The sequence below is a fragment of the Bidens hawaiensis genome, unplaced genomic scaffold, assembly GCF_021521415.1.
Source record: "Bidens hawaiensis isolate Kalapana, Puna unplaced genomic scaffold, B.hawaiensis_p1.1 tig00009447_1, whole genome shotgun sequence".
Classification (NCBI taxonomy): domain Eukaryota; kingdom Viridiplantae; phylum Streptophyta; class Magnoliopsida; order Asterales; family Asteraceae; genus Bidens; species Bidens hawaiensis.
In genome coordinates, this window is record NW_027491701.1 from 401,893 (window position 1) to 454,256 (window position 52,364).

A 52,364-nucleotide genomic window follows, 5' to 3' on the forward strand; every position below is an offset into this window, starting at 1 on the left:
ATGCCCCCTTTCCTGCTTCCGAATCGATCAAGTAAGGACCTTCCCACTTTGGTGCGAGCTTGCCATCCGTAAGATTGGTAGTATTTTGAAAAGATTTTCGGAGAACCAAATCCCCTTCTTGAAACCTTCGAACTCTGATATTCTTGTTGTAGGACTTTGCTCTCTTCTGTTGATAAGAAGCCATTCTGATCTTTGCCAAATCCCGGAGTTCTTCTACCGCATCTAGATCTTCAAGTAGACTTCGAGTATTATCTTCGGGATTTTGATGACTGACTCTAGCCGTCGGGATAACCATTTATGTGGGGATAACAGCTTCAGCTCCAAATACTAATAAGAAAGGAGTCTGACCAGTAGCATTCTTTGAAGTGGTCCTATCTGCCCAAAGAACAAAAGGTAGTTCCTTTGCCCACTTTCCTTTCTTAGACCTCAACTTTTTCTTCAGGTTATTAATGATGATTTTTTTGCTTGATTCGGCCTGTCCATTAGCTTGAGGATGGAAAGGTGTTGATGTGATCATCTTAATTCCCCAACTGGCACAGAAGTTAGTTGTTCTCTTGCCGATGAATTGCGAGCCATTGTCACATACTATCTCTGCCGGAATCCCAAATCTGGTCTGGATATTGCGCTTGATGAATGAGATAACTTCTTTTTCTCTGACTTGAACAAAGGCTTCTGCTTCGATCCACTTCGAGAAATAATCTGTCATAGCCAACATAAAGACATTTCCTCCTGGAGCTCTTGGTAGTTTCCCTACGATATCCATTCCCCACTTCATGAAAGGCCAAGGGGATATAATAGGATATAATGGTTCTGCTGGCTGGTGCAAAATGTTGCTATGTCTCTGGCATGCATCACATTTCTGAGAATAATTCATAGCATCCCTCTTCAACGTTGGCCAGAAATACCACGTCCTCAGGATTTTGGAGAATAGTGCTCTGCCCCCAGTGTGATCCTCACAATCTCCATCATGGGTATCTTGAAGAACTTCTTGAGCTTCTGCCTTTACCAAGCACCTAAGATATGGTCCTGCAAAAGATTTTCTATATAATATATCATTCATTATAGTATATGGGATTACCTTTGTGCGAAAAGCTCTTGGGTTTTCATCCTTGGGGATAACCCCGTCCTGAATATATTCCTTGATTGGGATAATCCAAGAACTTTCATTATTCTCAGGATTCTTGGCTCCCACATCTTCATCATCTTTTGATATTTCATTGACACTTTGCTTTTCTATTGCTGGGCTCAGGATATGTACGATAGGGATCTTGACACCTTCTGGTATCCTGAAGGATGAAGCTAAATATACTAGGGCGTCTGCTTCAACATTCTCCTTCCTAGGTACATGCGAAATATTAAACATTTCGAAACACTTTGCTAGTTTTTTAACTAGCTCTAGATATTTCATTAGTCTTTCTCCTCTAACAGTGTAAGAACCATTAAAATTATTAGTTAATAATAATGAATCAACATGTACTTGAATAAACCTGATTTTCATGTCGATTGCTAGTTGTAATCCTGCTATCAAAGCTTCGTATTCTGCCTCATTATTTGTGGCTTGAAATCCGCAGGATATGGATTGAGGTATAATGTCCCCCTGTGGCGATTTCAGCAGAATCCCGAGACCTGTTCCTTTAACATTTGAAGCACCATCAGTGTATAGAGTCCACTTATCTTTGGTTTCTTCAAGTAGTTGGACTTCCAAGTCTGCCTTTTCTTTAAGTTCACTGGTGAAATCAACCATAAAGTCCGCTAATGCTTGGGATTTGATAGCAGTCCTAGGTTCATATGTTATATCATATGCACTTGGCTTTACTGCCCATTTTGCCATTCTACCTAACATTTCTGGTTTTCTCAAAACAGACTTAATAGGATAATTAGTTTTAAAAACACATATAAGGTGAGTTTCAAAATAGTGTCTAAGTTTAGTAGATGCCATAATAAGTGCTAAAATTAATTTCTCAAGATAAGAATACCTGGTTTCAGCATCCAAAAGGCTTTTACTTACATAATATATGGGATGTTGTTGACCTTCGAGATCCTTAGCCAAAACTGCACTTATAGCATTATTTGATAAAGCTAGATATAGAGATAGAGATTCACCTTCTTCGGGTTTTACCAATAGAGGAGCAGAAGAAAGATAAGCTTTTAAGGATGCTAAAGCTTCCTCATGCTTACTGGTCTATTCGAATCTCTTGTTTTTCTTCAGGATATCATAAAATTCTTTGCATTTTTCTGAGGATTTGGATATGAATCTATTGAGCGCCGCCATCCTGCCTGTTAGCCTCTGAACATCCTTGACTGATTCTGGGGATTTCAGATTCAGGATAGCTTGTATCTGCTCCGGACTCGCCTCTATCCCCCTTTTTGTGACCATGTATCCCAAGAATTTGCCAGCCTTGACTCCGAAATGGCATTTTGAAGGATTCAGCTTCATGTTGTATTTGTCGAGGATATCGAATGTGGTCTTGAGATCTTGGAGGTGATCCTCAGCATTCTTGGACTTCACCACCATATCATCAATATAGACCTCCATTATGTCCCCCAATTGCTCTTTGAACATCATGTTAACTAACCTCTGATAGGTTGCACCTGCATTTCTAAGTCCAAAGGGCATAGCAATATAACAATAAATACCTGTGGGAGTCATGAAGGCAGTATCTTCCTGATCCGAGGGCTCCATCTGGATTTGCTGAAATCCTGAGGATGTGTCCATAAATGTCAGCATCTCGTGACCGGCTGTAGCGTCTACCATCGAATCAATGTGCGGTAGAGGGAATGGATCTTTAGGACAAGCCTTATTCAAGTCTGTGAAGTCTACACAAACTCTCCATTTGCCATTCTTTTTCTGTACAACCACCACATTTTCTAACCATCGGGGATATTGAACTTCCCTAATCATTTTTGCCTTCAAGAGTCTTTCTACTTCTTCTTGAATAATTATGTTTCTTTCAGGTGCAAATTTTCTTCTTTTTTGATGGATTGGCCTGAAAGAATTATCAAATCCAAGTTTATGTGTTATAATATCTTTGGAAATACCTGTCATATCTTCATGCTTCCATGCAAATGTTGACAGCCTTGATTTAAGGAAATCGAGCAATTTTGACTCAATATCCTCGGGAATGCTAGTTCCTATCAGCACTTTGACTTCACGATCTTCGGGATAAAGAGGTACTTCTTTAATTTCTTTTTTCCTAGCCTCCATTACGCCTCGTGCTGGCTTCTGTAATTGCTACGCCTGCTGGGGTTTGGCAGTACACTTCATGGAAGAGGTGTAGCAATTCTTTGCGTCTTGTTGGTCACTGATGATTTTGATAACTCCCCACGGACTTGGGAGTTTCACACATTGGTGATAAGTGGAGGGAACTGCTTTCATCTTGTGTATCCAGGGCCTGCCTAATATAATATTGCAATAAGATAAACAGTTAATAACACAAAATTTTTGCATTGTATTTACCCCTTCGACATATATTGGGAGCTTAATCTCCCCAATAGTGTTCTTAGTTTCTCCACTGAATCCAACCAATACTGAGGAACTGGGGATGATCTCATCCTCAGGAATATTCATATTTTTCAGCACTTCTAATTGAATAATTTTGACAGAGCTTCCGCCATCTATGAGGATCCTGCGAACATAATGGTTAGCCACATATAAAGTTATTACCAAACTATCATGATGAGGATCCTGAACATCGACTCTATCACTTTCATCGAAGGATATAATCCTCTCTTGAGTGAGAATAGATGTCTTTGTTGGCCTGTCAGCCACTTCTAACTTTCTTTGGTCAGCATTTCTCTTTGCAGCAAAATAAGAGGTTCCACAGATGTCGGATCCTCCGGATATGAACATGATTGTTCTCGCATCCGTTGGTGGAGGAATCGGCTTCTCAGGAATTTTCTCGGGATCTTGCTCTCTTCCTTTCTTCCTGCCAAGTAGCTCTTTCAAGTGGCCCTTGCTGAGAAGATAGCTGATCTCTCTTCTGAGTTCAATGCGATTTCAGTCAAGTGCCCAAAGTCTTCGTGGAAGGCACACCATTTTGATTTGTCTTTCCAGGCTCCCGGTCTCTCCACTTTCCTTGGCCGCCTGGCTTTCTCACCTAAATCCTGCATGGCATACATTAATCCACCAATATCAACAGAAAAACAATATTCAGAGATCTTAGGATATTCTTCATCATTTTCTCATCTATTGCATTAATCTTGGGGTTATCAGACTTGTAGTAAGGCTTTGCTCGATATGATTTTCCCAGGTATTCGGATTTCCTATTCGTGATCATACTTCGGGATATCAACCTTAGAGTTCTTCTTGTCGTCTTCTAGCCTGATAAACCTTAGAGCTTTTCTTCTTTCTTCGTCCAATGACCTGCATGGAGTCATAATAAGATCATCATAGAAAGAGAAGTCTTTTTCTAACCCCAACTTGAGAGCTTCCACTGCTGAAGCCGTGTTTAGATTCGGAATTTCCAGCGACTCCTTACTAAACCTGGTAATAAAATCTCTCAAGGATTCCCCAGGATTCTGGGTAATCCTATAAAGATCACCTATCATTTTCTCAAAAGTTCTACTGCAAGAAAACTGGTTATTAAACATGTTAACTAGATGAGAAAAAGAATTGATAGTGTTAGGAGGAATACTCAGTAGCCATTTCATGGTTGCTCCGGTTAAGGCAGACCCTAACCCTTTGCAAAGACATGCCTCTTTGATTTCCATAGGGATTGGATTGATCTCCATACGTTCTCTATATTGTGCGACGTGTTCCTCAGGATCCGTCGAGCCATCATATAGTTTCATATTTGGGGTTTGAAACCGTTTTGGGATACGTACGTCGCTAATTGATGGCACAAACCGGGATATCCTGTGACTATCAGTGGGAACTTCAGCTATGGGACGGATTACGCCGGGGACATTCGATATCATGTCCTTAAGTTTTGTAATTCTCGGGCTAAACTCGAACTTATGCCTGCATCCTGCAAAAATCCTTGATTAGCCTTAAATGGAATCGTATTGAAAGAGTTACCCTGATTAACATTCCGAGGAGCGGTCTGGGCGTTGTAGCTCGTATTCCCAAACATAGTATTTCCAGGGTTGGTAAGCGGAGCAGTTGGAGCATTGGCTTGCATTGGGATAAAGTCTCCCTGATGCACATCTGAGGATCCTGAGGGCTGTTGATCTAATCCTGAAGACACCGCCTGCTGATAAGGACCAGCCTGATTGAGCAATCCTGAGGATCCGGACTGTTGAAACAATCCTGAGGATCCAGACTGTTGAAACAATCCTGAGGATCCATATTGTTGGAACAATCCTGAGGATCCAGACTGTTGGAACAATCCGGAGAGTCCTCCCGGCTGTGACAATCCTCAGGATCCTGCATGTTGAAAAGGCCCAGCAGATGACGTATACGGGTATCCTTGAGATTCAGTCAAGTGCAATCCCGCATACCCCAAATGCTGGAAAGATGGGGGTCCAGAGTTGTACGCCGTGGTCAGCTCTGGATGCACCAATCCTGAGGATCCTGGAGGAGTGAAATCCAGAGATCTCGGGATTAGTGGTGTGAATTCTTCCGCCGGTTTCTTGGCTTTCTTGAAATCTTCCGGTTCCCTCACGAGCATCTGGCTGGTCTTGTTCTGGCGATCCATTTGAACTTGTAGCCGTCTGTATTGAGACAGCAGGTCATTGTTGGACACCATGACGGGATCCTGGGGAGATGGCCTCGAACTTGAGAAGACGGGAGTAGCAGGTTTCTTCTAAGCATTGTCAGGCTTCTTCGGGATACCACCAGCAGGAGGGAGAGGCATGGGTGGCCTCGCTGAGGATTCTGAGGCTGCGGCAGAAGATGAAACAATCTTGGGCTGTGAAGACATGTTGTGGATATTGAGAGTAGGGTTTCGTTTGATAATGAATAATGATCAAAGCACCGTTTGCCCCACGGTGGGCGCCAAATTGTTTCGGTCAAAAATTGGTAAAGCAACTTTTGATCAAATTAGTGCGTGAGGTAAAGTGCTTATTGATAATAAGATCGAACACAAAGATATGATTACGAGGGAAAAAAACCCTTGATTATGATAATCTTCGTTTCGGTCAAGAGTTTATGACGTAATCTTTAGTCGAATCACTTCGGTTAAAGATTATGAACTTAACTTTTGGTCGAATTAACGCTTGATTATTATGATCTCCGGCACAAAAAACCCCCGGATGGTGAAAAATATCACCGTCAATCTTATTAATAACAAAATCGGTGATTACAAAGGTTGGAGCTGATAAGTGATCGTGAGCTAAGTGATACAATGATTAACAGTAGCTAAACAAGTGAGTTGATGTGTTGCCTAATGATGTTATCAGCTCAATATAAAATAAAAGATTACAACTGATATCCCAATTATTCCGGAAACCCTAGACTATTTCTTCAACAAGCCGTTGCTGCCCACGTTCTTTGTTGACGAAGTTCAAGCAGCATTCCGTTGCAATCCACGTTCTTATAAACATATTTACTACGTGCTCTTATCTGCAAAACAATCAGATAATATAGGACAATTGATTTAGTCAACGTACCTTCCTCGGAATAACAGCTTAAGTCAATATCCTCAAGTCATGCTCAATTCCGAGGATAAAAAATCTACACCCAATATATATATATATATATATATAAAGGTACATATATATAAAGAAGATTAACTTAAAAACTAACGTTTTAATAAATATGAATCAAGTAATTTTATATGTAAAACTATAAATAATATTTTATTATGCTATGATTTATTAAATCAAAATAATAGTTTAAATAATAAATCCCTAAATAAATTATAATATTAAATGGTTATAGTATAACTCGTGTCGTGATTAAGATTCTCATTTTAAGTATATTCTCAATTTCTCATAGGCTTTAACGTTCGTGTGTGATTCTTTTCCCCATTCTCACTACCTTAATCATCTTCGTTCATCTTTGAGGTGAGTACCACATTCCCCTCCATATTACTCGTTTTATAACGTTTTGGGGACATATGCGTAACTTAGTATATTTTCATATTTATTTATACACAAAACTGCAACTGTTATCTTATGTGCTAACTAATCTCATGCCATACTTGTTATATGTTTATGTGCTCATTGTGAACCGCATTTGGAGAGGTCCAGCATAATCTCATAAAATAGTATGATCATACGCTAGTCGTTATAGCCTTGTGCTTTTCGACATCTCATTTTAATTGCTCATTGGTTGATTTGTTAAGCTCATATGACTCGTTGCAGCTACGTATTTTGTTATATATCGTATGTACAACTGAACTGGTGTGTTGTTCACTCAACCTTGTGTTGACAAACTATATTATTTTCAATGCATATGCAGGTCATCGTATGATGTGAAGTATTTGGACTTAGAAGATTGTTTAAGGACTTATGCTAGAAGGATTTATATTGAGACAATGAATTTCATGATTTTGATTTATTTGATGTTTTGTTTACTTTGGATTTTTGTAATGAATAATGGTGTTATTTGAATTTAATAAATAGATATTTAAATTTAAAAAATTTGCATGATAGTAACCTTACGAGCTGTGACAATCAGTCCATACCCCAGTGTAACATCCCGAAATTTCCAAAATGATATTAATTATATTACTTAATAATAGAGGGAAAGTTGACTCGGGTTCGGGAAATAAATAATAGAGTAAGAGTTGGTATGAGTCGGGCTAGTGTTGGATTAATGGAGACGGGTTAAATAAGAATGGGCCTTAGGTCCATGGGATTTTAGGGATATAAATATCCCCTAAACCCAAAAATATCTTCATTTCCTTACTTTCCACACACACACTCCAAAAACACACACACAATCTACACCGCCGCCGGGCCGAGGAGAGGAACGGGCAGATCCGAGAGAGAGAGAGAGAGCGATTAGTTGTGTTAACAAGTTAAACGAGATCCAAACAAGCTCAAAAAGGTATGATTCTTGATCTTTGAAGTTTAAAGATCCAAGCTTTTTAGTGTATAAACGACCGAAAATGGTCGGGAAGCGTAGTGGGTGATATTGAACCATAGCAAGGGTGTTAAAATCGCTCAAAATGCTGGACAGAAACCGAACAGCGGCTGATCTGGGCAACTTCGCCTGCAACTGGGCAACTTCGCCTTCAAAGCAATGAACTTCGCCTGCAAGCTAAGTTCACCTGATGAACTTCGCCTGCAAGCTAAGTTCGCCTGATGGCAACTTCGCTGTAAAGTTAAGTTCGCCTAACTGGTAACTTCGCCTGAGGCCAAGTTCGCCTGATGACAACTTCGCCTAAAGCTAAGTTCGCCTGATGACAACTTCGCCTAAAGCTAAGTTCGCCTAAGGTTTAACTTCGCCTAAAGTCAAGTTCGATTAGAAAATAAATTAAAAATCTAATGAAAAATGTGTTAAGACAGTTAATGGAAATAAAATTTTTCCAAGCTGACCTGGTAGCTCGACCCCAGCCAGGGGCTCTGCCCCTTGGACCCTGCTAGGGACTGCCGCCCCTAGACCCCGCTGCCAGGGGCGCTGCCCCCGGGCCCCCGTTCGTTGTGGGTAGTAGTTAAGACTGGAAAGATAATATGAGTAGTGATAGTTGTTTGATACGTGTACTTTTATACAGTCAGCCGTGCACAACTGAAGAAAGGGATTACGATCAACGGTGAACGTAACCGTGTTCAGGTGAGTTTCTAGCCCCATTCCTTGTTATGTTTTCGGGGCTGTGTGCATACTCGATGTGTTGTTAATACATTTATCCTAAGTGATAAGTGTATGTCATATGTGATATGTGTGATAGATATGAATGATTGTTTGTCGGTATGCGAACGATCTTCGGATATTGCGCATACTGTCAGGTTAAAAATAAAGGTACGAATATTATATATCGAAGATGTATGAATATTTCAAATGAATGCTTGTCGGGGCGTGAACGATCTTCGGATATTGCACGTGACGACAAGGGGTATGGTTGTTAAATGAATGAGGTAAAGAATGCCTAGAGCGTTCTTATGTTATAATGTAAGTATGTGTATATAGGTACACGAATGGCATGTGAGTTCTACGTTCGACATAGTAAGTTAGGATGGCAAATCCCTCTAGCTTCTGTCGGACATAGACTCGGCTGGTGATGGCGTAGTTAAGGACTGCGAGCCTTATACGTGAAGTAGATGATATATGTAAACGTAGATAAGGACTGCGAACCTTTTACGTAATGTAGATAGGCGTCAGCATAGGAAAGGACTGTGAACCTTATACGTGCTGATTTTGTAGCATAGGGGAGGACTGCGAACCTCGTACGTGCTATGAATTAGGTTGCAATATAGGGAAGGACTGCGAACCTTGTACGTGTTGTGGATGTATTTCAGCATAGGAAAGGACTGTGAACCTTATACGTGCTGATTTTGTAGCATAGGGGAGGACTGCTAACCTCGTACGTGCTATGAATTAGGTTGCAACATAGGGAAGGACTGCGAACCTTGTACGTGTTGTGGATTTACTATGGTATAGGGAAGGACCGCGATCCTTGTACGTACCATAAATGGTGAACATAGGTAAGGACTGCGAACCTTGTACGTGTTCACGACCTTGAGTACAGGTATAGACGGTGAACTATGAACGTACTCTCGGTAGACTGAGGTTAGTGATTGTAGATATGTATGTATGTATGGTAGCAAGTATGTATGTAGAACAGAAGGGTAACTAGTGAAGTATGGATATGTATCTACGGATATGTATGTATGTGTATGTATTGTATGCGTTCGATTAACTAGAACTCACTCAGCGTAGCTGACTTTTAGTATGCACGCAGGTGAGCTGATTATAGAGTTAGCATGAGGATGACACACGGCATGGATTGAACGGCTGGCATCTGAAGGAAGAAGTAAAGATGTTTTAAATATAAAGTTTTGTGTTATGGTATCAAAGAAAAGATTTAATGTTTTGTAACAAATGATTGATGTTTTATATTCCGCGAAAAGTTTTAATAAACTCTGATTTGAAGAACTGTGTTTATGAGAAAATCCGACGCTAAAGTAGGGTCACCGGGTTCGGGGCCTTACACCCAGCATTTCCGCCGTAGGTTGGGGTGTGACAGATTGGTATCTGAGCCGAAGGTTTAAGATAAGTCGTTAAAAATTGCCTTAGACACATGTTTAGGAGCCCTATACGTGCTTATCTGTCTACCTTACGTTTTTTATTTGATTGTTATTGCTTTCCCTTAGTTAATAGTATTCTTATTATATTATTGTCATGCACACACATTGCTCCGAGGCTATGCCTCAAAACTTAAAAAAAATATTTAAATTTAAAATAAATATTAGATTGCTTTTAATTACAGGAAATTGCTTAAGAATTCCGACCTGTTGTTTTCACTCGTTCACCTTAGGGCTAGGTTATGTGGCATGTACCTATTACAAATAAAAAGGGAAGAGAAACTGTGAGTTGGGCACTGGCAAAACGGTTCCAAGAACCAAAGGTAAGACGCTATTCCTTACCTGGGTGATAATCTGATCACAATACTCAACCCTATGGACCCGAGCGGGACCCGAGCGAGACCCATAAATGCCATATGACCGACACCTTAAGCTGTCAACCGTGACCACGTTAGTGGTTGCATTCCTATAACCGAATTCACGGTGGTTCATGGCTTAAATTCGGTAACCTTCCGATTATGGTTTTTACGCTATTTTACATGGTTGGTCGGGAATCCCGACTATCCATTTCTTAACTTGCTTCTTATTTTTGTCGGAGTAATCAACGTGATGGTTCACAAGATACTCCGACTACCCATATTTTATTTCGATAGTTCGTTATTTAGTTTGGTCGGTTAAAACGCCATGTAACGCTCATCTGGCCGACAAACTATATTGTATTGATAATTCGTTAATTAGTTGGGACAATCAAATTGCCATGTAACGCTCATGAACTTTCAAACTCAGTTGTTTATTCGTTAATTATTGTTGAGCCATTCAAATTCCCATGGAAAGCTCATGGGAGGCCAACGTCCCTAGATGCATTTCGTTAGATTTTTGTGTGAAACTAACCTAACAGAAACTTAATACTTTTAACTAACACCGTCTCCTCATACTAGTTATCTCACATTAACCTCAATAGTTACGCTAACTCATAAATATTTACACATATGACCCCTCAACTCATAAACCTTTACTCTTATTTTCCCGTAGAATGTCATCACTCAGAAATCACGGTCGTCACCAACGTTCATCTGGCTCACGCGACCGCCACCTGGCTCCTAGAATCATAAGAGAGTTTGTTGTTGCAATGCTCGAAATTGTCACTCAAATCCAGAGCCTCAACTCTAACGGTTAAGCCACCTCAGCCGCACCCAATAACCACGATTTTCGTAACTTCTTGAGCACCAAACCTCCATGTTTCCGTGGTGAGGAAAATGCCATCACCTTGCTCCAATTGTTCGAGGAAATGGAAAACATATTTATCCACTGTGAATGTCCGGATGTCAACGGACCAAGTTTGCCTCTAGCCGTTTTGTGGATCGAGCTATTATCTAATGGAATGCCCTGAGGAACGACCAAGGGTCTGATTTGGTCGTGGCTATGCATTTGGAGGAACTTAAGGAGGCAATGAAGAAGGAATTTTGCCCAAAACACGAACTGCAGAGATTGGAAGCGGAGTTTTGGGATCTTAAGCAGATTGGTGGGGATAACTCCACTTATTCTAACCGGTTTCGCGAACTTAGCCGTATTGTGCCCCATCTGGTAACCCCCGAGACTCACGGTATTCAGAAGTACATTCGCGGTCTCCTGATCATTTTCCGTGATGCCGTAATGAGTCGTGCCCCATTAACCATCGGTGAGGCAATGGACCTAGCTACCTCTCACACCGATAGTCACGTTCGGGATGGAGCCTTGTCTCGCAAGGATTCCAAGCCTACTCCCGACAAGACTAAGACCGACTCCTCTACCGATGCCAAAGCTGAGACCAAACCTTCCAACAACAACCGCTTCAACAAGAACCACCAAAAACGTAAGCCCAACCACCAAAACTACTCCGCCAACCAACCCAACAACCAAGCCCCGAATGACCCTAATGCCCCAAACAAGAAAGCTTACTTTGGTCCTCATCCTATTTGTGCCAAGTGTAACCGCCATCACCCGGTCCAATCCCATGGTCGGTTGTGCACTCAATGCAACCGTTACGACCACCTTGCTAATACTTTCCATGCACCACCTAGTTCTCAAGTTTTCCAAACCCGGTCTGCACCCCCTACTTCTAGACGTGCTACTAACCCTGCTCAGCCCGGTGTTTCTAATACCCGAGCTTGCTACCATTGCGGAGACCCTAACCATTTCCGTAACGCCTACCCATTACTCACCCATGCTAACCAAGCCCATGTCATGCATGAACCTCCTTATGTTACCCATCCACCACAAGCCCAAGTATACCATGCACCGTACTACACTGCTCAAGCCTATCAAGTGCAAACCTACCAACCTTAAGCCTATGCACCCCAAACCCGTGCACCTCCTGTGCCTCAGCTCATGGCTCCTCCATCGGCATCAACACAAGCTCCTGTAATTCAAGATCCTCCTTTGAACCAAGTTGCTCAAACCCCTCAAGGGTCCAATGGTCGTGCGTTTATGATGAATGTGACTCAAGCTCAGAGTTCTAGCGATGTGGTGAATGGTACGTTTCTCATTGATAATCATCATGCTTCGGTTTTGTTTGATACGGGTGCCGATAAGAGTTTTATATCTTTGGATTTGGCGTATATTGTAGGTTCCCTGGACGGATCACATGAGATATCCCGATATACACAGGTGCGGAATCCCTGTGTAGATCGTTACGGACGTAGAACACAATCACACGAACACACGAATACGATACGAACAAACACACGTTATATTAATAACTCAACACGTGATACTTACAGACTCTCGACCTCACGTCACTTGACTCACTGAATTACATGTAACTTGACCAACATGAACCAACACTAAAACCGTAATCCGTAACCTATATAAATACACGACAACTTCGCCTCAGGCGAAGTTGTCCATAACTTCGCTCGTTCAACAAGTTCGCCTAGGCGAACTTGTCAACAACTTCGCTTGGTTAACAAGTTCGCCTAAGCGAACTTGTCAACAACTTCTCTTTAAACAAACAAATACATAAACAATATTACAGACTCGATTACAGACATTAGACATATGAACTACTGACATTTATGCATCAACAGACTCCCCCTTGGCAGTAGCTTCATATCTTTGATCTTTCAGCTCTTGTCTCGTAATCCTGTATCTTTACGCGTGCACTCCTTCTCAAACACACACCGTGACTACTCGCTGATATTTCCTTGCTTCATCCTTCCAAGCAGGAATATAGAATATCTTCATTTCATTCAACACTTGCAGATCAGCTTTCGATAAGTTAACAAGATGCATCGGATCATACACCCTCAGCACTTCTTGTTCATCTTCGTCTTCCATCACGGCTTCAGCAGTCTGGCAATCAACATACCACCATTTAAGATTCTTCAACACATCTTGAGGCATAGTCTTCATAGGAACCTCCTTGATGCATCGGATCGGTTTGTACTTCATCACCATCCATGGCTTGTCATCTGCTCTCATTCCCCTTTCTGTATCCTCCACGAGCTTTCCCTTCTGTGGCTTTAATAATTCAAACTTCTTCTCTTTTATGCTTTCTTTCCACACGATCTTCCCAATCACTCTTGCCATGTTGTCGTCACTTCTATTTATCAGGCCCAACCTGGCCAAATCCTTCACCTCACATTCCGGCAACGTATTGAGAGATCTCAGGGTTCTTTTGAAGTATTGAATACCATCATAACGCTTCACCACAAACAACTTTATCTGTTCATCATATATCCAACAGATAATTCCCTTCTTCGACTCAGCATAGCCTTTGATGTTATAACTCTTCTTATTGAGGAGGCTCAAACACATGATATTAAGGATAACTAAACGACCAGTTTACTCATGAACATGTAAAACAAGTTTTGAACTCGGGTTTAAAGGTCGGTTGTTCGAGGTTATTAACCGGGTGTCGAAAAAACCTTAGATTAACATCAAAGAACATATAACATGTGATAAACGAACCCAAACAACCTTTAGATCGGTTTGAAATCGAAGAACAAGATAACAAGTATGGATTCGTAACGACAAGTTCGCTGTGAAAAATCGGTTTGGATATAAGTTCGCTGAATAATGAACTGTTTGACTCTAAGAATTCCTTATATATGGGCGAAGTTATACAGGCGAAGTTACGGATAACTTCGCCTAGGCGAAGTTATTCACAACTTCGCCTGTTTAACAACATCGCCTATATTTACAAAATCAAACCTTATAAGTTTAACATTTTTCCAATTAAGTTATAAAACTTTCCTTTAAGAAATAAATGACATGATCAATTCTAAGTAACCAGTTAAAAAATCATAAAACTATCTAAGTACAAAAACTTAAAAAATTTAAAGTATAAGGGATCAAATTTCAGTCTCGATAGGGACTGCTACGTTTTAGAAAAGATCCGAACAGGAATCATACTAAGTATGTGACTGTCACATAGATCCGTGTTTAGCTGTATTATGACATAAAGAGACAGGTTGTAAGCAGGTATAACTTAAAGTGGTTTTCATCGTTTCTGTGATACGAGTTAGGTTCAATTATGCCTCAAAATTTAAGTGGGCAACAACTCAGAAATATTGATGCCTCCTATCTCTCCTCAAAGCGTATTTGGCTTTCCCCAAGTCACCCCGAATTGACTACGACCCATAGTGTCTGATTAAGTTGTAAGTATTCTTGATCTGCTTCCCGTTCTTCTCTCTTACTCAATGATTGTGAAGTCTTGATTTTGTCATCTCTATTATGTTTCAATAACTCCAAATTTTTATTTTTTATTTTTTTATTTTTTTTTTCGATACACAATACATAGACTTCAAAGTAGAAATTAACTGCAAGTCCCGAATCTGGATCACTGCAGTATCTTGAGACACTATCTTCACGGGAATCAGAACACACATGGGCTCGTGTATGACTGGGTAATCGCTTTTCTGCCTATCATTCGGAAAGATATATATGAAGACATGCAAAACTCTTAAGGAGTTTCCACGTAAAATCAAGTAGATTTAGTTTGTATGACGTCTACTTTTACGCACCATAAAAAGTTACCTTGACATACAATGACTGTCCTAAAGCCTTTTAAGCCTAATAACTTCACTAGTTAAGCACACAAAGTTAGTATATCTATCATTTTCCAAGGTTGGATCAATTTTCCGTTTAACATAGCTAACGAACTTCTTACGAAGTAACAGACTTGAAAAATAATTTCATTTCCCTTTTTCTTTCAAAATTTTAACATTAATTGCCCCGACCAAAACAAAGTCTTCAGGTAAACGGCTATCCCGAAGATCCAATGGATCAGCTGGACCGACCACATACTAGTATGTGTCCTTCTAACTAAGTATGATCGACTAATTTTAAGCGAAAGAATGAAAAACTAATCATAAACCGCCCCGGTCACTATCAGTAATCTGGTTAATGGCTATCCTCAAAATCCACAAGTAGAAAATGAGGACCAAAACACATCCGAAGACAAGTCCTTCAAACTGATGTAACCGACATATTTTTAAGCGATTAGTGACGTTTTTTTTTTTTTTTTTTTTTTTCGAAATCTCAAGAAAAGCATGGTTACTCGGGATTGATCATCCCATTCAGTTCAATAAGGTTTTGAAATCTGGATTTGTCAAACGCTTTAGTATATAAATCAGCGAAATTATCAAGCGTATCCACCTTTTCAAGCACTATCAGTTTCTTCTCAGCACAATCCCGTATGAAATGATGACGTATGTCAATGTGTTTAGTTTTACTATGTTTCACGGGATTGTTAGTTACTGAGATAGCAGCTGTGTTATCAATGCAAATAGGAGTAAGTAGGAAATTCAGACCATAGTCGCGCAACTGTTGTTGAATCCAAAGAAACTGAGAGCAGCAGTTGGATGCTGCCATGTATTCTGCTTCACAGGTTGAAATTGCGACTGAAGTCTGCTTCTTGCATTGCCACGACACCAATCTGCCACCAAGAAACTGACATCCTCCAGTTGTTGACTTCCGACTCTGATTGCACCCTCCATAATCAGAATCTGTGTAAGCGACCAGCTCCAAGTCTCCTCCTCTCGGGTACCACAACCCCAGCTTCGGCTTGCCCTTGAGATACCGCAGTATCCTCTTTGCACCTTTCAAATGAGATTCTTTTGGATTTGCCTGAAAACGTGCACAAAGACAAACAGCAAACATTATATCAGGCCTAGATGCAGTTAAGTACATTAAAGAACCTATTATTGCCCGATATTGAGTTGGGTCCACATCTGCATCACCGTCTACTTCAGCACCCAATTTGTGATTGACGCAGATTGGAGTATCATATGGAGAACTGTCCTCCATCTTGAAGCGCTTGAGCACATCATGAACATACTTCGTCTGATGAATAAACATCCCGTCCTTCCTCTGATCAACCTGCAATCCTAGAAAGAAAGTTAGTTCACCCATAGCACTCATTTCAAACCTTTTATTCATGACGGCTTCAAACTCCTGACACATGGAGACTTTTGACGCAGCAAATATAATGTCATCCACGTAGACTTGTACCAGCAGAAAGTCGCTTTCATCTCTTTTGAAGAACAACGTGCTATCAATTTTCCCTCTTTCAAAACCATTCTCGAGCAAGTAATCCGATAAAGTTGAATACCAGGCACGAGGTGCCTGATGTAATCCATACAATGCCTTGCTCAATCTGTATACGTGATCTGGAAAGTCTGGGTCAGGAAAACCCGGAGGTTGCTCAACATACACAACCTCATCAACTTTCCCATTCAAAAACGCACTCTTCACATCTAGCTGAAACACCTTCATCTTTTCATAAGCAGCAAACGCCAAAAACAATCTTATGGCTTCCAACCTGGCGACAGGAGCGAACACTTCGTTATAATCAATCCCCTCTTGTTGATTAAAACCTTTAACGACTAGCCTCGCCTTGTTTCTTATAATAATCCCCTTATCATCTCTCTTGCACTTAAACACCCATTTTGTGCCTATCGCATGCACATTCTTTGGTTTTTCAACCAAAGTCCAAACTTCCATCTTCTCGAATTGAACCAACTCTTCTTGCATGGCCTAGACCCACGAGCTGTCCTTTAAAGCCATTTGATAATTCTTCGGTTCAATCTGGCTTATAAAGCAGGTATACAGGCATTCATTGATTATTCCTGTCTCCTTAATGCTTGTATAAACACAGGTGTGTTCATTCAAGCTACTTCTCGTTTGTACACCTGAGGACACATCACCAATCACATTATCCAAAGGGTGATCTTTATGAATTCTCGTGGTCGGAACAGAACTGACATGCAAATTATCTTCCAAATTAGAAGAGATCTCGTCAATGGTTGTTTCATGTTGAGAGTGAAAAGGATTGATAAATTCTTCTTCAGTTGAGGCAGCAGGGGTACCGATAGTGTTTGATGAGGAAGGTTGACATTTATCAATCAGCTGTCTTTGCAATAGATTTTCTTCCTCATCAAGTATCATCTTCGTCGCAACTCTTTCTTCTTCTTCAGAAATTTCCAAATCCGGTATGTTAAACGACTTAAAAAGCTTAACATAGTCGAAAAGCTCAGCAGGTCCATTGCTAGGTTTTGGCGGTTGGTAACTTGTGATGTCGGTGTTACACACCACCTCCACCTTGCAGGTCGAAGTATTGAAGACACGTCTGTTGGGAGTACCAACAACATAACCGACTAAGATTCCTTCATCGGCTACTTCGCCAAATTTAGAATTTGTCTTCAAGATCGAACAAGGGGACCCGAATGGTTCAAGACCACTCAAGTTGGGCTTCCTTCCATGCATAAGCTGGTAACACGTTTTACCAAGTCTCTTAACAGTTAACACTCTATTCAGAACATAGCAGGCTGTAGCAACTGCTTCAGCCCAGAACATCACAGGAAGCTTCGAATCTGCCAGCATAGTTCTGGCTCCTTCAATTAGAGTTCGGTTCTTCCTTTCAGCCACTCCATTCTGTTGCGGAGTATACGGAGCGCTGTATTGATGTTCGATTCCTTTCTGAAGACAGAAGATTTCCATCTCAAAATTCTTGAACTCCGTTCCATTGTCACTCCTGATGAACTTAACTGTTTTACCCATGACGTTCTCAACTTTGGTAATCAAATTCTTCACCATTTGAGCCGTCTCATCTTTCGATTTCAGAAAATATACCCACGAATATCGCGAGTAGTCATCAGTGATCACCAAGCAGTAAGAGGTACCTCCTAGACTTTTTGTATTCACGGGACCGAAGAGATCCATGTGAAGCAGTTCTAGAGTACTGGCAATAGAGTTGACCTTCTTGGTGAGATGGGATTTCTTGTGTTGCTTTCCCTTCTTGCATGCTATACATTTGTCTTCAAAGTTAAAACTTTTCAAGGGAACGCCCATCACAAGTCCATTCCTGACAATGTGGTTCATCTTCCGAAGATGAATGTGCCCCATCCTCCTGTGCCACAGTTCGGATTCCGATTCGCTTGCTTTCGTCATTAAACATGATTCTTCCGTGGCCATTTCAGTAGACCTCATATCCATCACATAAGTATTTGTATCACGTGGAGCTTTCATCACTATCCACTCGTCTGGTATCTGAAAACCAGGCTTCAACACGATCGCCTCATTCTTCGTGAAATGAACAGTGTACTCCTTATCACAAATCTGCGACACACTCAGCAGATTGTGCTTCAATTCTTCTACAAAGTTCACATTCTCAAGAGTCATTTTCCCATTGGACACCGTTCCTTTTCCAGTAATTCTGCCTCCACTTTCACCGGCAAAGCTAACTCTTGCTCCTTGAACAGGTTTTAAGTCGTGCAACAAGTATTTGTTACCCGTCATGTGCCGGGAACAGCCGCTATCTACAATCCAAAGACTGTGGGCAGCCCTGTTCAACTGTTCCTGCACAATAAAGCAAAGGATTAGAATCTAGGGACCCAAGACCAATTGGTCTTGGATCTATACATCCCGTTCTTCTGCTTTCCAAAGTTAGCATCTGGATAATTCCTGTCAGTCCTATTAGGAAATCTCCTTGGAAATTGAGTGTGAGGCCTTCCAAACCTATGTGTATTGATAGTATTATATCTTACGGTTTGGTGATTAGCATTGTTAAACTGAGGTTTGTTTATGTGAAAACCTGAATTAGTTACATTTCGGAACTTTGAAGGGTTTTCATTTTTAGCAGTATTAAAATTACCATTTGGCTTACGCTCAGTTTTAATAGGCCTCACACCTCTGAATTTCAGTGTCAGAGGGCAATCTGCAACAATATGTCCTAACTTATTACACCTAAAACAACACCTATGCTCCATTTTCTTTTCAAAGGTTGTTTTGGATGTCGAGGCTGTGTTACCGGACGTTCGTCTCACATAAGGTGGGACGTACGGGTTGAGTGGAGTACTCTTTTTATAGGTTTTATCTTTTTCTCCACCAGTGGGTAACACTACCTTCTCTTTTGTCTTACCCGATTCGGACAACTTATCCGAATCCGATGAGACTGGACTCGTAACAGAAATTTTCACACTTGAAACAGGTGAACTCGTTTCGCTACTACTAACACTTGGTTCTTTACTCGTAACCTTGATTGGAACTGTCTGAGGAACATCAAAATCAACAGATTTCTGAACACTAGGGTTAAAAGTGTAATTGTGGTTATAAGGTGGTGGAACCTCGTGATAACCAATTCCTCCCCTCTTTGTAGAGGTACCTTGATCACTAACAAGGTGATCAAGAATAGCTGAGGAATTTCTGAACTGCTCAAGTTTTCGGTTCAGTTCCACCACTTTCACCTGGTGGTCAGCAATCTGCTTTTCTCGTTCAGCAATCAGTTTAGTTTTTTCTTCTAAAACCTCATAACTTAGATCAATTACTTCAATTTTTTCAGCAAGTTTTGTTTTTAAGCTTTTAACATCTTTTTCACACGCTTTTATTTTAACTTTGTAACTGTTTTCTCTTGCTTTGATAAAGTGATGATCTTCTTTAAGAGTTTTAAATTCAGCATCTAAACGAACATACTGATCAGTTATGGTAGCAAGTTGCTCAGACAAATTCTCACATTTAGTACAAATAGGTTTAGAACTTACCTCGGAGAGTTGATCCTTGTTATCTGCCATGAAAGCTTTTTCCTTACCAGTAGCTTTCTCTTCTCCGTTAATCTTCTCACATTCTTCATTCTCAACCTTAGCCATATTTGCCTGCTCACTAGTTTCATTCAAATGCAGGTTCCAGTTGTATTCACCTGCTTCTCTGGACATCATGGCATTGACTTCTTTACTACTCCCAGTGTGCTGTGCAAACCGGCCATGACCACGTTCAACTCGCTCGTTTCTGCACTCTTTGGCAAAGTGCCCGTTTTGTTGACAGTTATAGCACTTCACCTTAGACTTGTCGAACCCTGGCCTGCCACCAACAAACTTTCTCCCCGTCTTTCTCATAAACTTCTTCACTCTCCTCACTATCATGGCCATCTGCCATTGTAAATCCATTTCCTCCAGATCATCAGCATCGATCTGGTCATAGTCTTCATCCAGCATCGCTGGATCAACCACCTTTCCTTGAATATAGTTTTCATATGAAGCAATAAACGAAGCATAGAGGCCAAACTGCTCTTCAGCAGATTTGACGCTCATTGGCATCTTAGAGTAGTCGAAATGAGACGAATTCTACACCCGCGTGAATATCCCGAACCACACAATCGAGCAAAAGCTCTGATACCAATTGTAGGTTCCCTGGACGGATCACACGAGATATCCCGATATACACAGGTGCGGAATCCCTGTGTAGATCGTTACGGACGTAGAACACAATCACACGAACACACGAATACGATACGAACAAACACACGTTATATTAATAACTCAACACGTGATACTTACAGACTCTCGACCTCACGTCACTTGACTCACTGAATTACACGTAACTTGACCAACATGAACCAACACTAAAACCGTAATCCGTAACCTATATAAATACACGACAACTTCGCCTCAGGCGAAGTTGTCCATAACTTCGCTCGTTCAACAAGTTCGCCTAGGCGAACTTGTCAACAACTTCGCTTGGTTAACAAGTTCGCCTAAGCGAACTTGTCAACAACTTCGCTTTAAACAAACAAATACATAAACAATATTACAGACTCGATTATAGACATTAGACATATGAACTACTGACATTTATGCATCAACATATATTTTTGATAAGCCTCGGGATAAGTTGTCTAGACCTTTTACCGTAGAAGTAACCGACGAGAATTCTATTATGATTGACTCGGTAGTCAGGGATTGCGTCATAGTCCTTAACAAAGTCGAGTTTCTAATTGACTTCATTCCGATGCAAATGGGTAGTTTCGACATAATCGTAGGGATGGATTGGTTAACTCTTAATCGTGCGGAAGTTGTTTGCTTCGAAAAGTTCATTCGTATACCTCTAAAAAACAGTCGTATTCTTAAGGTTTTCGGTGATACTCCAACGTCTAAGACTAATTTCATGTCGTGCTTTCAAGCTCAACGTTATTTGCGCAACAAATGTGTCACCTTCCTAGCTCTCGTGGTGGAGAAAGAGCGAAAAGAGAAGAAATTATCCGATATCCCGGTTGTTCGCGATTTTCCCGATGTTTTTTCCGATGATGTCACTGGTCTTCCTCCGGTTCGTCAAGTCGAATTCCAAATTGATCTCATACCAGGAGCTAACCCCGTAGCTAAAGCCCCTTACCGTCTTTCACCTTCCGAGATGCAAGAACTCTCGAGCCAACTCCAAGAACTTTCGGACAAGGGTTTTATTCGCCCGAGTTCTTCTCCTTGGGGCGCACCTGTGCTATTTGTCAAGAAGAAAGATGGTTCTTTCCGCATGTGCTTTGACTACCGTAAACTCAACAAGCTTACCGTCAAGAATCGTTATCCACTCCCTCGAATCAACGATCTTTTCGATCAACTTCAAGGAGCCGCATGCTTCTCGAAGATCGATCTCCGTTCGGGTTATCATCAACTTCGAGTTAGTGATGATGACATCCCCAAGACCGCCTTTCGAACTCGTTATGGTCATTACGAGTTCTGTGTTATGCCTTTTGGGTTGACAAACGCACCCGCGTTGTTTATGGACCTCATGAACCGTGTTTGTAAACCTTATTTGGACAAGTTCGTTATTGTTTTCATCGATGACATTTTGATCTATTCGAAATCCGAGAGCGACCACAAGAATTATCTCCATACCATTCTTGATCCGCTTCGAAAGGAGCAATTGTATGCCAAGTTTTCTAAGTGCAAATTTTGGTTGAAAGAAGTTCAGTTTTTGAGCCATATGGTTAACGAAAAGGGTATTCATGTTGATCCTACAAAAATCGAAGCTGTTAAGAATTGGAAGCCGCCTACGACTCCCACCGAAGTTCGTTTTTTTCTCGGTTTGGCGGGTTATTACCGTCGTTTCATTCATAACTTTTCCAAGATCGCATTGCCCCTCACCGCTTTAACACACAAAGGTAAAACCTTTGTGTGGGGGTCAAAGCAAGAAGAAGCCTTTGAAACTCTTAAGGACAGGCTTTGCAATGCTCCTATCATTGCTCTTCCGGAAGGAAATGAAGATTTTATCGTTTTCTGCGACGCTTCTAACCAAGGTCTTGGTTTCGTTCTTATGCAACGAGGCAAGGTTATCACTTACGCTTCGAGACAACTCAAGGTTCACGAGAAAAATTATACGACGCATGATCTCGAACTTGGTGCTATCATATTTGCCTTGAAAATTTGGAGACATTATCTCTATGGTACAAAGTGTGTGGTGTTTACCGATCACAAGAGTCTCCAACACATTTTTGACCAAAAAGAACTCAATATGAGACAACGTCGATGGGCCAAGTTTCTTAGCGACTACAAATGCGAAATTCGCTGTTATCCTGGAAAGGCGAATGTCATGACCGACGCTCTCAGTCGTAAGAAGTCATTCAAATCTATACTTCTTACTTGTGTTCCTGTTCAAAATGATCTCGAAAAGCGCGTTCTCGATGCTCAACATGAATCCATCACCGAGGGCAATATGTATGACGATATGTCGCTTGGTGTCGAAACCCAACTTGAAACTAAACCCAATGGTTGATGACCGTCGTTCGAGTCACGCAAAAACCTAGTTAAACTATATAGATAGGATAAGTAAGGTATCGTATCCACCAGGAGTATGTGGTCAATGCAAATCGTGTATAGATTTAATATTATGAAATGACAGAATGTAGTGCTGATCACACAAGCAAATAGTTTAGTTTAGAATTAAGCAATTAGCAAATGAACAAGTTTCAATCAGTTAACAAAAGCAAATCACACCCGGGAATTCAAGTATACATACTGATCAACTAGACAAAACCTTAGGCAACAATAATCGCTTTACACACGACACTGGTTATCAAACAGTCCCTGCCAGTGTGACTCAGTTAAGGGAAATTATATGCTTTGTCGTATTCAACCTAATCAAACAACCCTATGATCAATTATTATAGCAACTGGTAATTAATCGTTTAGATCAATGTAAACCTAAACTGATTGAACACACAGAAATACCAAACATCAATAATCATAGATTAACCATAAACAATTATACATAAACGTTCTTAGTCACATGAGAAAACTGAAAGCAATACAAACTTTACATCCAGATATGATTCGAAGAGGATTAGCCTCTCATGGTAGCCATTAGATCTTCAATTGATGATTGGAATCCGTTAGGCATCGATCGAATGATGTTTGTTGATGTTTCTTAGCACCCAAAATCGTCCCAAGATGTTCCAAAACGGCCAAGAGAAGTTCTCCTCGAGTTAGGGTTTTATTATTGCTTTTTATACCCTAAAAAACTAGTAAGTTCGCGTCATATATTAACACCCGGCGTAAGTTACTCCCTACCCGGCGTAAGTTACGCCGGGTCTTGTTTTCCTACGCCAAACACCATTGTTTTATAATTTGCTTACGCCCTTTGTGTCAGGTCCTGGAGTAAGTTATGCCAGGACTAGAGTAACTTACGCTGAGACCTAAAATTCCATATTTTCGTCTTGTTTCATCCAACGCTTGTATAACATGCTGAGGCTCAATTCTCCACATTGATTAGCTTCCGTTTACTCTCCGATCATCCCAAGACTTCATCCCATGCTCGTACAAGTCCCAATTTAGCATATTTATCATTCAACGACCTGCAACATATAAAAACGTATGAAGTACCATTGTTCGCATACTAAACTAACTAAAACAAATAAAATAATACAAATAAGTACATGATTTACACCCGACCATCAATGGTCTGCTTTACTTTCTGAACCGCTTATGGATCCCTAATAGTGATGATCTTCGCACATTTATTATGGGCGAAGCTCACAAGTCACGATATTCCATACATCTCGGTGCGAATAAGATGTACACTGACCTTCGTTCTACCTATTGGTGGCCTGGTATGAAGAAAGATATCGCCTTGTATGTTTCTAAATGTCTCACTTGTTCCAAAGTGAAAGCCGAGCATCATCGACCTTTTGGTTTACTCGAGCAACCTCTCGTCCCGAGTGGAAATGGGAAGGTATTGCTATGGATTTTATCACTAAGCTTCCTTCCACCCGCAAGCAACATGATAGTATTTGGGTAATTGTTGATCGTCTGACCAAGTCTGTTCATTTCATTCCCATCAAAGAGACGTATTCTGTTGATCAATTGGTGCGTATTTACGTTGAGAAGATTGTTTGTCAACATGGAACCCCGTTATCCATTATTTCCGATCGTGATGGTCGTTTTACTTCTCGTTTTTAGAAGTCGCTTCAATCCGCTTTGGGTACTCTATTGGATCTTAGTATTGCTTATCACCCGTAATTTGACAGTCAATCCGAGCGAACGATCCAAACTTTAGAGGATATGCTCCGTTCTTGTGTCCTCGATTTTGGAGTAAATTGGGATATTCATCTACCGCTTATCGAGTTCTCTTATAATAATAGCTTTCACTCTAGTATTGGTATGGCGCATTTTCAAGCGCTTTATGGCCGTAAATGTCGACTTCGATCTGTTGGAACAAAGTTGGTGAATCTCAAATCACTGGTCCTGAACTAGTCCAAGAAACGACTGATCGTATTGCTCAAATTCGTCAAAATCTCTTTGCTGCTCGTAGTCGTCAGAAGAGTTATGCTGATAAGAGACGTAAACCCCTAGAGTTCAGTGTTGGTGACTTTGTATTAATCAAAGCTTCCCCTTGGAAGGGAGTTATTTGTTTTGGAAAGAAGGGAAAACTAGCTCCTCGTTTCGTTGGTCCTTTTGAGATTATTGATAGAGTTGGTCCTGTTGCGTATCGACTCAAACTTCATGTTGAACTCTCTAATATTCACCCGGTGCTTCATGTTTCTAACCTCAAGAAGTGTCTTGCCGAGGGTAATCTCCACATTCCTCTAGATGAAGTTTGTATCGACGAGACTATGCATTTCGTCGAGCAACCCGTTGAGATTATGGGTCCTATGGATAAAGTTACTAAGCGAAGCCGGATTCATTTGGTTAAAGTTCGTTGGAATTCTAAGCAAGGCGCCGAGTTTACGCGGGTGCGTGAGGACCAGATGAAACTCAAATATCCTCATCTTTTCGTTGTTACGGATTCTCTAATTTCGGGACGAAATTCCCAAAAGTAGGGACTGCTGTAACCTTTCGGGTTTTTCACATTTATTTTGTAACCGTTACCCGACCCATTTACGGGTCCGGGCTTGATCATGAATAATATTTCTGCATTTATCGAGTAAAATTATTGTTATTTAATTATTTATTGTTTACGCTTTTAACCCAAGTATAAGTTTTAGCCTCATATACCTTCAACTTCAAACTCCAAGGGCCTAAGTGTAACTTATGATATAACCCATATTTGTATTGGCCGTCAAAAACCTGAAAGTTGGTAAACCCGAGCATTGTCGGTACCCAGCGTGGGCAGTGAGTCGACACGAATTTGGTCAGTTTTAGTTTCATTTGTTACGGTACAGTATAAACAATGTTGGCAAAACCTAAGCGTTAACCCCCCCCCCCCCCCAACAAAAAAAAGTTCGTCAAATTAACAAATAAAAAATAAAATATCTAAAATGGCGTTTATTCGGTCGATAAAACCCAGGGGTTTGTAAAACTCGAGTCGGTCCCGAAGATACGCCGGTGAGTCGACATTAATTTGATCGATCTCGGTTATGTTTTTTATGGTCCTTGAACTAAAACAAAAATGTCCGTAAATCACGCATGTTGTCTGTTTCGGACGTTGTAGTGGTGAGTCAGGCGCCGCCAGACGGCCAATTACAGTCTAGCGGCGCTAAACTCTTCTTTTATTATATATAACTAGTGTTTTACCCAGCGCGTTGCGCTGGGCAGGTTGTTAAAACTCGGGCGTTGGTAAATCCACGCATTGTAGGTCCCGGCTTTGAGACGATAAGTCGTAAGAATTCGGTCAGTTTTGGTTATGTGCGTTATGGCACCAGAACTAAAACAATAAATAATACAATAAAAAATTAAAAACTGAGGTGGACCAATGGAGTGACGTCGGTCAATTAAACTCTGGCTTTGGTAAAACCCAAGCGTTGTCGATTTCGGGCGTTGAGGTGACGAGTCTATACAAATTTGCTCGATATCCGTCACGTTCATTACGATTTCGGAACTAAGAAACAAAAATAAAATTTGTATCCGATCAGTTTTCGTTACTGTACCAATATTGAAATAAAATACGGTGATTGTACCCAAATTCGACCGGTTTCACTTAACAACACAACTATCCGAGCCACACCAAAATTAATATTGAAAGACTAATAGCAAGACATTTAAGGAAAACAAAAGCATAGTTGCTCAATCTGAAAAAAATGTTTTTATTGATTTGTCTTTTTAGCGGCTAATTTTATTAAAATCCTCCAAACACAATCTTAAGACAAAAAAGCTAATAGAGCCACAATCAAAAGATCACCACATATACGTAGATCACCACATATACGTAAATATACATAAGAAATCACACCTAAAAGATTAAGCAATCACTTAGTTATATTATGTTTCATTGAGAAGCTCAATCCTCCATTTATTTGTTCCACCATATATGTTTTAGAAAGCCTAACACAATTGAAAAAAATAACATCATTCGCAGCATGCCAAAGTAATCTACCATATGCAAAAAACATAGATAAGGCAATTAAGAAAAAGAAATCAACATTTAGTGCCAAGTGAGATTTGAACCCTGATTGATCCTCCATTTATTTGTTCCACCATATATGTTTTAGAAAGCCTAACACAATTGAAAAAAATAACATCATTCGCAGCATGCCAAAGTAATCTACCATATGCAAAAAACATAGATAAGGCAATTAAGAAAAAGAAATCAACATTTAGTGCCAAGTGAGATTTGAACCCTGATTGCAAACCTGAACAAAGACTTTTCCTCACCAACAAAGCCATCTCACCAACACTAATGAATATGCAAACTATCAAAACCATTACTACATATACAAAAAGTCTAGCGGCACCAAACTCTTTTATTATATATATAATGTCCTCAAAACACTTCTAAACTTTGATTTGACAAAGTGGACCGTATGTTATGCCCACATAACATTTTACTGTATATGCTTGTACACACAAAGTTATAACCTTTAATTTGTTTTAAGAATAAGGTTTATTTGACAAGTGAATAGGTGATTTACTATCGTTATTGTTTTGTTATTTAGATTTAGACTTAACATTAAAACAAGAAATATCTGAGAACGTTTTACCCCATTTTGCAGCTAAAAGTTCGAATGTGACACGATTAGTGATAATAGTAACTGTTATTTATGACAATCAGTGTCATAATAATTGCTTTAATTTATATCTTCTTAAGAATGAGGAGGAAGAAAGAACAAAAGCTTATTCCACCAACAATTACTGAGAGTAAGATCTTGCATTATAAGTTAGTGACGAGTAGATTTATGCCATTCTTAGTAACTACTCTCTCTTACACACAGATGAAACCACGGATGTTGGCAACGTTGAATCTTTTTTATACAACTTTAATGTAGTGAGAACAACAACAAATAATTTCTCCGAATATAATAAACTCGGACAATGTGGATTTGGAGCTGTTTACAAGGTATACACAAATTGATATTGTTGGTAGTTATGTGCCAAAGTGAGGATCTTGATATTAGGTAGTCGTTTAATACACTATATATTCTATGTGATTTAGGGTATTGACGTGCAAAACGGTCTATTAATAAAACTAAACTAATCTAGACACTCTAGTTTTAAATTTATAAATCTAGACTCTCCTAATGCTAGACCACTAGACAGGCAAGTGTACCTATCGACTGTAGTAAAGCCTAATGAAGTTCGGATATCGAACCCAAAGGACACTAGCGACACCTAAACTAGACTCTGACTAATAACTTAAATAAATTGATTTTTATTGATTTTTGTATTTTTTTTATTATTAAACATTAAATAATATAAAATAAATAATAGTTACTCTAAAAATGACACGGAAAAATAGAACTAGAACTCAAATAGGGGAAACAACTACCTAGGTAAGGAATTCTACTAGTAAACTCGTAAACTTTCGGAATTGGATTTATGATCGTTATCGTATTCTAAAAATATGAAATTTAAGGAATAACTATAGTAAGCTAGATCTCCTCCCGGTCTCACCAACAATACCTAAAAACCTTAAATATCATGTAAGCTCAACGGTTTAATGGTTCGGATCTCCTCCCGGTCTCACCTTACCTAACTATGCTAAGGTACCCAAAGATTAAATCACCTCCCGGTCTCTCTAATCACAAAACACCCTAAGGCGTAAAGAGGTATTCTTATTAAATTCTGTTATAATTCGGATCTGTAAGAATCTAAAGGAATCTAGGGTAACTCACTCCCGTGCAATCACTACCAAAACCCGCAAAAGACCAAAACAAGCGACACTTAATTACCTCCCGGTCTCTCAAGTGACAGAATATAAGATATCTCTAAATTCTCAATTACCGCTTCTATGGAATACGTTAACAATAAACCATAAACTAGTTACAAACACACAGTAAGCAACCTAATATGCATCCATACATGAAAGACGTTCACAAAGACGCATATGGAACAATAAATTAATTATAAATTATTACCAAATACGCATATGCATCACAACCAAATAAAATAAAAACTTTACCAAAACATGAACCAATCAGTAAATAATCCAAGACTGAAAATAAAACGAGTCTAAAAGTATTCATCCAAACCCAGGCAGTATAAAAGTTTAGCCAATCATAATAATATTCGATGAAACAAAGATATAACAAATAATACGATTCATCGAATAATATAATAAATAAGACCTGCTAGCTTGCTTCTTCAATTCTTGTCTAGCTCCCGAACACAATCGCCCCAAGCAGGGGTGCCCCCTCTGACTTTCGTCTGCCAAAAACCCCCTCTATTCGCCGTCCACAATCTGTCGTCCACTTAATAATGAATAATCGTTTTTGTTCCCTTCCTACCTTCTTTTTATATTCGTTTGTAGGGTTCTAAGTTAACAGAACCGACTCCCTCTCATTGCAGCCCTATTGTGTCATAATTGGCCCAAAAGATCTAGCCCAATGAAAACACTTAATTCGTTTATTTACTTTAAAGCCCAAGATTTACTATGATGCACATGCTCTCTGGCTCCAATCAGTGCTCCATAATCCATGTCTTCATTTGTTCTTTTAGCTGCCACTATATAAATTAATTTAGTCTTCACAAAATCATGTAACTCCAATTTAAATTTATATTATTATAATATATTCTTTCTTGCAATTTTCATAAACGTAGGTTTACATATTATTATTATTATTATTTCACGTGAGCACTACAACTTGTGTTGAATTTGTTTTTTTTTCAAATAAAACTAATATAATAATATTATATAATTACACATGACTTGAGATTTAGGTAATTGTGTAGGCATGCTTTAAATAAACAATCGACAGGTATAAAAACATGTATGAAGCTTCATTTATATAGTAAAAAGAAAATGTTGCAATTTAGCCCATTATTTCTTAAAATCTTAAAAGCCATATATGAATCAACTAAGAATAGTATTCGATAAAAATCTGGCTCAAAAGTATTTAAAAATGTATGAAATATTTATATAATAATATGTATATTTTAGAACACATCAGGTATGCTTGGAGACGGGCGTGAAATAGCAGTAAAAAGGTTATCAAAAGATTCCGGGCAGGGTGAAGTGGAATTCAAGAATGAGGTTTTGTTGGTTGCGAAACTTCAACATCGTAATTTGGTTAGGTTGCTTGGTTTTAGCTTAGAAGGAAGTGAACGACTTCTCATCTATGAGTTTTTGCCAAATGGAAGTCTTGATCAATTTATCTTTTGGTAAGTTCTCACTAAACTTATCAACATTTTTGAGGTACCAAATAATGTTTTTGTTGTACTGAATATTGAAATTGATACGTATATACTTCTTAATTGATGGTGGTTGTAGACTCGACTAAACATTCACTTCTGGATTGGCAAAAACGATACAAGATCATCAAAGGCGTTGCAAAGGGACTTCTCTACCTCCATGAGGACTCTCGTCTAATGATAATTCATCGTGATATGAAAGCTAGTAATGTTTTGTTAGATATAGAAATGAACCCTAAGATTGCAAATTTTGGAATGGCAAGATTGTTTAATCAAGAGGAAACACAAGGTCAAGCAAGTAGAATTGTTGGAACTTAGTAAGTACACTTTCTTCCTTCAAATTAAATATTCAGACTCACGGAAACTTAATTTGTTAAATCACTTGAATAGTCATTTTGACTGGTTATATACCCAAATAGTTAGACAATTTAAAGTTTATCAATTTGACTGTTATAAAATTTTAATTAAAAGAAAACCTCGTCAATACTAGACACATGGACCATTTTATTCGCAAGACTTGGCTACTTTTGCACCAACTAGACATTGACACAAAATTCTACTGCTTATGCGTAAATTAGACTGACAGCCAATAACACAAAGATATGTGCCACGCTCGACGCAAAACTCGCCAGGATATGTGCTATTAACGTAACCTCATGTGGCGTATTTTGGTTGGATGTAATTACCTGTAATGGTCATGTCGATAAACAAAAAACTAGAAAAGAAAAAGAAAAGTCACTGACTATTTTGGTTATATGTTTAGTCAAAATGGTTGTTCTCATAATTTCCTTTGTTTTATTTTCGTATAAGGCATGCGCTGACACTTTGTTGTGATCAACTTTCTCGTGTAGCGGTTATATGGCACCAGAATATGTCATGCATGGCAATTTTTCCGTAAAATCAGATGTCTTCAGTTTTGGAGTGTTGGTGTTGGAGATGATAACAGGACAAAAGAACCAATGTTTTCAAAATGGAGAGACGGAAGAATATCTTCTCGGCTTTGTAAGTATCCACCATATCACTATTAAGACTATGTGTAGTGGAGGGGCTACAAAATAGAACGATTTGTGCAATGTGACACTCAGTCGACAACGAATAAGTTTTTGTTTTAAGGGTGTAATAGTGTTGTAGCCCCGTGTGTGTGTATCACACACAACTATATAATAATAATAATAATAATAATAATAATAATAATAAAACAAGCAATCGACACATAACACTCCCACCCCCCCCCCCCAACACCACCACCACCACCACCACCCACCCACCACTATTATCGCCGAGGGGAGGGGCGTGTTTCTCCATTTTGTAGCCCCCATCGCCCCTAAATTTCTTCCCACTACGCACACTCCAAGTAAACTCTAGTAGACAACTTAATCATACACTCATACTTTTTTTAGTATAAATTAGTATTATTTAGATGGTTTTTTCCGTGCTACAAATTACTATTATGAAAATCAAAGTTGAATTTTTTTTTAGGTATGGAAAGGTTGGCAGAATGGGACAATCACAGATATAATAGATCCCATGCATATTGAAGGCAGGATTGGGTTCACTAGACGACATCAATAAAAGCATGCACATTGGATTATTATGTGTTCAAGAAAATGTTAGTGATAGACCAACAATGTCATCGGTTGTTCTAATGCTTAATAGCAACTCTCTCTCATTCCAATACCGTCAGAGCCTGCATTCTTCGTGAATAGTAACACTAATAACGGGTTTAATTCATTCTCAACATGCACCACTCATTCAGAAGATCATACAATATCAAAACCAACACCATCCAAATATTCTGTTAATGATGTTTCGATATCCGATGTAGTTCCTCGATAAGCTTAAAGATTAGGTGGTATATGTGCTTGCTATAAAAGGTTTGTATAATTTTACTGCTAGTTAGACAATAACATGTAATATGACATTTTATAGTACGTATTTTTGTAAAAGTTTGTATAAGCAATTAAGTTAAATTATTGCACTTATCACTTCATACAATTAAATAAATTTATAACCGAAGGACGTGTGTGCCAATGATATTAACGTGTGTAGCTGAGACAGATAAGTTGTATTGAAGCGCAATGCAAAAATATATATACAACGGCCATGCTTTCATTCGTTTTCGATTGACCTATGAAGCATCACCAATTCACTAACCAAGTGAATGATCAAATCACTAGTTCACTAGATAAACAAAAAGATTTTACAAAAAAGTAATGGAAATTGTCATGTTACTTGCTAAATTTGTTATTCATAACCTCAACTGTAAAGCCATATATATCCATATAATTTAAAATGGGTTTGCCAAAAACATTTTTTTTCTTTTTTTAAAAAGTTCATCTAGTATGTGTGAAAAAAAAATATTTATTTTTTCATATTTTTAGAAGGCCATCTAGTATGTGCTCGTAACATTTTATAAGAAAAAAAAAACCAAAAAGTTAAATACAAAAGGAAACAAAAACGAGAATTTTGATAATAATTTGTGTCCATAAAAAATCCTTAAAAAATAATTAAAAAGATCAAAACTCAAAACATAAATAAAAAACGAAAAAGTTTAAAAAACTAAAATGTTTCCCTCGTCTTTTGAGTTCAGAGAAAAATAACGAAAATAAAAAAAAAATTCAATGATAAATTAAGAAAAAACACAATATATCGCAAAATATAACATAATGTTGGGTAATCTAACACGACATCAAGTAAAAAAACACAATGGTAAAAAAAAGACACGATCAATGAAGAAACTAAACAAAAAACACAATGATATTTTATTCATCAACATGTGTCTTTTTTTTCAGAACGAGGAAGACGTGAGAAACATTATTGTTTGTTTACTTTTTGTTTTAGTTTTTAAAAATTTTGAGTTATGATTTTTTAATTATTTTTAAGGGGTTCTTTTGTGACAACAAATCATTCTCATTCTTTTTCATTTGTGTTTCCCTTTTTAGAGTAACCTGACCATAGAATCTATTAACTATAAAACTTCTTAAACTATTAACCAATAAGGATTATATCGTAAACTAATATTAGGTAAATAGATTACAAAAAAAATAAGAGATTTAAGTTTAAACTTATTCAAGAAAGGTGGATAAAAATAAGAAGTGTAAGAAGTCATAATTAATAGGTATGTGTCAATTTGGGAACAAAGAAAAAATTGTACAAAAGCAATAATACATATTTTTTATCTCTACATGCAAGTCACATGCTAATTCTCCCTTTTAATTAAAACTTCTATAACTTGTTCATATAATATATATTTTTTTTATAAAAAATCACCATAATAACAAGCATATTTTTGTCTTTAATATGAGTATGAATTTGTTATATAAAAGCTAAAACAAAAATTACGTCATTGTGTCTTTTTTTTTCATTATGTCTTTCAAATCATCATCGTGATTTTTTAAATATTAATAACATCGTTGTATAATAATATGTAAATATAATAATAAAATACAACGAATTATTCAATACATAAAACACAGTGATGAATACAATTCATAATAACCTAAAACATAAAACACAATGGTGAATGCATATAACACAGTGGTGAATACATATAATACAATGACCTGAAACATAAAATACAATGGAAACTATATATTACACAATAACATGAACGTAATACTCTTTTTCTCAAATTAAGCGAATGCCAAATGTCAATCCCGAACAAAACACAAATGTAAGTATTACACAATTACTAAAACACAATGATAAGTAGAAAGACAATGATGAGCACAAAGACACAATGACAAATAAAAAGTGGGTTGTTAACTTTATGTCACTTCCATCAATTTTTTCCTCTTAAATTTATCTATGTCATTCAAATATAAAATCAATGAATTAAATTTCTTCTCATCATTCTCATTTTGTTGTCCTTTGTATTTTAACCTTATCCTATATTATTATAATGGGCTGTAACCTTTTAAACAAATCAAATACATCACAAATTAAACAAGCCTAGTCATTACATAATATAGTAGGGCCATTAGAGCATTCTCAATCCATTTTCTATCTCCATTTCTATATTTATATTAAAAACATCATCTTTTCTCTTTCATTTTCAATTAAATAATATTTTTTTATACTTTTATCATTATATTTTCTCCCTCCTCACATACAACTACTTTAAAAAAATATTAAAAACTATAGAGGTGAACAGTGTGTTTCTTCAAATTTAGCCATGAACGGTAACATTTTGTCACTCCTTCTCTTACAACTACTTTTAACCATCTCTAAAAAACAGAGAATCCTCTCACATAATTTGGAGAATTGATTGAGAATGCTCTTAGGTCTTCATTCCTTCTTGATTTTGCAGATAAGTGAGCCTTCTTCATCTTACATATGGCATGGTGATATAATGCTAAATGTTTATGTTCCCCGTGTATATTTTATTTAATATTTTAATAGTTTTTAGTCGAAATTTATATACTACTACCATTTTTATGTTTCGTAGACATCGGAAGTTGATCATGATCGAAAAGGGCGAAAAACGAGTTAAAAAGAGCCAAAACGAAGATCCGGAACGCGCCAGGAAGAAACTGAACAGGTAATCGGTCAGACCGGGTCGGTCTGACCGGCCCCCTTATTAAGACACGCCGCGCCGCGCGACCCCATAGCCCATTCCCGTCGCGCGACGCCTAGAGATGCCTGATGAAATTTTTAATTCGTTTTTGTTACATGTTGAGCCTTATTTTGGGTATTTAAACATCTTTAACTTAAACCTGACAATAACTTGCTGCCACCAGACGAATTTGGAGTTCTTGAGAGCATATTTTCGAGTCTTGTGGTGATTTTGAAGGCACGAGAACAGCCGGTGAAGAGTTACACGTTCGTGATTGAAGAATAGGAGTTTTATCATCTATGATTTCCCGTTCTTTATATTTTCACCATGTTTTCAGTTTTAATTGTTTTGTTTGATTTAGACTTTATGATGCTAGGCTAAACTCCATAAACTACCTAGGTCGTGATGAACCTTAGTTCGGTTTGATTTTATTTGGGATTGTGTTCGTTATGGATTTTATGTTCTAAGTAAATTGTTGAGTTTGATTTAATTGATTCGTATGATTGCTTGGTTTTGTTTACTAGGAATTATTGTTTCACATTTCCCTTGTTGATTGTTTCATATGATAGGGTTTTGTTAGGTCATTTATTGTGTGTTATTGACTAGTTTGTGATTGATATCGATTAAAATTATAGAAACAATAAAATCAATTAAACAGATAAAAGTGAGCTGCTAGCCCAGAAAGCTGTAAGGTGATAGGCTATTGATAGATCTTTGTTTGTCAGGATTGCTAGATTTAGTTCTTCGTAAGGAGTCCGTCTAGGTTTGATTGTCAGTTTAGTCTATTAAGTTAATTGAGTCTGCTTTGCTATCTTTGATTTCCGCGCTGTAAGGTAGGATTTTGTCATAAAGATACTTAGACATAAGTTATTAAATAACCGTAAGGAAGTTTAATTCATAAAACTGGTGAGTCTTAAAACTTGTTAGAATCCATATGCGTCTTCTTGAAGTTCAAGGGTCCTGTTCGGGTTTTCTGTCAAGGTTCTATTTCATGATCTCAGTTCCATAATTTGAGTTTTCCATTTAATTAATAACCGTAACTTTAATGATTCTAGCCTGGGTAGTTTTTTTTATCATCTGAATTAATCTAAGCATTCTTAATTGTATATTAGTTAAGTTAATTAGGTTTAAGTTTTATATTAAATTAATTAGTTTTAAGGTAATGATGATGTTTTATTATTATTATTTTATTAATTATGGTTTGTTTTAATTATTTAATTATTAGTTTAATTAAGTAATCATTAGTTAATCATTAGTAAGTTTTAATTAATAGTTAATTATTTATTTAGAGTTTTATTAATTAGTTTAAAAACATTCCCCTCAAATATTATTAATTAAATAGTTGTGCCTTGTAATTGAGTCTTATTTGCTAGTTTCGTAATTTAAAGAGTTACGTGGGTTCGATATCCGGACTTACTTAGCTGTACTAGAGTCGACCTGTACACTTGCCGGTTAGTATTTTAAGTTAAGTTTAAGGGTCTAGAGTATTACTTAGTGTCTAGCTTTAGCGTATTTTTATTTGACTACTTTTAGCACATCAAGTTTTTGGCGCCGTTGTCGAGTACTCTTAGCGATTGCGTTATTAGCTTTACTTGGACTTATTTGCTACATACGTGCTATTTTTTTTATTTTCGTTTGAGTCGTAGGAGTCTAATTAAGTTTTAGTTTATTTTAGTTTTAGTTTTTATTTTTAGTCTACTTACTTGGTCTGTTACGTTTTTCAAGTTTATGCCACATCTTCGTTCGCAAGGACCACCGCTGGAAAATCTGGAATTTTCTCCGTTGAAGACTGAGGTTAGCTCGTTAGCAGAGAAACAACCGTCAGAAGCTAGTTCTACACCAAAATCGTCACCACCCAGTGCACCACCTGAAAGTCCTAGAAGTCAAGTTCAAATGGCCGACGATAGGACAATTGCTGCTCAAGCCTTCGATGGCATAACCGGAAACCAATCATGCATTGTCATCCCCGATATCAACAATCCCAACTCATGGAAAACTCCTTCATACGTCATGAACAATATCGTTCAAACTAATCAGTTTCATGGACGTGATGATGAAGATGCACCAGCACACATTAACCGGCTCTACCACGTTTTAAAAACTTTTAATTTACAAGGTGCTTTCGAAGATGTTATTTTCTTACATCTTTTTCCGTTTTCACTTGCAGGTAAAGCGGCTCTCTGGCTCGACACTCAGTCGCCTAGCACGTTCGCCACTTGGGAAGCACTACGTTCTGCATTTATCAAGAGATACTTTCCACCGGCTAAAGCAGCTATTCTTCGTGATCAAATTCACTCGTTTCACATGGAACCAGATGAACAATATTGCCATGATTGGGAGCGTTTTCAGAATTTGCTTGCCTGTTGTTCACAGAATGGTCTTACACTATGGGCTCTTGTGGAAAAATTTTACAATGGGCTAAACAACGAAACCCAAGTTCGTTTTGACACATCTGCGGGAGGTAACTTAATGGAAATGAAGAATGCTACCGAAAGTAACGAGATGTTTGAAAGCTTCGCTCAATCAGACTACGCCAAAGGGCCACAACTCGGGAATTAAATTCCCGTTAGCAGTGTATCCTCATCTTCTCGAGGTGTACACCAGGTTACTCTGGATACTACTGTGGCTGTTGCTTTGGAATCATTAACCCGAGAGGTGAAAGAACTTAAGACGAAGGTGGACAAGTGTGAGTTTTGTAGGTGTGGACATGGCATGTTGGAGTGCCCGGTGATGAATCAACAGGTCGATTTTGTTGCTGGTCAGAATAGGTTTCCCAACAATTACAACAACAACAATCAAAATTGGAACACCTACAAGAACCCAAATCAGAATAACTTAAACTGGCGTTCCGCGGGCGCACCATCCGGCTTCCAAAATTCTTATAATCAAGGACAAGGTCAATACAATAATAATAATAACAACAATGGTACTAATATTCAAAATAATGTGCAAGATTCTAATGGATTAATGGGACGTCTAGAGGAGATGATAAAGCAAATCTTGGAGAGAGATCAAGTTACATAGAAAAAGTTCGCCGAACACGATTTTCTCTACAAGAATCAACAATCTTATTTGCTTGATCTTCAAAGGTCTGTTGGTGATATTGCTCCTCGTCTCGATGAAATTCCTCAAGGACAGTTTTCGGGTTCTACTCAGCCGAATCCGGCCGCTCAACTGAAAGCAATTACTACTCGTAGCGGAAGGGTTTTGGGTCCCGAGGTTGTTAAAGAAAGGGTTGGAGTTGAAGAAGAGGAAGTGGTGGATGAAGAGATTGATATGGAGGCTCCGGGTAAGTCGCAAGTTAATACACCAATTATTGAGCCACAAGTTGAGAAAAAGCCGGTTGAATTTCGGCCACCACCCGATATTAATATTGCTCATGTTTCGTATCCCGCTCGTCTTAAGAATCAAAAGTATACGAGGGAATACGGGCATTTTCTGGATATGTTCCGACAGTTGAAGATTAATCTTCCGTTTGTCGAAGCCCTCCAACACATGCCAAAGTACGCGGAATTCTTGAAAGACTTCAAGAGAAAAGATCGATTGGGAGAGGTTTCGTCTATTCCACTTAGCGGGGATTGTTCGGTGGTAGTGTTGAATCGTGTCACACCCTCAAAATCCACTAACGGAGTTTTACCGTCAGAGGGTGTGAACTAACAGGATCGAAATAATTAGTTATAATCAAACACCATGTTTAAAGTTTTCAAACCAACAAGACATTAAGTCTTAAATAAAATGCGGAAGCGTAAATTGTAAACCAAAAAGTTTGCGCCACACAGGACGACTTAAAAACCCAAGTTATTAAGATAAAAATTAAAAGAAGTTTTCAAGCAATGGTGTTTAGGAAATGCATGTTCCTATACCGCGTGCCTGCCTCGGCTACCTGAGAATAACATACTAAAAGTGTCAACACAGGGTTGGTGAGTTCACAGGTTTATATAAATAAAGTGTTTGCGTTTGTGTTTATGTTTGCGTTTGCGTTTGCGTTACCAGATAATGTTAAGTCAATTATATATCAATAGGTAGCTAACCTATCAAGCATGTATTACTAAGTGTTCAACACCGAAGCTGACTGTTTATCAATTGCCTTGCCACCATGTCAACCACGACCATGGTAATGTGTTAGCCAAGATTACACCCACTCGACCTACAGTCGAGTTTAGAGTTGGGTGGGGTTTGTCAAACCCAGTAGTACTACTCAACAGTGACTCGCTATTATCCAAATATTAACCAGTTCGATGTTATGAAGGACTTTGGTTGGTTTGTTTGCCACTTAGCCTTACAAGTGATATATAAAGCCTAAACAAAATCTACGGCGTTGGAGTATGTTATCTCCCCCAAATAAAAGCGTTTAAAAAGAGTAAAAAGGGGACGTGAAACTCACTGTTTGCGAAGAAAATCAAAAAGAATCCGAGAGAGGTGTGCGTCACAGAAAATCCACACTAGTGCTCTAACAACAAAAATGAGATTTTCTAAGTATTTAAACTACAACTGAGTCCCTAGACTCGACACATACAACTTATGCATGAGATGCGTTTCGTGTTCCATTTGTGAAATAAGTGCGACTCGACAAACACGTTGGTGATACGTTACATGTGTGAACAACTACTTAAGTGTCGAGTATTAACATCGTACATTACTAGCAATTATCCCCCACAAGGGCAATTTAGTCAAAACATAGCAAACATCGATCGGTTATACACTTTTCATGTTAATCCAAGTAGTTCAGCAGCTAAATTGTCCAGGCAGATTTTCACTCGACAAGATTACTCAATTTAATAAATCCTAACATGTTAAATAAATCACCAAAAATCATCACAGAAGCACACGTGAGTTAGGTTTCAAAAAATATTTTTATTATATTTTTATCAAATACGGTTTTATCACAATGATCAAAACATCACAGCAAACACACAGCAATAATTATTATGCGCAACAGAATGTTATTTGTTATTCCCATTAAATGACAAATCCGATTAATGCAAGACCAATTGGGTTAGATTCCTAACTCAAAATATTAACTTCCAAAAGTGGAACCAACTCATTTTGTCTTGTTGTTTATGAGATATCTTAGTCGCAAAACAAACTACCAGCAGGCTTCCAGAATCAGACTTGGTCAACAGATTTGTAAAATAATAAAAACTAACTTTTACAGGTCCAAAAATTACAAATTTAGACTCTTTAGAAACTAGACTCGACCTACTACATCATAGAATCAAAATTTCTTCATAAAATGTAATTAACATCGAGTTACAGTCATTTAAACATGAATTCAATAATCTGTCCAACATCAGTTTTCATCAAAACTCAACATATCATTAACCTATGAACTATAACTCATACATACAACCCTCTAGATGCATAATTCACCAACCATGCATCTCAATTTTACTTTACACACACAATTAGGGTTTTACTTCAAAGTTCAATTTCAAGAAACATGTAATTAACAATCAATAACAACATAACTAGTTATCAATTCACTAGCAATCATCAACAAACACATAATTAAACCCTAACTCATCTTAAATCATCACTTTCAAAATTTAGGGTTTTGATTAACACATTCAATGACCTAATTAAACACATGGAATGATTAAATGAGATGTTAATTACCTATCTAGCACCTTGAATCCTTCAAAACAAGCTTGAAAAGAGATTGTATGTGTGTGTGTAGCTCACGGCTGCCAAGAGGAAGAGATGGAGGGGGGAAACGATCGTACAGGGGGTAGGGAGGGAGTTAGGGTTGTGTAATAATTTTATTATATTATTAATTATGTTACACTTAGCCCCCTGAACTTCTAATTAATCAATTTCTAGCATAAACTAGGCTTTTGCTTCTTGAATTTAGTGTTATATATATATAAATATCAAGTAACACATAGATTAACACATAACTATCAATTACTTATCGTTTGTTCACCAACGGTTTGAGTCGACTCGTGTGTGTTTCGGTGAAATTCCGAAAGACTACTTGTGTAGTGATTGTCATGCGTCATCTAAACCCTAGTTTAAATGTAATGAGATATGCGTTACAGTTCGTGTGATCTTAAGTTTGAATTAACGGAGTTCGGATTAACGGAGTTAACATGAAATTGACGAGTGTCACAAATCGGGTATTAGCCCCGATTATTGTACCCACCGGATTTTGATGGAAGATGAGTATAAACCGGTGGTTCAACCTCAAAGGCGTCTAAATCCGAATATGCAAGAGGTTGTCAAGAAAGAGGTGCTTAAGTTGTTGGATGCCGGAGTGATTTATCCGATTTCGGATTCTCCATGGGTAAGTCCGACCCAATTTGTTCCAAAGAAATGAGGGATGACGGTTGTCATGAATGAAAAGAATCAACTTATCCCTTCGTGTACGGTTACCGATTGGCGGGTTTGTATTGACTACCGGAGGTTCAATGATGCTACTCGAAAGGACCACTTCCCGTTGCTATTTATTGATCAAATGTTGCAGCGTCTCGCTGGTCAGCAATTTTATTGTTTTCTTGATGGTTTTTCAGGTTATTTTAAGATCCAATCGCACCGGAAGACCAAGAGAAGACGACTTTTACGAGTCCGTATGGTACATATGCGTATCGTCGCATGCCGTTTGGGTTGTGTAATGCTTCGGCTACCTTTCAGCGTTGTATGGTAGCAATTTTTCAGGATATGATAGAGACGTCCATGGAGGTTTTTATGGATGATTTTTTGGTGTACGGTAATTCTTTCGATCGTTGTTTGGGTAATCTTGAGAGGATGTTGAAGAGGTGCATCGAGACGAAGTTGATGTTGAATTAGGAAAAGTGTCATTTTATGGTGACCAAAGGGATAGTGTTGGGTCATAAAATTTCAAGAGATGGTATAGAGGTGGATCGGGCGAAGATTGACACGATTAGTAAGCTTCCTCCACCAACAAATGTTAAAGCTATAAGGAGTTTTCTTAGACATGCGGGTTTCTACCGGCGATTTATAAAAGATTTTTCCAATATCACCCGCCAGATGACCCGATTATTAGAGAAAGATGTCCCTTTTGTGTTCGATGAGGAGTGTTTGAAGGCATTAAAGTTTTTGAAAGATCAACTCGTAAGTGCTCCAATTCTCGTGTCACCGAATTGATGTTTACCTTTTGAGCTCATGTGCGATGCGAGCGATTATGCGGTTGGAGCGGTTTTGGGGCAAAGGCGTGAGAAACATTTTCACCCTATTTATTATGCAAGCAAGACGTTGAATGATGCCCAAGAAAACTACACCACCACCGAAAAGGAAATTTTAGCCGTTGTGTTTGCATTTGACAAGTTCCGGTCTTATCTTGTGCTTTCAAAGACCACCGTTTTTACCGATCATGCAGCTTTGCGTTTTCTCTTTCACAAGAAAGACGCGAAGCCCCGTCTCATACGGTGGATTCTTTTACTTTCCGAGTTTGATATAGAGATTAAAGATGAGAAGGGGGCGGAGAATGTTGCGGCGGATCGTCTTTCCCGTTTAGAAGATCCAAAGAGAGAAGAGATTCATGAGGAAGAGATTGGTGATAGATTCCCACATGATTCAATTGATTTTGTTTCAGCCGAAAAGCAAGGTTTTCCATGGTTCACCGATTTTGCTAATTATTTATCTACCGGCCATGTGTTGAAAGGGATGACTACGCAACAAAAGAAGAAGTTTTTCCGGGATGTTACTCGGTATGTTTGGAACGATCCTTTTCTTTTCAAGATTGGTGGTGACCGGATTCTTAGAAGATGTGTGTCGAAAGAAGAAGGGTTGAATATTCTAAAACATGTTCGTGAAGGCTTAACTGGAGGTCATCATGGTGCGCAAGCCACGGCTCATAAGGTATTTGATAGTGGTTTTTATTGTCCGTCGGTTGTAAAAGATGCGGTGGAATTTGTTAAGAAGTGTGATGCTTGTTAACGCACCGGAAATATTTCATCGAAAAACGAGATGCCTCAAAATCTCATACAAACTCTTGAATTTTTTTATGTTTGGGGCATCGACTTTATGGGATCATTTCTCGTTTCCGGTGGTCACAAGAATATTTTAGTGGTGATAGATTATGTTCTAAGTGGGTTGAAGCCCAAGCATTGACCACGAATGATGCTAGAGTTGTTGTGAAGTTCCTCAAAAAGTTGTTTACACAAGTTTCGAGACTCCACAGGAGATTATTAGTGATCGAGGTACTCATTTTTGTAATTCCATCATGGAGAAGGCATTAGCTCGTTATGGAGTTACTCATCACACCTCTACCGCTTACCACCCTCAAACGAATGGTCAAGTCGAAAATGCTAATAGAGGGGTGAAGAGAATTTTGGAGAAGACGGTGGGAATAAGTCGAAAAGATTGGTCGGAGAAATTGGATGACGCGCTATGGGCATTCAGAACCGCGTACAAGACACCATTGGGTACTACACCGTTTATGCTCATTACGGTAAAGCATGTCATCTTCCCGTTGAGATAGAGCACCGGGCGTTTTAGGCATTGAAGACGGTAAATGTTGATCTTACTGAGGCCGCTAGGAAGAGGTATTTTCAAATTCATGAGTTAGAGGAACTTCGTGATGCTGCATATTCTCAATCAATGGATATCAAGGAAAAGACGAAAATGTTGCACGGTCGATGTTTAAAGGGAGGTAAAGACTTCAAAAAGGGTGATAAAGTACTGTTATTTAATTCTCGTTTAAAGTTATTTGCAGGTAAGTTGAGATCCAGGTGGACGAGACCTTATTTAGTGAAGGAAGTATTCCCGTATAGAGCGGTGGAGTTAGAGAATCCGGACAATGGAACGTCGTGGAGAGTAAATGGCCATCGTTTAAAGCATTATCTTGGAGGGCCGGAGGATTCAATCGAGGTGGAGGAAACTCCCCTCGAACCATCGAATTAAATCATCAACGGGGTTCTTGAGTGAAAACTCAAGTGTAGAATTTGTATAATTTCTTTATTTTCTTTGAGTCGCTAACACTAGTTTTTTGTAGTTTCGTTGCGTTATCGAGTAATTTCAAGGAATCATCACCGTCATGTCAAGAGGATTTTACGAGAATTCAGAGGATGCCAGGTAAGTTTTACACGTAAAAATAACATAAATTGGCATAACAAAGAGTTGGTAATTTTCTAAAGATTTTTCTAACGAAAAAATACTTCAAAAATGAAATAAACTTTCTGTTAAACACCCCAGTCGCGCCGCGCGACGGGGTGCCCATATCCCTTCGCGCGACGCAGAGAAGAAGAATTCAGAAGCAGAGGCGCCGCGTAGCACGACGCCCATAGAGAAGAAGGTCGCGCAGCGCGGCAAGGTTGCTGAACCCATATCGTTTCTTAAAACATTTTTACACCAAAATATCCACTTTTTCATCACTTTTTCAAAACCCTCTTTCACCTCTAACCCTAACCCATGAAAATTCATCATCTTCCCCACCAATTCTTCACCACTTTTCGCCAAATTAAACCTCAATATCAACCTACTATCATCTTAATATCATAACACACCATCAATTTTAACCTAATCTTCACTAATCCTCTCACTTGCACACACATAAGTTCTTACTTTTTTGCAAGTTTTATCCGGGTTTACACCACTTCAAGGTATGATTTCTTGTAATTTTTGTATTTTTTGTGTAATTTAATGTTAGTTTTAGCTTTGAATTTGGTTACTTTGTTGTAGGGTTTTGTTCAAGTAAGTTGTTTAAGCTCGTTTTTGGGTGCGGGTCGGTATGGTTCGGTAGAGTATTTGAGTTGTTGGGTGCGGTTGGTTGGTTTGGAACTCGTTAAAAAATTTAAGTTTGCGGTTGCGGTTCGGTCGGTTTGGGTTCACCGAGTGTATCTAGTGTTGGAATTAGTTTGAGAAGTTGGACTTTGTTGTTTTTAGTGGTCAAAAACGATATGAAAAACATTTTTTATGCAATATATATTTTACCAAAGTTCGATTTCCCGCTCGTTTTCGACTCAATTTTTGGGTTGTTGGCACTTGGGTTTAATTGGGACAATTAAAGTGCCGGGAGGAGGTGATGAATATTGAGTCGGTATGAATGTTGTCGGGTTTTTGCAAACTAGTAAAAGTCTTAAAATCTTGATTTTTCGTTAGCTTTTTATTAAAAAATAAAACCGCTCGTGCGTACTCAATTTTCATTTAAATGAGTTGGTTTAAAATGTTTTGTAACCCGGAATTCCGAATTTATTTTATTTTCAGTTTTTAATATAAAAAAATTTAAAAAATCCGAAAATTCAAAAAAATATTTTGTTTTATTTTATTAGTTTAGTTACTTACTCCCAATGTTTGTTTGCTTGTTTAATTGTTTTTAGGATGTCGAAAGAGGCGGGAAAACTAAAAGGAGGCCCGGTTCTGCGACCGAGGGCAAGCCGGACCCGGTGATTTTTATGGAGCCGAGAACTCGTGTGTTTGAATACCAAGATGGGTCAATCGTGGCGAAAAGAAAATCTTCAAAACTTATTGATAGTTCGTTGCTTAAGTTTGAAGAAAGTTCACAAGAATACACTAAAATGAATGATCTCGCCAGTTCGGATCTTTTAACCTTTAAAACGATTGATTGGGATTTGTTAGACGCGGTTGGTCAAAGAGGGCGTATTGAGGAATTGTTGGGCCCAAAGTTTATGGCTATGATATGTGTCGACGAACCGCAATACCATGAGTTGACATTGGAGTTTTTAAGCACGTTTCAATATAAAGATGGTAATTTTGATCAACCAAATGCGGTTTCGTTTGCGTTGGGGAGAAAGACGCATGAGATGACTATCGCGGAGTTTGCGATTGCAAGTGGGTTTTACACGGAGGATGAGGTGGAAGAGCCGGGTTTTACGACGAGTATACGAGGTGCGTTCACGGGTAAGCAACCGGTAAGTATTGGTAAGGATGAAATAGTTGCGTTTTGGGATAAGATTGCTATATGTTCGTTCTCGGGTTCGTTGGTGAGCTCGGAAATTCGGGATCCCCGTTACATTCATAGGGTTTTGGTGAAAACGTTGATTGGTCGCAGTTCGGGCGATAACAAAGTTTATTGGTTGGATATTTTCTGTTTGATGGTAATGGTAGACAAGGTGTCGGTTAATCACGCGAGTATTTTGGCATGGTCTTTCCATCAAAAGAAAAGTGGTGGAACTAAACAGAGGTCACGGCTTGACATGGGTTCGTATATCACAGTCGTTGCTCGAAATTTGGGTGTGTTTGATAGGTTTAAGCCGAAATACATTAGAATTGGGCCAGTGAGAGAGTATGCGGGAGTTAAAGACTTGAGAAATGCGGGTATTTTAAAGATGAGTGACTCGTTAGAATGGGAAAATGTTAAGTTGGGTCCACAGGTTCATCCACCGCCGAACACACAGGCTGTTGCGGCTATGCAAGCCGGTCTACCGACATGTCATCAGAGGCTACTACACAGATCCGAGAGACCGGGTGTTCAGTTTCCGAATAGAGAGCCTCGCCCCGAGACTATTACTATAAAGTCATTGTTTGACCAGATGGAGTCTGGTTTTGATCAGATTAGGGGTTATGTGACTGAGCAGCATGATGAGTTGAGACAGATGATGCCATAACATCAGCAGATGATAATGGCGAATCAGCAAAGGAAGGATGAGCATATGAGGTATTTGATGACTGAGTTGAGGATTAGTTTGCCCGCTTCTCTCCGACAACCGGATGTTGCGGGTCCGAGCGGTTCGAGTGCCCGGTGTTGTTCGGGGTATGGCTATGGAGCGCCGTTTTACCGGCCGGGTGATCTAGAATTCGATAATGCAGAGCCATTTCCCTATTATGAGCATGAGTCAGAGGAGGAGGAGGAAGATGATTGAGCTTGGGATGACGAGTCAGCATGGGAGTTTGTATCTTTTAGAATGTTTTTATTTTTTTTATGATGTTTTTATTTCTATTTGGTACGTACTAATATTATTTTAGACTTTTTGGTCGGGTTTGGAGGGTTGGAGTTTGGTGGATGTTGAGACTTATAAGTTGTAACAATTCGGGTTTTTCACTTTTATTTTGTAATCGTTACCCGACCCATTTACGGGTCCGGGATTTATAATTAATAAAATCCCGCACTTATCGAGTTATAATTACTATGTTATTTATTTATCGCTACATCTTTATAAATTTGACACTTTTAACCCAATGTATAAGTTCCAACCGTTTCTGTGTCCATCACCAAACTTGAGGGTCTATTTATAAATATTGTTATAATCCATATTGCAAGATGGATACCCATCACCAAACCCGACCCATATTCTAGATTTCGTGAACCCGTGATCAAACAAGCAAGAAATTAGTTGTCCAAGATCGTTTTTCCTCTATTAAACCTAGCCGACACTAATCGTCAACCATTGATCGCGTAAACGTTGTTATTATTCCAATTAATTATGAGGATACATTCCTTATATCGTGACCGACAAAACCCCTATAAATAATTGAATTCTCTTGACCTGTAATTGCTCGTTCTTCGCGTTATATTGGTCGGCCCTGTTCTCTCTCGTAATCCCTCTTCAGCTGTTCGTTAAAGGTAATTGATTGTATGTATTAGATCGCGATCTCAAGGGGATTAATACCCCTAAACCAGTTTTAATCAATTGTTAAAGTATTAGGTTAATTGCGATTTCTAGGGTTTATAATCAAATTGGGGATGAACAGCTTGGATATTTAAGTTTTACAAAATGGGATATTATGCATATGGTTAGGTATCATAGCTTGTTAACACATGGAATAATGGGGGCGGAGGTCGCGGGTTCGAACCTCCAGCACCGCGTTTCTTTTTGGAAACCATATTTTCTTAATAACTTTCATTAAAAACTATTAATATTATTAATAATAATGTTTAAACAAAGTTGTTTCACTAAAAACCGACCTTTTAATATTCGTTTTCATTCATATATTTCTCTAAGACATGTTTTAATTTATATATATGTATATAAAGATACTTAAAAACTAACATTTTAATAAATATATATATATATATATATATATATATATATCAAGACATTTATTTATAAAACTAAAAAAATATACTTTATTGAGTTATGTTTCTTAAATAAAAAATAATAGTTTAATAATAAACCCTTGCAAAATATAATATTAATATAATATTATTTGGTTGTCACTTAATTAATTTCGTAATCAAGATCTTTATTTTAAACGCATCCTTTACTCTCCTAGGCATTAACGTTCGCGCCTGATCCTCTTTATCTCATTCTCGTTACCTTAATCATCCTCGTTCATCTTTGAGGTGAGTACCACATTTCCCCTTTTTACTCGTTTTCATACTGTTTTGAGGACATATGTGTAACTTATTATATTTTCACACTTTATCTATACACAAAACTGCAATTGTTGTCTTATGTGTTAACTAATCTCATGTCATACTTGCTATATGTTTATGTGCTCAATGTGAATCGCATTCGGAGAGGTCCAGCATAATCTCAGAAAATAGTATGATCATACGCTAGTCGATTTAGCTTTGTGCTTTTCGACATCTCATTTTATTTGCTCATTGGTTGATTTGTTAATCTCATTTGACTCGTTGCAGCTACGTATTTTATTATATATGTAAACTGAACTGGTGTGTTGCTCACTCAACCTTGTGTTGACAAACTATATTATTTTCACGCATATGCAGGTTACCGTTTGATGTGAAGTGTGGACTTAGAAGAATTGTTTAAGGACTTATGCTAGAAGAGTTTATTTTGAGACTTTAAATGTTCATTTGAATTATTTGATATTTTGTTTACTTGGATTTCTTTTTGTAATGAATAATGGTGCTATTTGAATTAAATAAATAGATATTTGAATTTTAAATATTTGCATGATAGTAACCTTACGAGCTGTAACAATCAGTCCACGCCTCGGCATTTCCGCCGTAGGTTGGGGTGTGACAGATTGGTATCAAAGCCAGGTTTAAGATAGGTCATTAGAGATTGCCTTAGACACATGTTTAGAAGCCCTATACGTGCCTATATGCTTGCCTTACGTGTTCTAGTTGATTGTTACTGCTTTCCCTTAGTTAATAATTTTCCTTATTATATTATTGTCATGCACACACGCACTGCTCCGAGGCTATGCCTCAGAACTTAAAATTTTATTTAAAATCAATATTAGATTGTTTTTTATTTGCGGGAAATTCCTTAAGAATTCCCACCTGTTGTTTTCACTCGTTCTCCTTAGGGCTAGGTTATATGGCATGTCCCTATCATAAGAAAAGGGGCGAGAAACTGTGAGTTGGGCATTGGCAAAACGGTTCCAAGAACCAAAGGTAAGACGCTAATCCTTACCTGGGTGATAACCTGACCACAGTACTCAACCCTATGGACCCGAGCGAGACCCATGAATTCCATATGACCGACACCCTAAGTTGTCAACCGTAACCACACTAGTGGTTGCATTCCTATATACATTTTTTAAACCGAATTCATGATGATACGTGGCTTAAATTCGGTAACCTTCCGATTATGGTTTTTACGTTATTTCAAGTGGTTAGTTGGGAATCCCGACTATCCATCTGTTAACTTGTTTCGTATTTTTGTCGGATACTCCGACTACCCATATTTTATTTCGACAATTCGTTATTTGGTTTGGTCGGTTAAAGACACTCATCGGGCCGAAAAACCATATTGCATTGATAATTCGTTTATTACTTGGGACAACCAAATTTCCATGTAACGCTCATGGGCTGTCCAACTCAAATGTTTGCTCGTTAATTATTGTTGGGCCATTCAAATTGCCATGGAAAGCTCATGGGAGGCCAACGTCCCAAGATGCATTTCGTTATATTTTTGTGAAACTAACCTAACAGAAACTTAATGTTTTCAACTAACTTTGCTTCCCCACAAATATTTACACATATGATCCCCCAACTCATAAACCTTTACTCTTATTTTCACGTAGAATGTCGTTACTCAGAAATCACCGTCGTCATCAACGTTCATCTGGCTCACGCGACCACCACCTGGCTGCTAGAATCATGAATGAGTTTGCTGCTGCTATGCCTGCAATTGTCACCCAAATTCAAAGCCTCAATTCTAATGGTTCAGCCACTTCGGCCACACCCAACAACTATGATTTTCGTAAATTCTTGAGCACCAAACCTCCATCCTTCCATGGTGAGGAAAATGCCACTGCCTTGCTCCAATGGTTTGAAAAATGGAGAACATATTTATCCACTGTGAATGTCCGGATGTCAAATGGACCAAATTTGCTTCAAGCTGCTTTGTTGATCAAGCTGTTGTATGGTGGAATGCCCTGAGAAACGACCAAGGGTCGGATTTGGTCATGGCTATGCCTTGGGAGGAACTGAAAGAGGTGATGAAAAAGGAATTTTGCCCAGAACATGAACTGTAGAGGTTGGAAGCGGAGTTTTGGGATCTTAAGCAAATTGGTGGCGATAACTCCACTTATTCTAGCCGATTTCGCGAGCTGAGCCGTATTGTGCCACATCTGGTCACCCCCGAGACTCGCGGAATTCAAAAATACATTCGCGGTCTCCCGCTCGTTTTCCGTGATGCCGTAATGAGTCGTAATCCACTAACCATCGGTGAGGCAATGGACCTAGCTGCCTCCCTCACCGACAGTCACGTTCGGGATGGAGCCTTGTCTCGCAAGGATTCCAAGCCCACACCCGACAAGACAAAGACCGACTCTTCTACCGATGCCAAAGCTGAGGCCAAACCCTCCAACAACAACAACCGCTTCAACAAGAACCACCAAAAACGTAAGCCTAACCATCAAAACTATTCCGTCAACCAATCCAACAACCAAGCCCCAAATGACCGTAATGCCCCAAACAAGAAAGCTTACTTTGGCCCACATCCCCTTTGTGCCAGGTGTAACCACCATCACCCGGTTCAATCCCGTTGCCGGTTATGCACTCAATGCAAACGTTGCGGCCACCTTGCCAATACTTGTCGTGCACCGCCTGGTTCACAAGTTGTCCAAAACCGGTCTGCACCCCCTAATGCTAGACCTGCTGTCAACCCTGCTCAGCCCGGTGTTCCTAATACTCGAGCTTGTTACCACTGCGGAGACCCTAATCATTTTCGTAACGCTTGCCCACTACTCACCCATGCTAACCAAGCCCATGTCATGCCTGCACCACCTTATGTTACCCATCCCCCACAAGCCCAAGTATACCATGCACCGTACTACACTACCCAAGCCTACCAAGTGAAAACCTACCAACCTCAAGCCTATGCACCCCAAACCCATGCACCTCATGTGCCTCAGCTCATGGCTCCTCCATCGGCATCAACACAAGCTCCTGTAATTCAAGATCCTCCTTTGAACCAAGTTGCTCAAACCCCTCAAGGGTCCAATGGTCATGCATTTATGATGAATGTGAATCAAGCTCAGAGTTCTAGCGATGTGGTGAATGGTACGTTTCTCATTGATAATCATCATGCTTCTGTTTTGTTTGATACGGGTGCCAATAAGAGTTTTATATCTTTGGATTTGGCGTATATTTTTGATAAGCCTCGGGATAAGTTGTCTAGACCTTTTACCGTAGAAGTAACCGACGAGAATTCTATTATGATTGACTCGGTAGTCAGGGATTGCGTCATAGTCCTTAACAAAGTCGAGTTTCTAATTGACCTCATTCCGATGCAAATGGGTAGTTTCGACGTAATCATAGGGATGGATTGGTTAACTCTTAATCGTGCGGAAGTTGTTTGCTTCGAAAAGTTTATTCGTATACCTCTAAAAAACAGTCGTATTCTTAAGGTTTTCGGTGATACTCCAACGTCTAAGATTAATTTCATGTCGTGCTTTCAAGCTCAACGTTATTTGTGCAACAAATGTGTCACCTTCCTAGCTCTCGTGGTGGAGAAAGAGCGAAAAGAGAAGAAATTATCCGATATCCCGGTTGTTCACGATTTTCCCGATGTTTTTTCTGATGATGTCACTGGTCTTCCTCCGGTTCGTCAAGTCGAATTCCGAATTGATCTCATACCAGGAGCTAACCCCGTAGCTAAAGCCCCCTACCGTCTTTCACCTTCCGAGATGCAAGAACTCTCGAGCCAACTCCAAGAACTTTCGGACAAGGGTTTTATTCGCCCGAGTTCTTCTCCTTGGGGCGCACCTGTGCTATTTGTCAAGAATAAAGATGGTTCTTTCCGCATGTGCTTTGACTACCGTAAACTCAACAAGCTTACCGTCAAGAATCGTTATCCACTCCCTCGAATCGAAGATCTTTTCGATCAACTTCAAGGAGCCGCATGCTTCTCGAAGATCGATCTCCGTTCGGGTTATCATCAACTTCGAGTTAGTGATGATGACATCCCCAAGACCGCCTTTCGAACTTGTTATGGTAATTACGAGTTCTGTGTTATGCCTTTTAGGTTGACAAACGCACCCGCGTTGTTTATGGACCTCATGAACCGTGTTTGTAAACCTTATTTGGACAAGTTCGTTAT

General features: G+C 38.7%; 1 pseudogene across 1 annotated transcript; it reads left to right on the forward strand.

Annotated features, from left to right (window-relative positions):
• Positions 1 to 27,619: 27,619 nt before the first annotated feature.
• On the forward strand, positions 27,620 to 32,271 carry LOC143532468 (cysteine-rich receptor-like protein kinase 44; annotated as a pseudogene). Its single transcript, XR_013135177.1, has 5 exons — positions 27,620 to 27,941; positions 28,016 to 28,237; positions 30,191 to 30,748; positions 31,283 to 31,433; positions 31,911 to 32,271. The product of XR_013135177.1 is annotated as a cysteine-rich receptor-like protein kinase 44 (transcript).
• The last annotated feature ends 20,093 nt before the right edge of the window (positions 32,272 to 52,364 follow it).